The sequence below is a fragment of the Mobula birostris genome, chromosome 12 (assembly GCF_030028105.1).
Source record: "Mobula birostris isolate sMobBir1 chromosome 12, sMobBir1.hap1, whole genome shotgun sequence".
NCBI classification, from domain to species: domain Eukaryota; kingdom Metazoa; phylum Chordata; class Chondrichthyes; order Myliobatiformes; family Myliobatidae; genus Mobula; species Mobula birostris.
In genome coordinates this window covers 16,421,251-16,493,339 of record NC_092381.1, presented here as the reverse complement: position 1 = coordinate 16,493,339, position 72,089 = coordinate 16,421,251, and the positions used below count along the sequence as shown (strand labels likewise).

The window sequence follows — 72,089 nt, the reverse complement described above, 5'->3', positions numbered from 1 at the left end:
ATCATCCAAATCATTGACATATAATGTAAAAAGAATCGGTCCCAACACAAACCCCTGTAGAACACCGCTAGTCACCAGCAGCCAGCCAGAAAAGGCTCCCTTTATTCCCACTCTTTGCCTCCTGCCAATCTACCCATCTTCTTTCAATGCTAGTATCATTCCTGTAATACCATGGGATCTTATTTTCTTAAGCAGCCTCATGTGTTGCATCTTTTCAAAGGCCTTCTGAAAATCCAAGTACACATCAATAAATTCTCCCTTGTCTATCCTGCTTGCCATTTCTTCAAAGAATTCCAACTGATTTGACAGGGAAGCTTTTTCCTTGGGGAAACCATGTTGACTATGGACTATTTTATCATGTGCCTTCAAGTACCCTGAGACCTCATCCTTAATAATTGACTCCAACATCTTCCTAACAACTGAGGTCAGACTAACTGGCCTATAATTTCCTTTCTTCTCCCTCTCTCCCTTCTTGAAGAGTGGAATAACATTTGCAATTCTTCAGTCTTCGAAACCATTCCAGAATCTAGTGATTCTCAAAAGATAATTTTTAATGACTCCGCGATCTCTTCTGCTACCTCTTTCTGAATCCAGGGTGTACATCATCTGACCTAGGTGACTTATTTACCTGCAGACTTTTCAGTTTTCCAAGAACCTTCTCTCTAGTTAAGGTAACTCCACACACTTCATGCCCCCTGATATCTTGAACTTTCACCGCACTGCTATTGTCTTCCACAGTGAAGACTGATGCAAAATACTTATTCAGTTCATCCGCCATTTCATTGTCCCCCATTACTACCATTCCGCAATTGTTTTCAAGTGTTCTGAAATCCACTCTCACCTCTCTTTTACACTTTATATATCTGAATAAACTTTTGGTATCATCTTTCTTAATGCCATTTTTAGATGCCTGTTGGTTTTTAAAAGCTCTACAATCCTCTAACTCCCACTAGTTTTTGCTCTATTATATGGTTTTTATGTTGGCTTTGACTTCTCTTTTTAGCTACGATTGTGTCATCTTTCCTTTAGAATACTTCTTCCTCTTTGGAATGTATATATCCTGTGCCTTCTGAATTGCTTCCTGAAAGTAATGTCTTTAATTATGTGAAATGTGTTGTTTTGCTGTAGCAGTACAATGAAAGGATACAAAATTACTATAAATTACAAAATAAGTAATATAAAAAAGCTCATATTTCAAAGTAAATGTATTATTAACGTACATATATAGCACCATATACAACACTGATTCATTTTCTGGTGGGCGTATCAATAAATCCAAGAATCATAGTAGAAGATGAATCATAGGAGGAGAAGATGGTGGTGCGACGCCACGCGCAGCGGCCTCTCCGGTGAATGATATCTGTTATTTGTCAAGTAGGGTGCCGTGCACAATCCTGATTTGATGGAGACAGATGTGAGAGTATGGAGGAACATCTGGAAAAACTTTTGAAATGCCTTCTTCGCTGTCACTGCTAATGTGTGATCCAAAATCTCTGGAGGAGAAAGCCCTGAGTCCTTGGCTTTGCTTGTTGCTCTGCGGCCAGGGCAGGCTTGACGCGCTCGGCAGAAATGGTGTTCGGTGCTCGGTGTCGGAAGGCTGGTCGGAGGCTTGATGTTTTTGGACGGTCTCAGTCAGCTGTGGTCGGGTGCTTCCAATGCATCGGCAGTTGTCGGCACCTGGAGGTTTATGGCAGGGAGAGTTTCTCCCTTTTGCCGCCTGCTAATGGGACTATTGGGAGTCGATCAGAACTTTGAGATTTTTTTTTTACCATGCCCATGATCTGCTCTTTATCAAATTATGATATTGCTTTGCACTGCTGTAACTATACGTTATAATTATGTGGTCTTGTCAGTGTTAGTCTTTGGTTTGTCCTGGTTTTTTTTTTTGTGATATCACTCTGGAGGAACATTGTATCATTTCTTAATACATACATTTCTAAATGACAATAAATGAGGACTGAGTGTCCCTATAATCTAATCTAATCAATAAAAGACCACACCCAACAGGATGGAATAACAAATCCTGTTGTTAATTTCTTAATAACAAGGAATAAGGAAAAATCAAGATAGTTTTCATGGGTTCTGAAATCTGAGTACAGAGGGAAAATTCTGTTTCTGTATCATTGGGTTTGGGTCTTCAAGCTCTTGTAACCTCCTCCCTGACTGTAGTAATGAGAAGACCGCACGTCCCAGATGGTGAGGGTCCTTACTGATGGCTGCTGCCTTCTTGAGATGCTGCCTCTTGAAACTATCCTTGATAGTGACCCATAAGACCATAAGATCTTATGGAGCAGGATTTGGCAATTTGGCCCATTGAGTCTGCTCTGCCTTTTCATCATGGCTGATCCATTTCCCTCTCAGCCCCAATCTCCTGCCTTCTCCCCATAACCTTTCATGCTCTGACTAATCCCATCAACATCTGCTTTAAATATACACTGCAACGTAGCCTCATCAGCCAACTGTCACAACGAAGTCTCACTCTCTGACTAAAGAAATTCTGCCAATAATTGCACCAACTTTTTACTGTATTGATGGAACTCATTTGCTTTGACTTCAATTCAGGCAACCAAACTTAAATATCTTTGCAACACTTGGCCCAGAAAGGTAAAAATATCACCTTTTCGCCCTTTTTCAGAACTTCCTCCTGTAGATGTTTTGAATAGCTTTTCCAATTACTGGAACACATTTCAGTCCTTGCAGTTGCTCTAAAATAATACACAAAATGGGAATGTTCAGAAATAGTCATTAACACAAGTGTTGACATGAACACAATACTATTGCTTAATGAGACCCTTGAGATTGGGTTACATCCTGGCCTCTGGCAGACTCACACACAGCAAGTCTTTACATGATCCCAAGGGAAATGCATTGATCAATTTTAAAACACATAGTACCTTGCACACATTTTCATTAAAAATAACCATATAACAATTACAGCATGGAAACAGGCCATCTCAGCCCTTCTAGTCCGTGCCGAACTCTTACTCCCACCTCCCACCAACCTGCACTCAGCCCATAACCCTCCATTCCTTTCCTGTCCATATAGATATCCAATTTAACTTTAAATGACAACATCAAACTCGCCCCCACCACTTCTGCTGGAAGCTCATTCCACACAGCTACCACTCTCTGAGTAAAGAAGCTCCCCCTCATGTTACCCCTAAACTTTTGCCCTTTAACTCTCAACTCATGTCCTCTTGTTTGAACCTCCCCAACTCTCAATGGAAAAAGCCTATCCACATCAACTCTATCTATCCCCCTCATAATTTTAAATACCTCTATCAAGTCCCCCCTCAACCTTCTACGCTCCAAAGAATAAAGACCCAACTTTATAACCTTTCTCTGTAACTTAGGAGATGAAACCCAGGCAACATTTTCATAAATCTCCTCTGTACTCTCTCAATTTTATTGACATCCTTCCTGTAATTTGGTGACCAGAACTGGACACAATACTCCACATTTGGCCTTACTAATGCCTTGTACAATTTTAACATTACGTCCCAACTCCTATACTCAATGCTCTGATTTATAAAGACCAGCACACCAAAAGCCTTTTTCACCACCCTATCCCCATGCGATTCCACCTTCAGGGAACTATGCACCATTATTCCTAGATCCCTCTGTTCTACTGCGTTCTTCAATGCCCTACCATTTATCATGTATGTTCCATTTTGATTAGTCATACCAAAATGTAGCACCTCACATTTATCAGCATTATCCATCTGCCATCTTTCAGCCCACTCTTCTAAGTGGTCTAAATTTCTCTGCAAGCTTTGAAAACCTACTTCATTATCCACAACTCCACCTATCTTAGTATCACCTGCATATTTACCAGTCCAATTTACCACCCCATCATCCAGATCATTAATATATATAACAAACAACATTGGACCCAGTACAGATCCCTGAGGCACACCACTAGACACCATCCTCCAATCTGACACAGTTATCCACCACTACTCTCTGGCACCTCCCATCCAGCCACTGCTGAATCCATTTTACTACTTCCTAACGATTGAACCTTCCTAACTAACCTTCCGTGTGGAACCTTGTCAAAGGACTTACTGAAGTCCATATAGACAACATCCACCGCTTTACCCTCGTCAACTTTCGTAGTAACCTCATCAAAAAATTCAATAAGATTTGTCAAACGTGACCTTCCACGCACAAATCCATGTTAACTGTTCCTAATCAGACCCTGTCTATCCAGACAATTATATATACCATCTCTAAAAATAATTTCCATTAATTTACCCACCACTGATGTCAAACTCACAGGCCGATAATTGCTAGGTTTACTCTTAGAACACTTTTTAAACAATGGAACAACATGAGCAATACGCCAATCCTCCAGCACCATCCCCGTTTCCAATGACATCTGAAATATTTCTATCGGAGCCCCTGCTATTTCTACACTAACTTCCCTCAAGGTCCTAGGGAATATCTTGTCCGGACCCAGAGACTTATCCACTTTTATATTCCTTAAAAGTGCCAGTACTTCCTCTTTAATCATTATACTTTCCATAACTACCCTTCTTGTTTCCCTTACCTTACACAATTCAATATCCTTCTCCTTAGTGAATACCGAAGAAAATAAGTTTTTTCAAAATCTCCCCCATCTCTTTTGGTTCCACACATAGCCGTCCACTCTGATTCTCTAATGGACCAATTTTATCGCTCACTATCCTTATGCTATTAATGTAACTGTTAAAAACCCTTTGGATTTATTTTCACCTTACTTGCCAAAGCAGCCTCATATCTTCTTTTAGCTTTTCTAATTTCTTTCTTAATATTATTTTTACATTCTTTATATTCCTCGAGCACCTCATTTACTCCAAGCTGCCTATATTTATTGTAGATCCCTCTTTTTCCGAACCAAGTTTCCAATATCCCTTGAAAACCATGGCTCTCTCAAACTTTTAACCTTACCTTTCAACCTAACAGGAACATAAAGATCCTGTTCCCTCAAAATTTCACCTTTAAATGACATCCATTTCTCTGTTACATCCTTCCCATGAAACAAATTGTCCTAATCCACTCCTTCTAATTCCTTTTGCATCTCCTCAAAGTTAGCCTTCCTCCAATCAAAAATCTCAACCCTGGGTCCAGTCGTATCGTTCTCGATAATTATATTGAAATGTGCTCCCCAACACATACCTCCGTCACCTGCCCTATCTCATTCCCTAAGAGGAGATCCAACACTGCCCCTTCTCTAGTTGGTACCTCTATGTATTGCCGCAAAAAACTACCTTGCACACTTTTTACAAACTCCAAACCATCCAGCCCTTTTACGGAATGGGCTTCCCAGTCTCTGTGTGGAAAATTAAATTCTCCCACAATCACAACCTTGTGCTTACTACAAATATCTGCTATCTTCTTACAAATTTGCTCCTCCAATTCTCGCTCCCCATTAGGTGGTCTATAATACACCCCTATAAGCATCACTACACCTTTCCCATTCCTCAATTCCATCCAAATAGCTTCCCTAGATGAGTCCTCTAATCTATCCTGCCAAAGCACTGCTGTTATATTTTCTCTGACAAGCAATGCAACACCTCCCTCTCTTGCTCCTCCGATTCTATCACACCTGAAACAATGAAATCCAGGAATATTTAGTTACCAATTACACCCCTCCTGCAACCATGTTGCAGCTATTAGTGAAACATTGTATTTCCAGGTATCAATCCATGCTCTAAGCTCATCCACCTTTCTTACAATGCTTCTAGCATTAAAATAGATGTATTTAAGAAACTCTCCACCTCTTACTCTCTGTTTATCCCTAATAGAGCAAACAACTTTGCTATCTTTTTCTTCCTTCTCCCCTACATCTTCGGTCTGAGTGCTCCCGTTCTCTGTTTTCTGCCTATCCTCCCTCACACACTGTCTACTAGCTTTCTCTATTTGTGAACTAACCTCCTCTCTCCTGGTTTCTTCAATTTGACTCCCACCCCTCACCCGAACCATTCTAGTTTAACATCTCCCCAGTAGCCTTCGCAAATCTCCCCGTCAGGATATTGGTCCCCCTAGGATTCAAGTGCAACCCATCCTTTTTGTACAGGTCATACCTGTGTCAAAAGAGGTCCCAATGATCCAAAAACTTGAATTCCTGCCCCCTGTTCCAATCCCTCAGCCAATGGTAAGGAATGTTTGTTACAGTGAGAGAAAGCCAAGACTGAGTTTAAATAGATTCATTGTCTGAAAAGCCAATTGTTCAACTTACAGGAATTCTATTCAACTATAAAAAGTCCTTCAGATTTCACCATTTAATCTTCTGACGGTAAATGTTAATCTGCTAAGTGTTCCAAATTCTGATCATTGCAACTGAACAAAACAGTTTACTGAGAATGATCTCTTCAGCACTAAAGTCTGTTCATCAGAATTAACATTTATTTATCTGAATTCTCTTCCTCTTCCCACCGCCAGTATTATTGAATTGACTTTATTACTTACATCCTTCATATATATGAGGATTAAAAATCTTTGTTACATCTGCATCTAAATGTGCAATGTGCAATTATAGTAGTAACACAAGATAGCTAAGATAACATAGAAATACAGTTACGTCAGCATGAATTAAGCAATTTGATGGCCTGGTGGAAGAAGCTGTCCCGGAGTCTGTTGGCCCCAGATAGTATCAGCTAGAACAGCTTGTGATTGGGGTGACCCAGGTCTCCAAAGATCCTTCAAGCCCTTTTCTCACACCTGTCTTTGTAAATGTCCTGAATAGTGGGAAGTGAAGTCCGTATTCCAGTTCACAGTCCGGTCCATTGACCTTTGCTCCAGGATTTCCAGCCTACCCTGTTTCTGTTCTTGAGCTCTAATTGAGGCAGCTGATGCTTGTTAGGGCTGGCTGCATAAATACCTTCAGAGACCAGGGCGTGGCTGCTGGATTGTTCTTGTCCTTACTCCTTGTATCCCTTCCCCTGCCTTCTGTTTCCTCGCCTGAAGCCTTACCTTGTTTTTCTGGTAACTCTTGCCTCGTCTGAAGTTCTCGTTTCACCTTGCATTACCTGAAGCCTTGCCTGGTCTTGCTGGTAACTCTCACTTCGTCTCGCCTTCAGTCTTGTCCTGGAGCCACCCTGTACCTAGCTCCCTTCCTGTCCCTTGCCTCCGCCGGGTAAGTCAGGCTGTCTTGCCATTACCCTGTGGCTGGTTCTGTCCCTTCCTGTCCCTTGCCTCCGCCGGGTAAGCCAGGCCATATTGCCGTTACCTACAGTTGGTTCTGTCCCTTCCTGTCCCTTGCCTCCATCGGGTGGTGATCCGCGCCCTGCCCAGGAGTAGCCTCCAGCCTCCTGCCTTTTGCCAAGCCTCACCTCTAGTCTCTAGCCTCTAGCCCCAAGCCTGAAGAATCCAGCCTCCTGCCAAGCCTCGCCTCTAGTCTCTAGTCTCCTGCCAAGCCTCACCTCAAGCCTCAAGCCTGAAGAATCCAGCCTCCTGCCAAGCCTCACTTCTAGTCTCTAGCCTCTAGCCTCCTGCCAAGCCTCACCTCAAGTCTCTAGCCTCAAGCCTCAAGCCTGAAGACTCCAGCCTCGTCCTGCCTGCCAGCCAAGCCTTCTCCTTGCCTAGTTCTGGGGTCTGAGCCAGAGGCAAGACCCAGGTACTGGGTCCTTGTCCAGTCTCTGGCTCGGAGTCCAAGCCCGGGCTCCTAGCTCTCTTGTCCAGTCCTGTTCCGGGTTCCCGGTTTTCGTGTCCATGTCCTTGCCCTCACCATGTATCCTAGTCCTGTCCCAAGTACTTCAGTGTCTGTGTCTTGCACTTGGGTCCGTTCCTAGCCACCGCCTTATGACAGAAGTTCACATCTACAGATGCGTTGGGCTGTCTGCACCACTCTCTGTAGAGTCCTGTGTTTGAGGGAAGTATAGTTCCCATAACAGGCAGTGATGCAGCCAGTCAGGATGCTTTCAATTGTGTCTCTATAGAAAGTTCTTAGTATTTGGGGGACCATATCAAACCTCTTCAACCGTCTGAGATGAAATAGGCGCTGTTGTGCCTTTTTCACTACACAGCGAGTATGTACAGACCACATCTGGTTTTACTGCAGTATTGCAGTACATGTAGTAATTTGTAGAGCAACAGAGTCATAGAAAAGTACAGCACATAAATAGTTCTTTTGGCCCATCTAGTCTGTGCTGGCCATTTAAACTGTCTACTCCCATCAACCTGGACCAGAACCAAAGCCCTCCATCTCCTACTATCCATGTACCACACAAACTCAGTGGAAAAAGCCTGCTTGCCTTTACCCTGTCTACACCCCTCATCACTTTGTCCACCTCCATCAACTCTTTCCTCAGTCTTTACATTCCAAGGAATAAAGTCGTAACCTATTCAATCTTTCCTTATGTAACACCCTGGGAAAGGGTTCACTGCTAATGTAATGGTCTTTCTGCAGAAGCAGTGTTTGGGTTATAGTTAGAGATAATGGATACTTTGGAATGTGAGCCATCCAATCAAGAGAGTGGGAGTTTGTATTGTGTGCCTGACACTGGTGTGAGCTGGGTCCTTCGTTTGTGGGAGAGGAAGAGAGATGACGCTAGAGAGAACCGGTTATAGGATTTGATCCAGTGGGGACCGTGATTCTACAGGGCAAGGTGCTGAGATCAACTGAGGATTGGTGAATATTACTTTTGGGGAAGAGTTGAGCTCCAACTTGTGCACATTTGACTGTTTTATTATAAGGGGCCCTTTTTGATTTTTTTTTCTTTCTTTTCTTTACTAACCCTTTAGTTCAATTACGATTCATAAATATAATTCCTTTAATTGTATGCAGAATGCTGTCTCTTAGTTATTGGAACAGATTTGTAACAGGGTAGTAAATTACACAGCATCCACACAAACTGGGGTTTGGAGTGGGATAGCCAGCTCAATTTCACGGGTTTGGCAGGACTAGAGTGTATATTCCTTACCAAACCAAGGGTGGAGAGTTCACTTATAACTCAGGTCCTCCAGACCCAGCAACATCCTTGATTGGTATGAAGGCACATGATCATAAGAGGCTTCAAAAGGTTGTAGATTTAGCCAGCTCCATCACAGGCACAATCCTCACATCCCATCTTCAAAAGCTGGTGCCTCAAGAAGATGGCATCCATCATGAAGTTCCCTCACCATCCAGGACATGCCCTCTCCTCATTATTATTATCAGGGAAGAAGTACAGGAGCCTGAAGATGCACACTCACCAAGTTTTAGGAACAGTTTCTTCCCCTCTGCATTCAGATTTCTGAATGGTCCCTGAACATATGAACACTAATTCACTGTTTTACTTTTTCACTACTAATTTATTTATATTTTATTGTAAATTACAGTAATTTATTATCCTGCACTGCTACCACAAAGCAACAAATGTCATGAATGATGTCAGTGATAATAACAAATACAGTATCTGATTCTGATACTGCAGGGTAATGCAGTGGGTGGAAACAGGCAGAATTCACAAACACCAATGACATTGTGTTGGGGTTCACTTTAGGAGGCTGGTCTGATGTAATTGGGTGAAGCTTTCTTCTTAACCACATTTTATGTTCTGTGTTTGGAGGACAATAAAGGAGTTGTTACGGTTTTCCGTAAAGTTAAAAAGCCTCTGCTGTTTTACGAAAATCTACAATATTACCAATACAAACTCACTAAAGCAGACATTTTCATGAACTTCACAGACATTTCATGCTCAGGTGATAAACACTCCTGCATTATGGAACAGATTACCTTTTTTTTTTGTTCTGATTGTGTTTTCTTATAAAAATGTGGACAATTTCTCACTAGCTTGTGCCAGTCCTGTGAATTCTGCACATGTGATGCTCTGTGCCTGCGATGTTGTCACAAGTACATTTTCAATTGCACTTGTGCATACATGTACAGAGTACAGAGTTTGAATGTTCCTGTCAGAATAAAAGGCAAGGCTAATCGAATCGAATTGGCAGTGCATTCCACAGATCCACAACTCTCTTGGTGAAAAAGTTTTTCCTCAACTTCATTCTAAATGGCCTACCCCTTATTCTCAAATTGTGATCTTTGGTTCTGGCCTCCCCCAACATCGGGAAAACGTTTCCTGCTCCTAGCGTGTTCAGTCCCTTAATAATCTTATATGTTTCAATCTTTTGGAGGGCTACGTTGTGGTTGTAGGCCAATGAGACTAGGCAGATGAATACTTTGGCACAAAATAGATGGGCTGAAGGCCCTGTTTCTGAGCTGTAGTATTCTATGACTCTATGACTCAAGATAAGTTATCAGCACATGAAAAAGATTAAGGGATATTAAGCTGCTTCAGCAAAACAATTGGATTTTCACGAACCCCGTGACGGGAATAAAGGACCAGCAGAGATGGAAAACATTTTGGAGTCCAGTATTGCTATAAACTAATAATATTTATTAGTAACTACGCAATACAGTAATATAAATGTAGATAAATCAAACAGGTTAGCAATGATTACATGAAAGTAAGTGTGGAATATATATGTATGAGAAACCAAGCTTCTTTAAGTCTAGGGGTAAAAAGATACAGTCTTACGATGATGAGTAAAGTTCAGTTCAGTTCGTGGTACTGAGTTGAGTAGTGATGGAGAGAGAGAGAGAGATTTGAGTCTTTATGTGAGCTGACACCGTCGATCTTCTCGTTGTCCTTCAAAATCCTTTAAAAGTTACCGACTGTGACTTTAACAAAGGGGACCGGTTTTCTGTGGTGGAGCTATCCCCTAGGCGAGGGTGGACACATGGACAACTCCCCACCAGTCAACCTTTTTTTCCTTCTTTCCACTGCAAGAGCGATGGATCGATTCGCCTGATCGATCCTCCAAAACCCACCTTCTCTGCGGGCACAACAATGCTGATTCAGTGTCCAGACATCTGTCTGAGGTCTGTCATCTGACCTCCTATTTTATCTTCTTGTTCTGAGCATCAACTGTCATTCAAATAACTCCTCCTTCCTCTCTCTGTGAAGAAATGCAAGCAGGCAAAAATCCTTGAAGGAAGTGTCAACAACCTGCCGAAAATCATAAGATCGAGTGTCCATTAAATAACATCGCCTTCGGTCACCATAGCAACTTACGAGCTGCTCGGTGCTGTCTCCAACTCCAGCTTAGTAGAAATCCAAAGTTACTTCCAGTGCATTAAAGTGACAGTCCAACAGTTAGTCTTCGTCTCTCTCTCTCTTTTACAAACAACATGTCAGTGTTAAATAACTCTCTCTCTCTCTTTTACAAACAACATGTCAGTGTTAAATAACTCTCTCTCTGTCTCTCTCTCTCTTTTTCAAAAGCACAGTTCATAGGGTAATTCAGAACCCCATCACAGGATGTTGTGCAAATGCACACTTTTTAAGTAATTCTTATGGTGAGACACATTAGATAATGGACAACCTCCCTTTTTATTCAACAAAATGACAATTGTAAGCATTTTCTTGTAAAATAGATAGAACTCTTGGAGTTATGGATTTCACCATGTATAATCACAACAAATCACAAATTGACTGAACATCCTATCTCAGGATGCTACGGGGAACAAATTGTCAGTATTGAACTTCTTGACTTCATGGGAAGGGAAATCCTGGAGAATATATTTTATACAAACCAATTTTTCCTTCTGGACTCTCGCCTTATGACCACGTCAGCAAATATCACAAGTTATCATATGACTCCATGATGGCAAATTCTGCCTTCAGCAGGACTTGGCAAAAATTGTCAACAACTCTTGGCCTGCTGATAAAAATCAAATTTCACCCCCATCAAAGCATGTTGGTTGGCTTAATTTTTGGAGATTGAACATTCCTATATTGGACAAGAGGGACCAGAAGAGGTTCAGATGAATGATCCTGGGAATGAAAAGGTTAATGTATTAGGACCATTTAATGGCACTGTGCTTGTAACCATTGGTGTATAGAAGAATGATGGAAGATTTCATTGAAATCTATCAATATTGAAATGCCTAGATAAACTGGACATGGAGAGGATGTTTTCTACAATAGGGGAGTTTATGACCAAAGAGTAATGCTTCAGAATAGAGGGATGTTGCTTTATAAAAGAAAGGAGGAGGAATTTCTTTAGCCATATGTTGTGAATCTGCCAGGAACATCCGTGGAGGCCAAGGTAGTAGGTATGTGTAAAGCAGAGGTTGATAGTTTCTGGATGAGTAAGGGTGTCAAAGGCAATGGGGAGAAAACAGGTGTACGGGTTTGAGAGGCAAAATAATTCAACCATGATGGATTGACAAAGCAGACTCAATGGACCAAATGGCCTTATTCTGCTCAAATATCTGAAGGTCTTATGGCTTTAAATCATCGTCTTGCACATTCTGACAAAATACAGCCGGATCAATCGAGATTGCAGGAATCAACTTGCTACTACAATGATCTTTGGATTGTAAGGTGAGCAGGGCTCAAGAAAGAGAGAAACAATTCACAAGAAACTGTTGACAATACCATCCTACAGTCTAGAAACATAGAAAACCTACAGCATAATACAGGCCCTTTGGCCCACAAAGCTGTGCTGAACATGTCCTTACCTTAGAGCTACCTAGGCTTACCCATAGCCCTCCATTTTTCTAAGCTCCATGTATCCATCCAGGAGTCTCTTAAAAGACCCTATCGTTTCCGCCTCCACAACCGCCGCTGGCAGCCCATTCCACACACTCACCACTCTCTGCGTAAAAAAAACTTACCCCTGCCATCTGATCTGTACCTTCTCTCAAGCACCTTAAAACTATGCCCTCTCGTGTTAGCAATGACAGCCCTGGGAAAAAGCCTCTGACTATCCACACGATCAATGCCTCTCATTATCTTGCACACTTCTATCAGGTCACCTCTCATCCTCCATAGCTCCAAGGAGAAAAGATCGAGTTCACTCAACCTATTCTCATAAGGCATGCTCCCCAATCCAGGCAACATCCTTGTAAACCTCCTCTGCCCCTTTTCTATGGTTTCCAGTCCTTCCTGTGGTGAGGTGACCAGAACAGAGAACAGTACTCCAAGTGGGGTCTGACCAGGGTCCTATATAGCTGCAACATTACCTTTCGGCTCTTATAGTCAATCCCAAGATTGATGAAGGTCAATGTACCATATGCCTTCTTAACCACAGAGTTAACCTGCATAGCAGCTTTGAGTGTCCTATGGACTCAGACCCCAAGATCCCTCTGATCCGCCACACTGCCAAGAGTCTTGTCATCAATGCTGCATACTGCCATCATATTTGACCTACCAAAACGAACAACCTCACACTTATCTGGTTTGAACTCCATCTGCCACTTCTCAGCCCAGTTTTGCATCCTATCAATGTCCCGCTGTAACCTCTGACAGCCCTGCACACTATCCACAACACCCACCACTTTTGTGTCATCAAGAAATTTACTAACCTGTCCCTCCACTTCCTCCTCCAGGTCATATAGAACAATCACAAACAGTAGGGGTCCCAGAACAGATCCCTGAGGCACATCACTAGTCACTGGCCTCCATGTAGAATATGACCCCATCTACAACCACTCTTTGCCTTCTGTGGACAAACCAGTTCTGGATCCGCAAAGCAATGTCCCCTTGGATCCCATGCCTCCTTACTTTCTCAATAAGCCTTGCATGGGGTGCCTTATCAAATGCCTTGCTAAAATCCATATACTCTACATCTACGGCTCTACCTTCATCAATGTGTTCAGTCACATTCTCAAAAAATTCAGTCAGGCTCATAAGGCACGATCTGCTTTTTACAAAGCTATGCTAACTATTATGCCTCTCCAAATGTTCATAAATCCTGCCTCTCAGGATCTTCTCTGTCAACTTACCAACCACTGAAGTAAGACTCACTGGTCTATAATTTCTTGGGCTATCCCTACTCCCTTTCTTGAATAACAGAACAACATCCACAACCTTCCAATCCTCCAGAACCTCTCCCGTCCTCATTGATGATGCAAGGATCATCGCCAGAGGCTCAGCAATCTCCTCCCTCCCTTCCCATAGTAACGTGGGGTACATCCCATCCGGTCCCGGTGACTTATCCAACTTGATACTTTCCAAAAGCTCCAGCACATCCTTTTCCTTAATATCTACATGCTCTAGCTTTTCAATCCGCTGCAAATTATCCCTACAATTGCCAAGATCCTTTTCCATAGTGAATGCTGAAGCAATGTATTCATTAAGTACCTCTGCCATTTCCTCCAGTTCCATGCACACTTTTCCACTGACACACTTGATTGGTCCTATTCTTTCATGTCTTAACCTCTTGCTCTTCACATACTTGTAGAATGCCTTGGGGTTTTCCTTAATCCTGTCTGCAAGGCCTTCTCATGGCCCCATAATTTGTCGTACTGTCGTACTTTCAGGGTAGCCTCTGTCTAAGATCATTGAGGGTTAAAAAGTGAGCAAGTTTTCAAGTTAAATATTTCCTTGCCAGGAACATGCAAGCACTTGTAGGGAGAGGGGGTTCTTTGTGAGTATGTATGTATTGATTTTCATTTGAATAAATCAGATTCATTTCTCCTGACATATATTGCGAAATTTGCTTTGTGGTAACATTATATATGTAAAAATTCAGTCTGTTTCCACTTAGATCCGTGAGATTTCACATGCCCCTGATCTTTTCAATGTCCTGGTCCTGATCACCTCATGTTCTCTGTGGATATCCAGTCACTATACACTTCTGTCTCCACTATACACTTCTGTCTCCATCAATAAAGCCTTAAAGCTTTCTGCTTCTTTCTAGATATTAGGCATAATCAGTTTCCCTCCTCCACCACCTTCCTCTGTCTGCTAGAAGTGGTGCTCACACTCATCAATTTATCTTTTGGCTTCTCCTGCTATCTCCAACCTCAAGATGTAGCCATGGGCACCGGCTTGGGCCCCAGATATGCCTGACTTTTCGCCAGCTTTGTAAAACAGTCCACTTTCCAATCCTACACCGCTAACACTCCCCTACACTTTCTGTGCGACATTGATGAATGCACTGGTGTTGCTTCCTATAGCCATGCTGAATTTGTCAATTTCATCAGCTTTGTTTCCAACTTTCCACCCTGCCTTCATATTTACTTGGTCCATCTCTGAGACTTCTGCCCCCTTTCTCGATCTCTCTTTCTCTATCTCTGGAGAGAGACTATTTACTGATATATTTTATACCTACTGACTCTCACAGGTATCTTGACTATAGCTCTTCCCACTCTGCTACTTGTAAGATTGCTATTCCCTTCTCCCAGTTCCCCCAACTCCATCGTATCTGTCCTCAGGAGGAGGTTTTCCATTCCAGAACATCCTTCTTGAAAGAACGGGGTTTCCCTTCCTCTACCACCAATACTCTCCCTTATCTCCTCCATTTCCCAGTCATCTGCCCTCACTCCATCTTTTCATCATCATAACAATAATAGACTTCCTTTGTTATTATCTACTACCCCACACGCCTCTGCATCCAAAACATCATTGTCCATAACTTCTACCGTCTTCAATGGGTTCCTACCACAAAATATATTCCACCCCCAACACCTCTCTGCTTTCTGCAGGGATCAATCTCTACGTGACCCTTTTGTCCATCATCTTTACCAATCGATCTCCCTCAGGCACATAAGTCTTAGGTCCCACACCTTTAGTTTAAGCAACAACTATTACCTTACAACACACACAAAATGCTGGAGGAACTCAGCAGGCCAGGCAGCATCTGTGGAAAAGAGTAAACAGTTGACGTTTCGGGCTGAGACCCTTCATCTCGACTGGAAATAAAAGATGCAAAGTCAGATCAAGAGCTGGGGGGAGGGTGGTGGGAGGCGAGGAAGAAGGACAAGTTCATAGGTGATAGGTGAAACCAGGAGGGGGGAGGGGTGAAGTAATGAACTGAGAAGTTGATTGGTGAAAGAGACCAAGGTTGGAGAAGAGAGAATCCAATAGGAGAGGGTTGAAGACCATGGAAGAAAGGGAAGGGGGAGGAGCATAGAGCGAGGTGATAGACAGGTAAGGAGATAATGTGAGAGAGGGAAACGGGAATGGGGAAATGCCAAAGAAGGTGGGGGAGGGGGAACAATTACCGTAAGGTTGAGAATTTAATGTTCACATCATCAGGTTGGACGCTACCCAGACAGAATACAAAGTGCTGCTCCTCCAAACTGTGTGTGCCCTCATCACAGCAGTGAAGGAGGTCATGGACTGACATGTCAGAATGGGAATGGGAAATAGTATTGAGATGGGTAGCCATTGGGCTATTTCACTTTTTTTGATGGATGGAGTATCAATGCTCGGTGAAGCAGTCACTCATTGTACACTGGGTCTCACCAATATATAGCACTCAGATCTGCAGCTGGATTTTCAACTTCCTCACAGCCAGGACCCAGGTTGTAAAAATAGGCGACAAGCTCTCCTCTACAATCACCCTGAGCACCGGTGCCCCACAAGGCAGTGTACTTAGCCCCCTGCTGTACTCACTGTACACCCATGATCGTGTAGCCAAGTTTCCATCAAACTCAATACATAAGTTTGCTGATGACACTATTGTAGGTCGTATCTCAGGTAATGTTGAGTTTCAGTACAGAGAGGAAATTAAGAACCTGGTGGCATGGTGTGAAGACAATAACCTATCCCTCAACGTCAGCAAGGTGAAGGAATTGGTTGTTGACTTCAGACAGCATAGTGGACCGCACGACCCAATTTACATCGGTGGTGCGCAAGTGGAATAGGTCAAAAGCTTCAAGTTCCTCGGGATCAATATCACAAATGACCTGACTTGGTCCAACCAAGCAGAGTCCACTGCCAAGAAGGCCCACCAGCGCCTTTACTTCCTGAGAAAACTAAAGAAATTTGGCCTGTCCCCTAAAATCCTCACTAATTTTTATAGATGCACTGTAGAAAGCATTCTTCTAGGGCGAAGGGTCTCAGCCTGAAACGTCGACTGCACCTCTTCCTAGAGATGCTGCCTGGCCTGCTGTGTTCACCAGCAACTTTGATGTGTGTTGCTTAAATTTACAGCATCTGCAGAATTCCTGTTGTTTACATTATGTTGAAGTTGTTTAAGACATTAGTGAGATCTATTTTGGAGGATTGTGTGCAGTTTTGGTCACCTAACCTACATGAAAGATGTAAACAAGGTTGAAAGAGTGCAAAGAAAACTTACAATGACGTTGCTGGGTCTGGAGGAGCTGAGTTGCATGGAAAGATTAAATAGATTAGTTTACTGCTTAGAACATAGAAGATTGAGCGGAGATTTACTAGGGGTAATACAAACTTATGAAGAATATAGACAGGCTAAACACAAGCAGGCTTTTTCCAATGAGGTTGGGTTCAGTTATACTGGTGCCTAAGAAGAACATGGTAATCTGCTTGAATGACTATCGTCCAGTAGTGCTTACATCCACTATGAGAGTTCTGGCAATGAAACTTATCAACTTCTGCCTGAGAAGCGACTTGGATCCAGGTTCAGTTTGTCCACTGTCACATCAGGTTCACAGCAGATGCCATTTTATTGCTTCTTCACTCAATCCTGGAACACCTGAATCACAAAGGTACATATAGCAGGATGCTCTTTATCAACTAGAGCATTGGTGCTTGGTGAAGCGGCCGCTCAATCTACACTGGGTCTCACCAATATATAGGATACACCAGGAGCACCAGACACAGTACCCATGACCCCAACAGACTCACAGCTGAAATGTCATTTCACCTGGCATTGCTGTTTGGGGCCCTGAATGGTAGTGAGGGAGGAGAAATGCCAGAAACTGCCTAGGATTTCCCTAGCGCACAGCCCTCTATTTTTCTAAGCTCCATGTACCTATCTAAGAAGCTCTTTAAAGACTTTATTGTATTCGCTTCCACCACCACCACTGGCAGGGCATTTCACACACCCACCACTCTCTGTGTGAATAACTCACTCCTGACATTGCCTCAGTACCTATTTCCAAGCAACTTAAAACCATGCCCCCTCGTGTTAGCCATTTCAGCCCTGGAAAAAAGCCTCTGCCTGTCTACATGATCAATGCCCTCATCATCTTATACACTTCTATCAGGTCACCTCTCATTCTCCGTCGCTCCAAGGAGAAAAGGCAGAATTCACTCAACCTATTCTCATAGGGCATGCTCTCCAACCTAGGCCACCTCCTTGGAAATCTCCTCTGCACTCTCTCTATAGTATCCACATCCTTCCTGTAGTGAGGTGACCAGAAATGAATGCAGTACTCCAAGTGGAGTCTGACCTAGGTCTTATATTGCTTTAACATTACCTCTCGGCTCCTAACCTCAATCCCATGGTTGATGAATGCCAACACACCACACGCCCTCTTAACAACACTGTCAACCTGCACAGAAAAAGAATTTTAACAAAGACAAATGTCTCGCTCTGAGTAAGAACTGGAACCAATTATTAACAAGGTGGGACAGTGGAAAACTGGTTGGACAGCAACTAACCAATCAGGAGGGATGGATGATGGAGGTATAAATGCCAGCAGAATAGACATGTCCAGGTAGCATTCCTGATGAAGATGGCAGAATTTGTCATTGAAACATTGGTTAAAATCAATACCTGTACCCAGCGGAAGCATCAGAAGAGTTTATTCGTTATATACACTGGGAAAGCACCAGATTAACTTTTACTTAAATAAATTATATACGTCTGTATTTACTCAGAAGATGGACACAGAGTGTGTGGAAGTGAGGCAAAGTGGCATCAAAGAAGACCCTATACAGATGACAGAGTAGGAGGTGTTTGCTGGCTTGAGACAAATTAGGCCATTTCAGGGACGACCCATCTTCTCTATTCCATCTACAACACGTAATGAGGCACCCTAAGCCAATAGGCTGGTCCTGGACTTATTTTCCATCTGGCATAGTTTGCATTTTGTTTGATTGTTTGTGGTTTTTGTATTGCTATATTTATGCTGTATTCTTGGTTGGTGCGGCTGTAACGAAACCCAATTTCCCTCGGGATCAATAAAGTATATCTATCTATCTATCTATGTTCTTCAGATTATCAAAGTGCTTTAAACGTGGGAAGAGTCTCCAACAAAGTTGAACTTGTTATTCACAGAAGGGTTTTGTCGGATTCATTCCAAGATGAAACTTGCTTGCAGCTCTGTGTCTGATGCATATCAATGTCGTGTTAAGATCTGCTTGCTGATGCTGAAAGATTGGAACAAGTTGGAAATTCTGAGCCAACACCACACCCTTTTTGTGCTGTGGTACAATTTTTCTTCATCATTTTTGGGTAACTGACAAAGGTGTCTTTGTAAGCACAGGAAGCCGGTGGAGTAAAGCTTCAATGCAATGATGGTTTTTCAAAAAGCACTTAATTCGGTGTTCATCTACCTCCTATGTGCTTATGTTGAGAGCAGCTGTGGAATAAACGTGGTGGATAATGGATATAAAGACATTGTGATTGCAATTAAACCAAGTATCCCATATGACGAGAAGCTTCCTGAAAAAATCCAGGTAGGATCTAAAATGATACACATCTGTTGCTTTGTGTCAATGTTGTGTTGTATTACCTTGAAATTGGGATTTGATGACAGAAGGAAGAGTTAAAAGAATATGTGTCCGTAATTGCTCTGGTATCATAATTAAAATACAACGAGATATTGATTTTAAACTTGTGTTTCCTTTAGGCGATGATGATTGAAGCCTCCTCCTTCCTGCATCAAGCTACCAAAAAGTGGCTCTATTTTTCAGATGTTAAAATCCTTTTGCCTAAAACCTGGCTGGTTAACTCCAGCTTGGTTCAAAGACGAACTACTCAATCGTATGAGAAGGTAAGAACAAAGAAATCAGAGAGTGATAGTAAATGATTGTATATCAGATCGAACAATGATAGCTAGTGCCTAGTTGCCCAGGGTTCAATACTGAAATGGATGTGTTGGATAACATTTATAAATTTATGGATGAAGGAGTGTCAAAGTGTGAGAGGGTGATAATGTACGCTGATGTAGATGGAGCTGCTGAATAGGCAGCAAGTTACAGGTGAAGTGAAAGACTGAAGTATATACAATATAACACCAATTATCTGCTGTTCAATCATTCAGAAATCCTGATGGTTTAGCATTTGGCTCACTGATGACGTTTCTCTCCACCCCCACACCGAAACTCACCAGTGTCCCATTTCTGTTCTCCCTTCAACTTATCCGGATCCTGCGCTCCATTGAACTCACTGGAATCCTATTTCCTGTGCACTCTTTATCCAAACCAGTGCCCCATTTCCTTTCACTGCACTGAAACCCAGTCTCTGCTCTCTCATTTTCAACTCACCCAGTCCTGGTTTCTGCCCTCTTCCTCAACTCACCGGGACTCTTTTAACTCAATAGCACCTCATTTCCCATGGTCCCTTTAAGTTCACCCAATTCCCTTTTCCTGTTGCCCTTTTACACTAAACATAGCCTGGTCCCTGCCCCAGATTCAGATTCATTTGTTTATGAATTTGTACATTGAAACAGACAGTGTAATGTATTAACAAAGAACACAATCTGTGGATGTGCTGGGGCAGGCTGCAAGTGCCACCCTATATTCCAGTGCCAACGTAGTATGCCCTTAATGCTTGACAGAACATAACTGAACACAACAGACAACAAAACAACACCAAAACAAGTGCCTTTCCTCCCTCCCACCCCTTCCCCACATACATGGACATTCCTCCAGGCTCCAGACTTCGTCCATCAAACTTTGACTTCCAGTAATCTGACCAACTTTCAGACTTCAATCTTCCGTATCAACCCCCACACAAGCCAACGATGGGTCCCTGAACTCCAGACTCACCTGCTCACCAACCTTCGAATGGAAGAACAGACTCAATGGGTGAAATGGACTAATTCTGCTCTATATTTTATGGTCTTCAAGATTCAAGATTACTTATTGTAATTCTCCAGTAAATGAGTGTAAAGGAGAACAAAATGATTGTTACTTCATATCTGATGAAGCATATAAAAAATCAATAAGCATAAATAAGAATAAATATAATTGTAAAAGTAATCCTGTAAAGGACATAGTAGAAGTAAAGTGCATGGGGAGGAGGGGGTTGTGGGGTGCTCACAGGCAGCGGAAAAGAGTGGCTGATGTGTGTGTAGTGGTGGGTTGAGGTGGGGGAGTGGGTTAATGGATGGAGGTGTTGATCAGCCTGATGGCTTGGGGGAAGTAGAACCATAGAACCTACAGCACAGAAACAGGCCCTTTGGCCCTTCTTGGCTGTGCCGAACCATTTTCTGCCTAGTCCCACTGACCTGCACACGGACCATATCCCTCCATACACCTCCCATCCATGTATCTGTCCAATTTATTCTTAAATGTTAAAAAAGAACCTGTATTTACCACCTCGTCTGGCAGCTCGTTCCATACTCCCACCATTCTCTGTGTGAAGAAGCCCCCACTAATGTTCCCTTTAAACTTTTTCCCCCTCACCCTTAACCCATGTCTTCTGGTTTTTTCTCCCCTTGCCTCGGTGGAAAAAGCCTGCTTGCATTCACTCTATCTATACCCATCTGAATTTTATATATCTCTGTCAAATCTTCCCTCATTCTTCTACGCTCCAGGGAATAAAGTCCTAACCTATTCAATCTTTCTCTGTAACTGAGTTTCTCAAGTCCCGGTAACATCCTTGTAAACCTTCTCTGCACTCTTTCAACCTTATTTATATCCTTCCTGTAATTTGGTGACCAAAACTGAACACAATACTCCAGATTCAGCCTCACCAATGCCTTATACAACCTCATCATAACATTCCAGCTCTTATACTCAATACTGTACTCCTCAGTGCCTTACCATTAACCCTGTATGTTCTACCTTGGTTTGTCCTGTGAACATACAATACCTCACACTTGTCTGTATTAAACTCCATCTGCCATTTTTCAGCCCATTTTTCCAGTTGGTCCAAGCCCTTCTGCAGGCTCTGAAAACCTTCCTCACTGTCTACTACACCTCCAATCTTTGTATCATCAGCAAATTTGCTGATCCAATTTACCACATTATCATCCAGATCATTGATATAAATGACAAATAACAATGGACCCAGCTCTGATCCCTGTGGCACACCACTAGTCACAGGCCTCCATTCGGAGAAACAATTCTCTACTACCACTCTTTGGCTTCTTCCATGGAGCCAATGTCTAATCCAATTTACCACCTCTCCATGTATACCTAGCGACTGAATTTTCCTAACTAAACTCCCATGTGGGACATTGTCAAAGGCCTTACTGAAGTCCATGTAGACAACATCCACTGCCTTCCCTTCATCCACTTTCCTGGTAACCTCCTCGAAAAACTCCAATAGATTGGTCAAACATGACCTACCACGCACAAAGCCATGTTGACTCTCCCTAATAAGTCCCTGTCTATCCAAATGCTTGTAGATTCTGTCTCTTAGTACTCCCTCCAATAACTACCTACTACCGACGATAAACTTACCGGCCTATAATTTCCCGGATTACTTTTCGATCCTTTTTTAAACAACGGAACAACATGAGCCACTCTCCAATCCTCCGGCACCTCACCTGTAGGCAGTGACATTTTAAATATTTCCGTCAGGGCCCCTGCAATTTCAACACTAGTCTCCTTCAAGGTCCGAGGGAACACGCTGTCAGGTCCCGGGGATTTATCCACTTTAATTTTCCTCAAGACAGCAAGGACCTCCTCCTTTTCGATCTGTACAGTTTCCATGATCTCACTACTTATTTCCCTTAATTCCATAGACTTCATGCCAGTTTCCTTAGTAAATACAGACGCAAAAAACCTATTTAAGATCTCCCCCATTTCCTTTGGTTCCGCACATAGCTGACCACTCTGATCTTCAAGAGGACCAATTTTATCCCTTACAATCCTTTTGCTTTTAATATACCTGTAAAAGCTCTTTGGATTATCCTTCATTTTGACTGCCAAGGCAACCTCATGTCTTTTAGCCCTCCTGATTTCTTTCTTAAGTATTTTCTTGCACTTATACTCCTCAAGCAACTTATTTACTCCCTGCTTCCTATACATGTCATAAAACTCCCTCTTCTTCTTTATCAGAGTTGCAATATCCCTTGAGAACCAAGGTTCCTTATTCCTATTCACTTTGCCTTGAATCCTGACAGGAACATACAAATTCTGCACTCTCAAAATTTCTCCTTTGAAGGCTTCCCACCTACCAATCACATCCTTGCCAGAGAACAATCTGTCCCAATCCATGCTTTTTAGATCCTTGGGTGAGAAGTTCGTGACACTTCTCACGCCCTTAAACTTTTCGATGATTTTAAGTTCCCTGGCCCCCAACGCTTTATTTTCACCATGGATGTCCAGTCCTTATATACTTCCATCCCCCATCAGGAAGGTCTCAAAGCTCTACGCTTCTTTTCGGATTCCAGACCTAATCAGTTCCCCTCTACCACTACTCTGCTCCGTCTAGCGGAATTAGTCCTTACTCTTAATAATTTCTCCTTTGGCTCCTCCCACTTCCTCCAAACTGAAGGTGTAGCTATGGGCACCCGTATGGGTCCTAGCTATGCCTGCCTTTTTGTTGGGTTTGTGGAACAATCTATGTTCCGTGCCTATTCTGGTATCTGTCCCCCACTTTTCCTTCGCTACATCGACGACTGCATTGGCACTGCTTCCTGCACGCATGCAGAACTCGTTGACTTTATTAACTTTGCCTCCAACTTTCACCCTGCCCTCAAGTTTACCTGGTCCATTTCCGACACCTCCCTCCCCTTTCTAGATCTTTCTGTCTCTGTCTCTGGAGACAGCTTATCCACTGATGTCTACTATAAGCCTACTGACTCTCACAGCTATCTGGACTATTCCTCTTCTCACCCTGTCTCTTGCAAAAACGCCATCCCCTTCTCGCAATTCCTCCGTCTCTGCTGCATCTGCTCTCAGGATGAGGCTTTTCATTCTAGGACGAGGGAGATGTCTTCCTTTTTTAAAGAAAGGGGCTTCCCTTCCTCCACTATCAACTCTGCTCTTAAATGCATCTCCCCCATTTCACGTACATCTGCTCTCACTCCATCCTCCCGCCACCCCACTAGGAATAGGGTTCCCCTGGTCCTCACCTACCATCCCACCAGCCTCTGGGTCCAACATATTATTCTCCGTAACTTCCGCCACCTCCAACGGGGTCCCACCACTAAGCACATCTTTCCTTCCCCCCCTCTCTCTGCATTCCGCAGGGATCGCTCCCTACACAACTCCCTTGTCTGTTCGTCCCCCCCATCCCTCCCCACTGATCTCCCTCCTGGCACTTATCCGTGTAAGCGGAACAAGTGCTACACATGCCCTTACACTTCCTCCCTTACCACCATTCAGGGCCCCAAACAGTCCTTCCAGGTGAGGCAACACTTCACCTGTGAGTCGACTGGGGTGATATACTGCGTCCGGTGTTCCCGATGTGGCCTTTTATATATTGGCGAGACCCGACGCAGACTGGGAGACCGCTTTGCTGAACATCTACGCTCTGTCCGCCAGAGAAAGCAGGATCTCCCAGTGGCCACACATTTTAATTCCACATCCCATTCCCATTCTGACATGTCTATCCACGGCCTCCTCTACTGTAAAGATGAAGCCACACTCAGGTTGGAGGAACAACACCTTATATTCCGTCTGGGTAGCCTCCAACCTGATGGCATGAACATCGACTTCTCTAACTTCCGCTAAGGCCCCACCTCCCCCTCGTACCCCATCTGTTACTTATTTTTATACACACATTCTTTCTCTCACTCTCCTTTTTCTCCCTCTGTCCCTCTGAATATACCTCTTGCTCATCCTCTGGTTTTCGCCCCCCCCCTTGTCTTTCTTCCCAGACCTCCTGTCCCGTGATCCTCTCGTATCCCCTTTTGCCAATCACCTGTCCAGCTCTTGGCTCTATCCCTCCCCCTCCTGTCTTCTCCTATCATTTTGGATCTCCCCCTCCCCCTCCAACTTTCAAATCTCTTACTCACTCTTCCTTCAGTTAGTCCTGATGAAGGGTCTCAGCCTGAAACGTCGACTGCACCTCTTCCTAGAGATGCTGCCTGGCCTGCTGCGTTCACCAGCAACTTTGATGTGTGTTGCTTTTTAGATCCTTTCTCATTTCTTCAAACTTGGCCTTCTTCCAGTTAAGAATCTCAACCCTAGGACCAGATCTATCCTTGTCCATGATCAAGTTGAAACTAATGGTGTTATGATCACTGGAACCAAAGTGCTCCCCTACACAGACTTCTGTCACTTGTCCTAACTCGTTTCCTAACAGGAGATCCAATATTGCATCCCCTCTAGTTGGTCCCTCTATATATTGATTTAGAAAACTTTCCTGAACACATTTTACAAACTCTAAACCATCTAGACCCCTAACAGTATGGGAGTCCCAATCAATATATGGAAAATTAAAATCCCCTACCACCACAACTTTATGTTTCCTGCAGTTGCCTGCTATCTCTCTGTAGATTTGCTGTTCCAATTCTCGTTGACTATTGGGTGGTCTGTAATACAATCCCACTAATGTGGCCATACGTTTCCTGTTTCTCAGCTCCACCCATAAGGACTCAGTAGACAAGCCCTCTAATCTGTCCTGCCTGAGTACTGCTGTAATATTTTCCCTAACAAGCAATGCTACTCCCCCACCTTTCATTCCTCTGCCTCGATCACATCTGAAACATCGGAACCCTGGAATATTAAGCTGCCAGTCCTGCCCCTCCTGTAGCCAAGTTTCACTAATTGCTATAATGTCATAATTCCACGTGTCAATCCACGCCCTCAACTCATCCGCCTTCCCCGCAATACTCCTAGCATTGAAATATATACACCTCAGAAGATTCTTACCACCACTCACAACCTTTCTATTAGCGGATTTGCTTGAACTTTTAACATCATTTATTTTCACCTCAGCCACACTGTCAGCTCTGGCACTCTGGTTCCCATCCCCCTGCAAATCTAGTTTAAAGCCTCTTCAATAGCACTAACAAACCTCCCTGAAAGGATATTGGTCCCCCTGTAGTTCAAGTATAACCCATCTCTCTTGTGCAGGTCCCACCTGCCCCAGAAGAAGTCCCAATAATCCTGAAATCTGAAACCCTGCCCCCTACACCAGTTCCTCAGCCACTTGTTCATCCTCCAGAGCATCCTATTCCTACCCTCAGTGGCACGTAGCACAAGTAGCAATCCTGAGATTACCACCCTCGAGGTCCTGCTTTTCAACTTCCTACCAAGCTCTCTATACTTACTCTCCAGGACCTCCTCACTCTTCCTTGCTATGTCATTGGTACCAATGTGCACCACGACATCTGGCTGATCACCCTCCCACTTCAGAATGTCATGCAATCGATCAGAGACATCCTTGACCCTGGCACCCGGGAGGCAAAAAACCATCCTGGATTCTCTGTGACGACCACAGAACCTCCTATCTGTACCTCTAACTATTGAGTCCCCTATCACTACCGCTCTCCTCTTTTTCCACCCTCCCTTCTGCACTGCAGAGCCAGACTCGGTGCCAGAGATCCGGCTACTGCAGCTTGTCCCAGGTAAGTCATCCCCCCCAACAGTATCCAATGCGGTATACTTGTTGTTGAGGAGAATGGCCACAGGAGAACCCTGCTCTGCCTGCCCTTTCCCCTTCCCTCGCCTGACAGTGACCCAATTTCCTGTCCTCTGCTCCTTTTGCGTAACTACCTCCCTGTAGCTACTATCTATAATCTCCTCATTCTCCCGAATGATCCGCAGGTCACCCAGCTCCTGCTCCAGCTCCCTAACGTCGTTTGGAATTGATTGATTGATTGAAGTAATTGAAGTATTTTATATCAGATTTCTCAAAATGTTTAGGACTACAAAACATGAAATACCCTCTTAGACAAAACAAAAGATACTTTCTTAATACTGCCTAAGTCAGTGATATCAAAATCAGTCATAGAGGTATACACTCAGAAACAAGCTTGTCCAGGCTCCCCATCAACTACCTATTTATAGCAAACCCATTTACTGACACCAGGTCCATGGCAATCCAAATGTTCATCAGATGCTACACATGCCCATTCACCTCCTCCCTCACTTGCATTCAAACCCTAGCCAGTCCTTCCAGGGGAGGCAATATTTCCCATGTGAATTTGCTGGGGTCATCTCTGTGTCCAGTGCTCCCATTGAGGTCTATTCTACATTGGTGAGGCCCATCGTAAATTGTGGGACTGCTTCATCAGGTACCTCCACTTTATCCACAAAAATGTGGAACTGCTCGGTAGCAAAATATTTTAATTCTAATTCCCGTTCCCATTCTGACATGTTGATCCATGGTCTCCTCTTGTTCCTCAGTGTGGAGGAGCAACACCTTATATTCTATCTCGGTAGCCGCCAACTTGATATCATGAATATCGATTTCTCCTTCCAGTTTAAAAAAAAATGTCTCACCCTACCCTCTTCTCTTCACCACTCTGGCCTCTAACATTTTCTCACCTCTCTATCCCTTCCTCCTTCCTTTTCTCCTATGGCCAATCTCCTTCCATATCAGACTCCTTCCTCTCCAGCCCTTTACCTTTCCTACCACCTGGATTCACCTCTCACCTTCTAGCTATCCTTCTTCCCTTCTCCTCAACTTTTTATACTGACATCTTCCCCCTTCCTTTCCAGTCCTGGCGAAAGGTCTCAGCCTGAAAAGTCAACTGTTTATTCCTCTCCCTAGATGCTGCCTGACCTGCTGAGTTTCTCCAGGATGCTGTGGTGTTGCCTGAATTTCCAGCATCAGCAGAATCTCTGGTGTTTGTGAACATTCTCTATTTGCCTGGGTCAGTGTTCCCCAACAACCCCCGAGAAGCTTGACACCAACCATGACAAGGCAACCCATCCATCAGCCTAAACATTCATCCCCTTAACTACCACAACATATTATCTGCATTGTGCATTGTCTACAAAATGGATTGTAATCCTGGCTACTCCAAGAGCACTTCCTAAAGAGCTGGAAAGTGTGCTGACTGGCTGCATTACAGTCTAGTATGGGAACACCAATCCTGTTTAGTGGAAAATTGTACAAAATGTAGTGGATTCAACCCAGTACATCACTGGTAAACCGCTCCCAATCATTGAACACATCTACATGAAACTTTGCTGTAGAAAACTAGCATCCAGTATCAAAAATCCTCACCGCCCAGCCATGTTCTTTTCTTGCTGATGCTATCAGGTAGAAGGTGCAAGTGCCTCAGGACTCACACCACCAGGTTCACAAACAGTTACTACCCCTCAACCATCAGGTTCTTGAACAAAAACGGAACAATACAACACTCATTCTATTTCTGGTGTTCCCACAACTGATGGTCTCACTATAAGGACTCTTTATCTTGCTATTTCATTGTCTTTCATTTCATTTTATTTCATACTCTTTATTGCTATTTATTTATATTTGCATTTGCACAATTTGTTTTTCATTGATTCTACTTACAGTTATTGTTTGCAAAGTGTCCCAAGGAAACTGAATCTTAGGGCTGTAAGTGGTGACATGTACTCTGATAATAAATTTCACTTTGACTTTAACTTTACTTTGACTACTTCGATTTTAACAAAGCATGGCACAGCAATCAAGTAGCAGAAGGAAAACAGCCAGGTAAGGAAACCACCGTCTGCAGGTATGCATCAGAACAAAGAAAGACGGCACTGATTCAGGATAGTAGACTTCAACTGCCTATCAAGGGCAGCTCAAGGAGGGTAATAAACATTGGTATATTTAAAGCAGAGTTGTTAGGTCCTTGATTCTTAAGAGCATCAAAAGTTATGGGAGTGGACAGGAGAATGGTATTCAGAGGGATAATACATCCGCTATGTTCGAATAGCGGAGCAGACACAATAGCCCAAATGCCTCAATATTACTCCTGTATCTTATGGTCTTATGGCCTGGTCTTCGGAGATGTCCAAATGTCAAATAATGAATGCATTATGAATAAAAATCTGGAAAATATTATTATAAATTCTATTCAATGCATATTTCTTACATTATAACTCTAGGCTCACAGTTCTATGGATTACAACTATTACATGGGTTTTAATGTGGAAAAGTACAATTGTATTTCACAGGCAAATGTGATCATTGCTGAACCCAATCCTCTGTATGGAGACACCCCATACACCCTGCAGTATGGAGGATGTGGGGAGAAGGGCCATTACATTCACCTTACGCCGAACTTCCTACTAAATGACAGTCTGGTACAAGTTTATGGTAAAAAGGGTAAGTTAACATCTTTGAAGCATATGTTTTGAATCTGATGAAACTGCATCTAGGCTTCCAGTGATAACAACCTGGCAAAAGTACAGGAAGTCAGAAGTTCTGGTGAAAAACTTGTGCCGGTTGGTAAGTTAAGTGAGAACATATAAACTACCCTTTGTTCAGGTGGGTGACAGGAGAGTAAGGGTGGAGTTGACGGGGGCTTGACTAGGACATGGAAAAGTGGATCAGGGATGTGGAAATACTAATGGTGGTAATCTGAGAGCCAGCACGTCTCACTGGGCCAAATCTCCTCTTCAGAGAAATGAGACATATCACTGCAGTATTTAAACATTCAGAAATGTGATTTTTAGTGGCAGGAAATGAAAGCATTACAATGCAGAAATTGCACTTTTGTTTGGTGGGTGTGAGGGGGGATTATGCTGGAGTTGCTGGTCATTAATAAGGTACAAGCTAGATGAATGGGCAATGGGACCAATGTTAGTAATCTAGGTAAGTGTTGGGACTTAGATTTAGATTTCTTTATTTAACCACATGTACATTGAAACATACAGAAAAATGTGTCTTTAGCATGAACAAATAACACAATCTGAGGATGTACAGGAAGCAGACTGTAAGTGTCACCACACATTCTGAGGCCAATATAGCAAGCTCACCCACTATGTTCAGCAGTACAACACGGAGACAACATACACCAGGCACCAACAATGAAACAAACTCCCTTCCCACCCCATTCACTTCACACACACACACACACACACACACACACACACACACACACACACACACACACACACACACACACCTCCAACCCCAGAGAGTAAGGTTAGAGCAATGATACCAAGATAGGTAGAGGACCAGGTAGTGTTGAGGAAACAGAAAGCCTACAGAGAGACTTAGATAGTTTAGGGGAATGGGTAAAGAAGTGGCAAATGAAATACAATGTTGGAAAGAGCATTGTTATGCATTTTAGTGGAAGAAATAAATGGGCAAACTATTAGTTAGATGGGGAGAGAATTCAAAATGCAGAGATGTAAAGGAACTTGGGAGTCCTTGTGCAGGATACCCTAAAGGTTAACCTCCAGGTTGAGTCAGTTGTGAAGAAGGCGAATGCAATGTTGGCATTCATTTCTAGAGGTATAGAATATAAGAGCAGGGATGTGATGTTGAGGCTCTATAATACATTCGTGAGACCACACTTGGAGTGGTTTTGCAGTTTTGTGTGCAGTTTTGGGCTCTTTATTTTCGAAAGGATATACTGGCATTGGAGAGGGCTCAGAGAAGATTTGCAAAAATGATTCCAAGAATGAAAAGGTTACCTTATGAAAAACGTCTGGCAGCTCTTGGGCTGTATTCCCTAGAGTTCAGGAGAATGAGGGGGGATCTTATAGAAACATTCCAAATGTTGAAAGGCCTGGACAGATTAGATATGGCAAAGTTATTTCCCATGGCAGAGGATTCTAGGACAAGAGGGCACGACTTCAGGGTTAAAGGACGTCATTTTGGAACTGAGATGCGGAGAAATTACTTTAGTCAGTGGGTGATAAATCTGTGAAATTTGTTGCCACGAGCAGCAGTGGAGGCCAAGTGACTGGGTGTATTAAGGCATAGATAGATAGGTTCTTGATTAGCCAGGGCATCAAAAGGGTATGGGATGAAAGCTGGGGAGTGGGGATGACTGGAAGAACTGGATCGGCCCATAATTGGATGGCGGAGCAGACTTGTCGAGCCAAATGCCTACTTCTGCTCCAATATCTTATGGTCTTATGTCAGAATCAGAATCAGGTTTATTATCACCGGCATGTGGCATGAAATTTGTTAACTTAGCAGCAGCAGTTCAATGCAATGCATAATATAGAAGAGAGAAAAAAAAAAAATAACAATAATAATAATAAATCAATTACAGTATGTGTATATTGAATAGATTTTAAAAATGTGCAAAAAACAGAAATACTGTATATGTAAAAAAGTGAGGTAGTGTCCAAGCATTCAATGTCCGTTTAGGAATCGTTTGGCAGAGGGGAAGAAGCTGTTCCTGAATCACTGAGTGTGTGCCTTCAGGCTTCTGTACCTCCTACCTGATGTTAAAAGTGAGAGAAGGGCATACCCTGGGTGCTGGAGGTCCTTAATAATGGACGCTACATTTCTGAAACACTGCTCCCTGAAGATGTCCTGGGTACTTTGTAGGCTAGTTCCAAAATGAACCTGACTAGATTTACAACCCTCTGCTGCTGCTTTCGGTCCTGTGCAGTAGCCCCCTCCATACCAGACAATGATTCAGCCTGTCAGAATGCTCTACATGGGTACAACTATAGAAGTATTTGAGTGTATTTGTTGACATGGCAAATCTCTTCAAATTCCTAATGAAGTATAGCTGCTGTCTTGCCTTCTTTATAACTACATCAATATGTTGGGACCAGGTTAGATCCTCAGAGATCTTGACTCCCAGGAACTTGAAACTTCTCACTCTCTCCACTTCAGATCCTTCTATGAGGATTGGTATGTGTTCCTTCATTTTACCCTTCCTGAAGTCCACAATCAGCTCTTTCATCTTACTGATGTAGAGTGCCAGGTTGTTGCTGTGGCAACAGTCCACTAGTTGGTATACATCACTCCTGTATGCCCTCTCATCACCACCTAAGACTCTACCAACAATGGTTGTATCATCAACAAATTTATAGATGGTATTTGAGCTATGCCTAGCCACCCAGTCATGTGTATTTAGAGAGTAGATTAGTGGGCTAAGCACACACCCCTGAGGTGCGCCAGTGTTGACCATCAGCAAGGAGGAGATGCTATCACTAATCCACACAGATTGTGGTCTTCTAGTTAGGAAGTTGAGGATCCAATTGCAGAGGGAGGTACAGAGGCTCATGATCTGCAATTTCTTAATCAAGTTTGTGGGAATGATGGTATTAAATGCTGAGCTATAGTCGAAGAACAGCATCCTGACATAGGTGTTTGTATTGTCCAGGTGATCTAAAGCCGTGTGGAGAGCCATTGAGATTGCATCTGCCATTGACTTATTGTGGTGAAAGGCAAATTGCAATGGGTCCAGGTCCTTGCTGAGGCAGGAGTTCAGTTTAGTCATGACCAACCTTTCAAAGCATTTCATCACTGTCGATGTGAGTGCTACCGGGCAATAGTCATTAAGGCAGCTCACATTATTCTTCTTAGGCACTGGTATAATTGTTGCCTTTTTGAAGCAAGTGGGAACTTCTGCCCATAGCAGTGAGAAGTTGAAAATGTCCTTGAATACTCTGGCTGGTTGGTTTGAACAGGTTTTCAGAGCCTTTCCAGGTACTCCATCGGGATTTTCCGCCTTGCGAGGGTTCACTCTCTTTAAGGACAGCCTAACATCGGCCTCTGAGACAGAGATCACATGGTCATCAGGTTCATCAGAGATCTTCACAGCTACATTTGTGTTCTTCATTTCAAAGCGGGCATAGGCGGCGTTGAGTTCATCTGGTAGTGAAACATCGCTGCCATTCATGCTATTGCGTTTCACTTTGTAAGAAGAAATGTCTTGCAAACCCTGCCAGAGTTGCTGTGCATCCGATGTCACCTCCAACCTCATTCAAAATAGTCTCTTCACCCTTGAAGTAGCCCTCTACAAATCATACCTGGTTTTCTGATACAGGCCTGGGTTGCCAGACTTGAATGCCACAGATCTCGCCTTCAGCAGACGAGATACCTCCTGGTTCATCCATGGCTTTTGGTTTGGGAATGTACAGTAAGTTTTTGTAGGCACACGCTCATCCACACAGGTTTTAATGAAGTCAGTAACAACTGCAGCATACTCATACAGGTTCAAAGATGAATCCCTGAATACAGTCCAGTCCACCGATTCAAAGCAGTCCTGTAGGCGCTCCTGTGCTTCCCTTGTCCATATCTTCTTGGTCCTCACTGCTGGTGCTGCAGTCTTCAGTCTCTGCCTATACTCAGGGAGTAGAGGTACAGCCAGGGGATCAGACTTCCCGAAGTGAGGGCGTGGAATAGGATGATAGGCATTTTTGATGGTGGTGTAGCAATGGTCCAGTGTGTTGTTTCCTCTGGTATTGCAAGTGATCTGTTGATGGTAGTTGCTTAGTGACTTTTTTCAGACTGGCCTGGTTAAAATCCCCCAACACGATGGTGAAGGCATTGAATTCCACTGGTTCATGCATGTTGATCCCATTGCTCAGATCACCTAAAGCCTGCTTGACATTGGCCTGAAGTGGAATGCATACTGCTACCAAAATGACCCCAGAGAAATCCCATGGTAGCTAAAAAGGATGGCACTTAACCGCTAGATATTCCAGGTCTGCTGTGCAGAACTGGCAGCACTGATATATTTGTGCACCAAGAAGAGTTGGTCATGAGGCATACTCCTCCACCTCTGCTTTTGAGAGACTCTATAGATCTATCCTGGCGGTGAATAGTAAACCCGTAGATCTGAATCATTGCATCCGGTACAGAAGGGGTTAACCAGGATTCCTTGGAACAAAGGACACACATGGTCCTAATGTCCCTTGATTCAGCACCCTTGGTCTGAGATCATCGACTTTATTCACCAGAGACTGCATGTTTGCCAGCAAGGTAGTTGGTATAGGGGGTTTAAAACCCCTTTTCCTTAAGCGCACTTGTAACCCCGCTCGGCATCCGCGCTTCCTCCGAGGTAACCTATGTGGGTGCTTCCAACCACAATCGGTGTTGTTTCCATCAGTTTTAAGCAGCGATAGTTCGTTTAAATGCATTAAGACATCTTTGTTGACTGTACTGACCTTGGAAGCAGTTGTGCTTTATAGCTGTATCAAGCTGAAATGGGAATATTTAATCATGTCACATATTTATTATGTGAGAATTGGATTGGGAATGGGGAAATACTGATCGTATTCATCTGAGACCTGGCATAGACACAACGGGTAAAATGTCCTTTTTCTATGTTATAGAAATAAGAGAGGAGAAATATCATACCAATAGCTAAACATTGTGAAAAGTGTTATTAACAATCTGCATGTCACTCTATTGTAATGCCAGTGAACCGGGTTCAATTTTTCTGCTGTCTGTGGGGAGTTTGTACATTCTTGCCAAGACTGCATGGGTTTCCTCTGCTTCTCCAATTTCCTTCCACATTCCAAAGAAGTACGGTCAGGGTTAGTGAGTTGTAGCCATGCTATATTGGTGCTGGAAGCACAGTGAGACATGTGAGCTGCCCCAGCACATCTTCAGATGAAGCAAAATGACACATTTCACTCTATGTTTCAAAGTACAGGTGATAAATGAAGCTGATCTTTATCTTTATCATCAGAGAATGGATGAGACTGACAGTGAGTGGAAATGGTTTTCAGTTTTTACACAATTATTTGAGATCTTTTTCCAGCAGATTAGCACCGTAGTGTTAGCAAACTTTAGGATAGCATATTTCAGAGTAAGCTAATGTTAACCCCTTACTAAATCCTGCCACTGTCTGTAAAGAATTTGTAGCTCTTCCCGTGACTGCATGGTTTTCCTCCAGTGCTGCGGTTTCCTACCACATTCCAAAGATGTGTGGTTTAATTTTTTTTTAACTACCTATTATGCCACAGGTGTTTTAGGAAGCAATGAACGTCCTCCATTTCTGTTATTGTTCGGGGGTTCCTTCTTCATGACAGTAGCTTCCTTTTGGTTTTCAGTATTGTCAGTCATACAAATCCCAGGTGGAGACTCTGGAATACTATCACAGTCAGATGTTTCTGTAACAATTTTTTTTTTTTACCAGTCAGGGTTGTTAGCCCTGAGCTGAACCCCCAAAACTGGGACCATTCTTAATCTGACCTGCTTGGCCTGGGTGAATCTACCAAGAGCTAAAGCATGAAGCCCCGACTCCATTCAGCATAGCTTTCTGGGTCATTGAGGCATGCAAGCCTCAAAGCCCAGTGAGAGGGTTGTGGTCCTCTTGGAGGAAAGGTGTGTGGGTTAGTAGGTTAATTGGTTGCATGGGTACAGTTGTGTCAGAAAAGCCTGTTACTGTGCAGTATCTCAAAATAAAATTAAAAAAAAATTATTGCATTGAAAAAATACACTTCCTTTCCTACAGAACGAACATTTGTTCATGAATGGGCCCATCTCCAGTGGGGTGTATTTAATGAATATGATGATAAGATGCCCTTTTACAGATCTAGTGATGGAATCATTGAGGCAACAAGGTGAGGAACTTCAGTTTTTTTTTGAATATCATAGTCAATTTACCTCCATCCTTCTCCAACCCAGCTAATTTTGCATCATTTTTTTAAATAGTTATCATATCCCAGTGCTGATATAATTTCACGGTTAACCAGGTGTCCTTCTCTACAATGCTGATGGACCTTTCGAGAATTTCTGGCACTGGTTAATTTATTGCAGATTTAATCTGTGTTTTTTAATGGTTTATGGATAAGAAACACTTAATTTTGATAGCAACTGACAACCAAGGTGTTGAAATTCTTCCCAACCTATTAATATTACTAGAATATTAACTGATGTTACTTCACACATAATGTGGGAGGAACTCAGTTGGTCAGGCAGCATCTGTGAAGAAAAATAAACAGTCGATTTTTCAGGCTGAAACCCTTCATGTGATAAGACTGCTGAACGGATCCTGACCGTTTTTTTTGCACTACTTTACTTCCCATTTTTCTATTTTCTATTTATGATTTATAATTTAAATTTTTAGTATTTACTAATTTTAACTATTTTTAATATCTTTAATATTTAATATTTGCAATCCAGTGAGTGTGAAGCACAGAATCAAATATCACTGTGATGATTGTACGTTCTAGTACCAATTGTTTGGCGACAATAAAGTATAAAGTATTTGTCCAGCATGTTTGTGTTACTTTGGATTTCCAGCATCAGCAGAATCTCTTGTGTTTATGTTGTAATTATGACTGTGTTGAGGTATCTAGCTGTGGAGCACAAATTGACCAGAACTTTCTATTGGATTGTAGATGTGCACACATTAATAAGGCTTTTATTAATGATTGCAAACCAGTTTCCTACAACACAGTTAGTCCCTGATGTAACAGAAGGAACGTCTGTACTGTATATGCATACCGTAAAAGAGAGAGGGATACTATGTAGAAGGTAGGACCATTCAAGGACAAAGGAAAACCTTTATGCCAAGAACCAGAGGAAGCTGGTGTGGTACTAAATGAGTACTTTGCATTGGTAACCAGTTAGGAAAAGGACATGGAAGACAGTGAGATCAGAGCGAGGTATGTTAATATTTCAGAGCATGTTGATATGAAGAACCATGGGGTGTTAGGTCTCTTGAGGAACATTAAGGTGGATAAATTCCCAGAGATGGGATCTATCCTGGATTATTAACAGGGGCAAGAAAGGAGAATGCTGCGACCTTGAACAAGATGTTTGTATACTTTCCAGCCATATGTGATGTCCTATAAAACTGGAGAATAGTCATTGTTGAGTCTTTGCTTATGAATAGCAATCAGTGATCTGGCAAAGTACAGGCAGGTGAGTCTCACATCAATGTAGGGCAAGCTATTGGAGAGAATTCTTAGGTATAGGATTTATTCCTATTGGAAAATGAGGATTTATTTGGATAGTCTGCATGAATTTGTTCAGGGCAGGCCATGTCTTATGAAATTGGCTAAGTTCTTTGAGGAGGTGGCAAAGGTGATTGATGAGGGTGGCCCAGGGAATGTTGTCAGCATGGATTTTAGTACATCAGCAACACAAGAGATTCTGCAGATGTTGCTCTGGAGTTTCATGGTAGGCTGATCCAAAAGGTTAAGGCACATAGGACTGATGATGGTAGGACAATAAATTCTGTCTACATGGACCACAAGTTCCACTGATTGGAAGTCTGTGATTAGAGGTGTTCTGCAGGGATCAGTGTTGGGGCGTTCATCATTTATGATCTATATAAATTACTTGGACAAGATCTCCACTAAGGATACAGCAATCTCCTTTCTTGCCTCTGTCAATAGTCCAGGTTAGATTTCATCCCTGGGGATTTATCCAGCTTAATGTTCTTTAAGAGACCTAACACGTCGTGCATCTTGACATCAACCTTCTCTTAATACTAACATGCCTTGCACTGATCTCACGGTCTTCCATGTTATTCTCCATGCTGGATACTATCATAATATTCATTTAGTACCTTCCCAAATTCCTCTGGCTCCTAGCATAATCTCTCTTCTTTGTCCTTGAACGGTTCTACCTTTTACTAAGTGGGAAGTCATGTTCTAGCTGTATAAATGCTTGGTTAGGTCACATTGGGAATACTGTGTGCAGTTCTGGTCATCACATTTAAGGAAGGGTGTGGAGGATTTGGAGAGAGTGTTGAAGAAGTTAATCAGGTCGTTGCCCAAATCAGCTAAACGTGTAGGCTGGAAAACTTGTGATTTTTTTTTTCTGGAGTTGACCAGATGAAAGTTTATAAAACTATAAGCTGCATAGATAGGTTACACAAGATATCCTGCAGATGCTGGAAGTCTGGACACGCACAAGATGCTGGAGGATCTAAAAAGGTTAGGTAGCATCTGTGGAGGAAAATAAATAGTTTATGTTTCAGGCCTTAATTGCCACAGACAGCTGTGGAGGCCAAATCATTGGGAATATTTAAATGGAGATTGATAGATTTTTGATTCAAAAACATGAAATTAGAATGTCCCTTTAGGACAGAGAGGAATCGCAATTTCTTTAGCCAAAGGATGGTGAATCTGTGGAATTTGTTGCCACAGGCATCTGTGAAGGCGAAGTCATTGGGTATGTTTAAATAGTAAGTTAATAGGTTCTTGATCAGTAGGAACATCAAAAGTTATGGGGAGAAGGTAGGAGAATGGGGTTGAGAGGGATAATAAATCAGACAGATTAGAAAACTGGAGCAGACTTGATAGGCCATAGGCCTAATTCTGTTCCAAGGTTTTAAGGTCTTATCACCTCATGGTCTTATGGGACAAAACAACACTCACAACATACTGGAGGAACTCAGCATAGGCAGGATAGGTGAAGAAGGAATAGGGGAAAGCACAATGGGTAGTAGAAGGAGGTGGAACCATGAGGGAGGTGAAAGGCAGCTGGAGACAGGGGCAGAGTTAAACTGGGATGGGGGAAGGGAGGGGGAAGAAACTACTGGAAGTTGGAGAATTCTATGTTCATACCAAGGGGCTGGAGACTACCCAGACAGTATATGAGGTGTTGCTCCTCCAACCTGAGTTTATCCTCATCATGGCAGTAGGGACACCTTTATTGGATATCATTAAGGGTCTTGGCCCAAAATGTCGACTGTTTATATCCCTTCATAGATGCTGCCTGACCTGCTGAGCTCCTCCAGCATTTTGTGTGTGTGTGTGTGTTGCATAGATAACGTAAATTGTTAGTTTTTTTCCCCAGGGTGAAAATATCAAATAACAGAGCATAGCTTTAATGTTAGAAAGAGAAAGTTCACAGGAAATGTGAGAATTAGGATGTTTTTAACGAAGTGAATGGTAGGTGCCTGGTATATTCTGTTGGCAAACTGGTAGAAGCAGATACAATAGTGAGTTTGGAGAGGCATTTGGACATGCAGCCAATGAAGGGGGTAGAGATCATGTGCAGACAGATGGGATTTGTTTAATTTGGCATCATGTTTGGCAGTGACAATGTGGGCTGAAGTGCCTGTTCCTGTGCTGAGCTCTCCTGTGTTCGATTTATACCTCCCAACTGAGGGAAAGTCCAATTCTCGGGCTCTTCTAATAAAGCTGGCACACAATTACTCAATGGTTAGTTATGGAAATGTCACTCAAAAACAAATCTGATTTATTTTTGTCATTGGTCTTTCAGGTGTTCAAAGGTGATAAAAGGAGTTATTAAAGATTGCAGTAGCGGTGACTGTTTAGACTGTACCGTTAATAAAAAGACAGGATTGCCAGATGGATATTGTACATTTTATCCAGAGAAGAACCAGGATACATCATCTTCAATAATGTATAATCAAGGATTGGAGAATGTAAGTAGAGTTACAGTTGATCACTGCAGGGCATTGTCAAGGCAATATCCCAGGCCAGCCTGAGTTCAGTTGCTTCAGAATCAGGTTTATTGCTTCAATTTAAAGTTTATTGTCACTGAACTGTACACATGTATACCTCACTAAACTGAACCATATTCCTCCACATTCACCCACACACTACATATAGCCCACACAGAACACACAAAGTGATATTACCACAAATAAATTAACAAACACCAAAATATATTCCAGGTGATTGACATCTGGCATAAAATGCATTTACAACACAAGTCACATACAGTATAAGTGGCCTAATGCTACTGAGGTGTTATATGTGAAGAGACTTGGTTGGTAGTAGGGAGTTCAGTCATCTTACAGCCTGGGGGGTGAAGCTGTTCCCCATCCTAACGGTTGCTGTCCTAATTTGTGCCTGACGGTAGGGGTCAGAGAGATGATGGGATAGGTGGGAGGGATCCCTGACAATGCTAAGAGCTCTGCGTATACAGCATTTCAGATAAGTATCTCAGATGGGTGGAAGAGAGACCTCAATGATCTCAGTAGTCCTCACAATCCTTTGTAGGGTCTTGTGTTGAAGTGCCTTGCAAATCCATACCAGATGGTGATGTATCTTTTCTCGGTACTCTCGAAGATGCTCCTGTAAATATTAGTTAGCAGCATGAACAGCAGAGGGTTGAGCATGCAGCCACGTGGGTGGGTGTTGGCGCCAGTGCTCAGTGTGATAGAGCTAGAGGTGTTGCTGCCAACACAGACTGTCTGTGATCTTTGTGTCAAGAACTCCAAGATCCAGTTACAGAGAAATGCTGAAACCCTGTGAGGACAGTTTACTCACCAGCTTCTGGGGGATGATTAAATTAGACACTGCTCTGATGTCGATAAGCAGCATCTTGTCACGAGACACAATTTTAAAAGTGGGACAGGGCAGAGCTGAGGACAGAGACTGTTAGCACTGACATATGCTATGAAATTTGTTGTTTTGCAGCAGCAGTGCATTGCAATATATAAAAAATACTACAAATTATAATATAATATATTAAAATATAGAAAAAAAAGATCAAAATAGTGAGGTAGTGTTAATGAGTTCATGAAACATTCAGAAACATTGAGTGTGGTTCTTCAGGCTCCTGGGCCTCCAGCTGGATGGTAATAATGAGAAGAGGGCATGTTCCAGATTGTGAGGGTTCTTAAAGATGGGGGTCACATCTTGAGGGACCGCTCTCTAAAGATGTCCTCTATCCAGAGTTCAAAGACAAAGTAGACTTATTAAAAATATACCTACATGTCACCACCCTCAGATGATTTTCCTTGTGGGCATTCATAGTAAATACGAAGAAACACAATAGTATCAATGACAATCTACACGCAAAGATGGACAGACAACCAATATGCACAAGACATCAAATTGTGCAAAGGTAAAAAAAAAAACAAGAAATAAATAAATTAATTAATTAATATTGAGAACATGAGTTGTAGAGTCCTTAAACGTGAGTCCATAGGTTGTGGAATCAGTTCAGTGTTGAGTGAGTGAAATTACTCACTCTGTTTTAGGAGATTCATGATTGAAGGGAATAACTGTTCTTGGACCTGTTGTTGTGGGACTTACGGTTCTTACATCTCCTACTTGATGGCTACGACATGAAGGGAGCAGGGCCTGGATGGTGGGGATTCTTGATTGTGGATGCTGCTTTCCTGCGACAGTGCTCCTTGTAGATGTGCTCAATGGTGTGGAGGATTTTACCTGAGATGGACAGGGCTGGACCCACTATTTTTGTAGGCCTTTCCATTCAAGGGCATTGGTGTTTCTATACTACACCATGATGCAACCAGTCAGTATACCGTCCACTGTCCATCTAGAGAAGTTTATTAAAGTTTTATGTACTTAGATTATGAGGACACTCAGTCCTCGTTTATTGTCATTTAGAAATGCATGCATTAAAAAATGATAAAATGTTCCTCCAGAATGATATCACAAGAAAACACAGGACAAACCAAGACTAAAACTGACAAAACCACATAATTATAACATATAGTTACAACAGCGCAAAGCAATACCATAATTTGATAAAGAGCAGACCATGGGCCCGGTAAAAATGGTCTCAAAGTCCCGATGGACCCATCATCTCACGCAGGCGGCAGAAGGGATAAACTCTCCCTGCCTTGAACCTCCAAGCATCATTGGAAGCACCCGACCGCAGCGGACTCTGAGTCCGTCTGAAAACTTCGAGCCTTCAGCCAGCCCCTCTGACACAGCCTCTCCGAGCACCATCCTCTGCTGAGAGCTTCGACCCTGCCCGCCGAGCAACTAGCAAAGCTGAGGACTCGGGGCCTTCTCCTCCAGAGATCCTGGACCACACAGTATCAGCAGCAGTGAAGCAGGCATTTCAGAAGTTTCACCAGATGTTCCTCCGTGCTCTCACATCCCTCTCCATCAAATCAGGATTGTGCACAGCACTCTACTTGACAAATAACAGACATCACCACTGGAGTGGCCGCTGCAAGCTGTGTCACGTCGCCATCTTCTCCTCCCACCGATCAACTTTGCTTCAGTATTCACTACGGAAAAGGATCTTGGTGATTGTAGGGATGACTTGCAGCAGACTGAAAAGCTTGAGCATGTAGATATTAAGGAAGAGGATTTGCTGGAGCTTTTGGAATGCATCAAGTTGGATAAGTCACTGGGAATGTATAGGATGTACCCTAGGCTACTGTAGGAAGTGAGGGAGGAGATTGCTGAGCCTCTGGTGATGATCTTTGCATCATCAATGAGGACAAAAGAGGTTCCGGAGGATTGGAGGGATGCAGATGTTGTTCTCTTATTCAAGAAGGGGAGTAGGGATAGCTCATGAAATTATAGACCAGTGAATCTTACTTCAGTGGTCGGTAAGTTGATGGAGAAGATCTAGAGAGGCAGGATTTATGCATATTTGGAGAGGCGTAATAGGATTAGGAATAGTCAGCATGGCTTTGTCAAAGGCAGGTCATGCCTTACGAGCCTGATTGAATTTGTTGAGGATGTGACTAAACACATTGATGAAGGTAGAGCAGTAGATGTGGTGGATAGGGATTTCAACAAGGCATTTGATAAGGTACCCCATGCAAGCCTTATTGAGAAAGTAAGGAGGCATGGAATCCAAGGGGACCTTGCTTTGTGGATCCAGGATTGGCTTGCCCACTGAAGGCAAAGAGTGGCTGTAGATGGGTCATATTCTGCATGGAGGGCTGACAGAGGTTGCAACGGGACATTGATAGGATGCAAAACTGGGCTGAGAAGTGGCAGATGGAGTTCAACCCATATAAGTGTGAAGTAGTTCATTTTGGTGGGTCAAATATGATGGCAGAATATAGTATTGATGGCAAGACTCTTTGCAGTGTGGAAGATCAGAGGGATCTTGGGGTCCAAGTCCTTTGGACACTCGAAGCTGCTATGCATATGGTGCATTGGCCTTCATCAAGCATGGGATTGAGTTTAAGAGCCGAGAGGTTATGTTGCAGCTCTATAGGACCCTGGTCAGACCCCACTTGGAGTACTGTGCTCAAATCTGGTCGCCTCACTACAGGAAGGACGTGGAAACCATAGAAAGGGTGCAGAGGAGATTTATAAGGAAGTTGCCCGGATTGGGGAGCATGCCTTATGAGAATAGACTGAGGGAACTCAGCCTTTTCTCCTTGGAGCGACTGAGGATGAGGGGTGACCTGATAGAGGTGTACAAAATAATGAGAGGCATTGAACTTGTGGATAGTCAGAGGCTTTTTCCCAGGGCTGAAATGGCTAGCACGAGAGGACATGGTTTTAAGGTGCTTGGAAGCAGGTACAGAGGAGATGTTAGGGGTAAGTTTTTTACACAGAGTGGTGAGTGCATGGAATGGGCTGCTGGTGACAGTGGTGGAGGTGGAAACGATAGGGTCTTTTAAGAGACCCCTCGATGGGTACATGGAGCTTAGAAAAATAGAGAGCTATGGGTCAGCCTAGGTAGTGCTAAGGTAGGGACATGTTCGGCACAGCTTTGTGGGCCGAAGGGCCTGTATTGTGCTGTAGGTTTTCTATGTTCTATGTTTCTATGACATGCTGGATCTTCACAAACTTCAAGGAAAGCCAAGGTGCTGCTGTGCCTCCTTTGTAATGACAGTTATGTGCTGAACTCAGGGCAGATCCTCTGAAATGATAACGCCAATCAATTTAAAGTTACTGACCCTCTCCACTACTGATTCCCTGATGATGACTGGCTCATAGACCTCAGGTTTCCTCCTCCTGTATTCAATAACCAACTCTTCGGTTTTGCTGATGTTGTGTGAGTGTTTGTTGTTGTGGCACCACTATTCATCCAAAATTTCAATCTCCCTCTTATATTCTGATTTGTCACCACCTTTGATTTGGCCAACAGCAGTGGTGTTGTCAGCAAACTTAATATGGCATTGGAGCTGTACTTAGCCTCACAGTCATAAGTATAAAGTGAGTAGAGCAAGGGGTAAGCACAAACTCTGTGGTACACTTGTGCTCATGGTGAATGTGGAAGTGGTGTTATGACCAATGGACTGAAATCTGCAAGTGAGGAAATCAAGGATCCAGTTGCTCAAAAAAGCATTGAGGCAAAGGTCTTGGAGCTTATTGATTAGCTTTGAAGGGGAGATAATGTTGACTGCAGAGCTCTGGTCAATGGAGAGCATCCTGGTGTATGCACCTTCACCATCCAGATGTTCCAGGGTTAAATGCAGTGCCCATGAAATGGCATCTGCTCCGGCCCTGTTGTGACAGTAAACAAATTGGGGTGGATCCAAGCTGTTTCTCAGGCAGGAGTTGACGTGCTTCATCAACCTCTCAAAGCACTCCATCACAGTGGACGTACTGGACAATAGTCATTGAGACAGGTTGCTGTGTTCTTCTTAGCATCAGTAAAATTGAAGCCTGCTTGAAAAAGGAGGGTATCTCAGACTTCCATAGTGAGAGGTTAAAGATATCAGTAAACACTCCAGCCAGTTGATTAGCACAGGTCTTCAGTTCTTGTCCAAGTATACCACCTGGGCCAAATGCTCTCCGTGGGTTCACCCTCCTTAAGGAAATTCTTATGTCGTCCTCAAAGACTGAAATCACAGGGTCATCGAGGACTGCGGAAGTTGTTGAAGATGCTTCCATGTTCTGTCACACATAGTGAACATAAAATGTACTCTCATCTGGAAAAAAAGTCCTTTTTTGTCACATATGTCGTTGGGTTTTACTTTGTAGAAGGTGATAGCATTCAAGCCCTTCCACATCTGTCGAGCATCCCTCTGTGATTCAAGTTTGGTCTGGAATTAACACTTCGCATGTGAGGTGGCTCTCTAGAGGTGGTACCTGGACTTCCTGTACTGGTGAGGAGGCTAGTGCCCAGGATGGAGCTGGCTGAGCCCTTAACTCTCTGCACTTTTCTCCAATCCTGTGCATTGGTACCTCCATACCAGGTGGTGATGTAACCAGTCAGAAATTTGCTAGTGCAAACACAAGGAAATCTGCAGATGCTGGAATTTCAAGCGACACACATAAAAATTGCTGGTGAACGCAGTAGGCCAGGCAGCATCTCTAGGAAGAGGTACAATCGACGTTTCGGGCCGAGACCCTTCATCAGGACTAACTGAAGGAAGAGCTAGTAAGAGATTTGAAAGTGGGAGAGGGAGGGGGAGATCTGAAATGATAGGAGAAGACAGGAGGGGGAGGAATGGAGCTAAGAGCTGGAAAGTTGATTGGCAAAAGGGATATGAGAGGATCATGGGACGGGAGGCCTAGGGAGAAAGAAAGAAGGAGGGGGGAATCCTCCTGTTTATTGCTGATGATTCAAAATTTCAAAGATTCAAAGTAAATTTATTATCAAAGGATGTATATATTATACAACCTTGAGATTTGTTTGCCTACAGGGAGCCACAAAGCAAAAAAACCTGAAAGAACCCAATTAAAGAAAAAGTAAAATTAAAGACTACCGCCTTTAGCACAAGAGGAAAAAGTACAAATCATGCAAACAATTGAAGCAACATTCCAAACCAAATTGAGTCCTCAGATCCAAACACCGGAGCAGCCCGAAGTAGGCCCGAAGCCTCGCTTAGCAGCTCATCATATTAGCATAGCAGCCAGAGCAGTCTTCATAGCCTCAATGTCATGGAGAGAGGAATGACCATCACAGAGAGTGAACGAAATTGCCTGTCATCTGATGTTTACGATGTCTAAACAGTGGTTTGTACCTCACGCTAGGACTCAGCTACTGTGAAGGGCTCTTGGCCCAGATTTCTCTGCCGAGCCCGAAGCTGCTCCCAAGCTCTTCAGATCCAGCTCAGAGTAATCCAGCCTCCTATCTGGGCCAGTTTTATGTACATCAGACCTCAAATGCCCCAACCTCTCCTCTCTGAATGGCAATGTTCAACGTGACTCTATCTATCAGCCATCAAAGCACTCCTGATTATCATCCAGCCATGGACTAATAATTAACATTTCAAACTGAACAGGGTAGGTCAGAACCCCTAACAGCAGCATCTATCGCATCCCAAGAGGATATTCCCTGACTCACACTCCTGAACATTTTGGGAAATCTGATAAGACCATAAGACTATAAGACATAGGAGCAGAGTTAGGTCATTTAGCCCATCAAGTCTGCTCTGCCATTTGATCATGGCTGATTAATTTTCCCTTTCAACCCTATTCACATGCCTTCTCCCGATAAGCTTTGATGCCCTTACTAATTAAATACCTATCAGCCTCCACCTTAAATACACTCAATGCTAGACACTGAAAGAAAGGCAAATAAAATATGGTTCAGACAAGGGAAAATGGGATCAGTGTAAAAGGGCAAAGATCCCTGTGTGGACAGGAAAGGTCAAAGGGCACATTTCAGTCTTTAACCAGGTGACCTGTTGTTTGTGATGTTGATTGAAGAGTAACTATCAGGTCTAAAATGGGAATAATCCTCGGCTGGTCTTTGAAATAAGTCTTTGAAATCAGTTGTAACCTTCTGGATAAGGACTTCCTTTCAGCTACTCATCTGTTTAACACATTATACATTTTCTAGGTGGTCAAATTCTGCACTGACAAGACCCACAATACAGAAGCACCCAACATGCAGAACACTATGTGTAATTACAGGAGCACTTGGGATGTGATCAGCCAGTCAGAAGATTTCAGGAACATTTCTTTGCCTCACACTGGTTCAACCATCCCAACGTTTACACTTCTACAGGCCAAGGACCGTGTGCTTTGCTTAGTCCTTGATGTTTCAGGAAGCATGGATGGGGTAAGGTCTTTTATGATCAGGCCATTCGATGAATTGTGTAGATAGGGTAACAAGAGAGTGACATTGTAAATGCATTCTGATATTCATTTATTTATGCATATTTTATTCAATTCCCATCTTTTAACCTCTAACTTCATTAGCATTCTTAGTTATATATAATTCTTTACTTTATATAATTCATTATTTGTTATAATTGTTGAATGTTGTTTTTTGGTGCATTTTGTGCCCTGAGCAACACACCACAGCAAACTCCTAAGATACGTAAATGTATATGGCCATTAAAGTTCAACATTGATGCTTGAAGAGAGGCCTCAGAGTGGGAACTGTGCAATTTTTTGTCTATAATATTTCATTTTCATTTACTGTATGTGAGTAGAAACAAACATATGGTCACCATTTGTTTCAAATTTATGCAAAACGTTGAAGTGGGTTTAACATTCCTGTTGGACTAATAGACGACATTCACTCAGTGATGGGGTGAGCTTTAGCTGATGTATGTAAATAATCAGACAGCTTTACTATCTTATTACATGAGCTTCCTGCCCTTAATTTCTTAAATCCATAATCCTTGGTACCACTCAGTGAAAGCACGGAACACTAACCCTAATGCATGGACAATCCCTTGATCCTAAACAGTCAGTGAGGTTTTATATTTAAGTGGGTAGACAATGGTAGAATAGAGTTGTATAAATGAAGAAAATCTAATTTTTACTTAACCAACCATTAGTAATACAGAGACTCAAAACAATTAGATTCTTAGGACAGTGTGGCCATCTTTATTATGCTGAGGACACATTTCAAACAGCTACACGCGTGAATTTACCCAACCTGATCCCTCAACTGGAAGCTGAGATGGAATGGACAGCTTTCTGTGTTTGCTTGTCAGCCTTTCAGCGTGTAGTTGTGGAGATCTCACCAAGTGTGGTCAGTATGTTAAAGTGCTGGCTTTGGTGAACACCAGGATTCAGTGAGGAGGGTGGGTAGCAATGAGGTAAGTCAAGGTAAAATTTGACCTTTTCCTCAACTCTGTGTGTTCACTGCAAGGGCAGTGGAGGCAGCCATGCTGTGGTATGTTCCTAAGGTCATGGAACAGCCAGGGGCCAGTTCATTGGCCGTATTTAAGAGGGAGTTAGATATGGCCCTTGTGGCTAAAGGGATCGGGGGTATGGAGAGAAGGCAGGTACGGGGTTCTGAGTTGGATGATCAGCCATGATCGTACTGAATGGTGGTGCAGGCTCAAAGGGCCGAATGGCCTACTCCTGCACCTATTTTCTATGTTTCTATGTTTCATGGTTTACATCTAAAGGCATTTTGATTCCGTTGTATCCAGCACTGTCTGGTCCATTAAATGGGGCTGAGATTAATCTTACATCATACTTTGTACCTTATGTTGGTGAACAGGGGAATCGCATTGGCAGGCTTCGACAAGCTGCTGAGATATTCTTGCTGCAGATCATTGAAAAAGGATCACAAGTTGGAATTGTCACTTTTAACTCTGATGCAAGCATTAAAACACAGTTAAAAAAGATTGATAATCCTAGTGCGAGGAAGGACCTTGTACTTCTGTTACCAACGTCAGCTGGAGGGGGAACGAGAATCTGTGTGGGGGTTCGATCTGGCTTTCAGGTAGGTCTGGAAAACTTCATGAACACATTCCTTTCAGGGATTACATTTTACCCAAATTGGTGACAACTCATTGTCTTTCAGGTACTTCGTGGCGATGATGGTGATACTAGAGGTGATGAAATTATTTTGCTTACGGACGGAGAGGACAACAGTATTAACACTTGCTTCACAGAGGTGGAACAAAGCAGAGCCATAATCCACACCATTGCATTAGGGCCAGAGGCAGCCAAGGATCTAGAACAGCTCTCAGCAAAGACAGGTAACCAACATCAAATAATCACACAGTTAACAACTGGGCTCCCAGCATGAGATCATCCAAATCTTTTTAGAGAACTTAATGTAAAGGAACCCTAAGGAGGCAGTAATCTTAATATGATTTAATTCATACTGCAATATGCGAGGCAGAAGCATAAGTTACCTGTATCATTATCACAATGGAATAAAGGGATTTACAGAGCTTGACCAGAAGTTTCTGAGAATAGTTCACAAGTTGCAGGATGGATATCTCCCACAGAAGAAGTTGTTCTCAAATGGCAGGGGTAGGCAATCGTGGCTGATAAGGGAAGTTAAGGACAGCATAAAAGCAAAGGAAAGGGCAGACAAGGTAGCTAAAGTGACTGGGATGTTGTTGGGAAGCTTTTAAAATCCAACAAAAAGCAACTAAAAAAGCTATATGAAGGAAAAAGATGAAATATGAGGGCAAGAAAGCCAATAATATAAAATAGGATACCAAAAGTCTTTTTTAGTCATATAATGGGGGAACAAAGAAGTAGCAGATGAACTCAATAAATACTTCGCTTCAGTCTTTATTGTGAAAGACACTAGCCATATGACAGAGGTCGGTGTGTGTCAGGGAGCAAGAGTGAGTGTTATTGCTTTTACAAAGGGAAAAACTGTTAGACAGACTGAAAGGTCTTAAGATGGATAAGTCACCTGGAGCAGATGGACTACATCCCAGAGTCCTGGGTAAGGTTGCTGAAGAGAAAACGGATGCATTGGTCATGATCTTTAAAGAATCACTTGATTCTGGCATGGTCCCTGAGGACTGGAAAATTGCAAATGTCACTCCATTCATTAAAAAGGGAGGAAGACAAAAGAAAGGAAATTACAGGCCAGTTAGCCTAACCTCGGTGGTTGGGAAAGTGGTGGACTCCATTATTAAGGATGATGTTTCGTGGTACTTGGAGACTAATGATAAAATAAGTCAAAATCAGCATGGTTTCTGTGAAGGGAAATCTGTTAGAGTTATTTGAGGAAGTAACAAGCAGGGTGAACAAAGGAGAGATAGTGGATGTCACTTGGACTTTTATAAAGCATTTGATAAGGTGCCACACATGAGGCCTCTTAACAAGATAAAATCCTATGACGTTACAGGAAAGATACTGGCATGGATAAAGGAATGGCTGACAGGGTGTGAGTGAGAATAAAGGTCCTGGTTGGCTACCAGTGACTAGAGTATGGGTCAGTACATGGAACTATAACATTGTGGCTATTGCAGATACTTGGCTTTCTTATGGGGTGGATTGGCTGCTGGATGTTCCGGGGTTTTAATCTTTCAGATGAACAGGTCGGGGGTAAAAGAGCTAATTGCTAATCAGTGTTACGATCACAGCAGCAGAAAATCCACTGGCTAGTCTACTGAATCAGTGTGGATGCAAATCCCAAACAAGAATGAGGCAATCACTCTGTTGAGAGTATTCTATAGACCCCCAATAGCAGCAGACACTGAGAAACAGATCGGCAGGCAGATTTTGGAAAGCTGCAATAACTGGGCTGTTGTCATGGGTGACTGCAACTTCCCTACTATTGATTGGCACCTCCTAAGTGTAAACATTTATTATGGGGGAGAATTTGATATGTGTGTCCAGGAATGATTACTGAGACATCACGACACGTAGACAGGCTGATGAGAGGAGGGGTCATACTAAGTCATGAATCTGGTCAAGTGACAGATCTCTTGGTGGGTGAACATTTCAGAGACAGTGACCACAACTCCCTGACCTTACCATAACCTTGGACAGGATTGGAGGAAACAGCATGAGAACATTCTTACTTGGGGAGAGGAATTTTAATCTTATTAGGCAGGAACCTGGGAGCATAAAATGGGAACAGATGTACTCAAAGAAATGCCCAACAGAAATGTGAAAGCTGCTTAGGGAGCACTTGCGTTGGATCCTGGATAGGTTTGTCCTGTTGAGGCAGGGAAAGGATGGTAAGTTGAAGGAACTTTGTTGACAAGAGCTCTAATCAAGAGGGAGAAAGAAGCAAGGGGCTCTGAAGTTACAAGGTATCCAGGAAAGAGTTTAAGAATGGACTGAGGAGAGCTAGAAATGGACATGAGAAGGCTTTGGTGAGTATAATTAAGGAAAACCCCAAGGTGTTGTATATGTGTGTGAAGAACAGATGGATAACTAGAGTGAGGGTAAAACCACTCAGGGATAGAAGAGGAAACCATGGATAATATCTGAGTTATGGATTATTTTTCCTTTTCCATTAATTAGGAGGTCTACAGTTTGCAGCCACTGATAACGTGGACACAAATGGACTAATTGATGCATTCAGTGGATTAGGATCAGGAGATGGTGACATTAACCAACAGTCAATCCAGGTTTGATTACCTTAGAGAAATTAATTTCCAATTATTCTTCTGTTACCAACTTTTTGGTAATAAAATATGTTTATTTCCTCATTCCTAGCTTGAAAGTACAGGAAGGAGTGTTGATGAAAACAGTTCGTTTAATGATTTAATTGTTATCGATAAAACTGTTGGAAACAACACACATTTTGTGTTCACTTGGGAGGAGTCCACACCACAAGTATTTGTACGTGACCCCAATGGAAAGGTATACAGCAACAATGACTTTGTCATAGAAGAGAGCATACACACCGCACGGCTCGAAATTGAAGGCACGGCACAGGTATTCTCCTATGTACCTGAAATATTATCTCTATTTCTATCTCCACGGAGGCTGATGGGCCTGTCTGGTTTCCACAGAGTTTTCTAGTTTTACTTTCTGTTAACATTACAGTCAAGTTGCATTACTTAGACGTGTTCATTTAGGCTATATTGGAATACTGTATACAGACCTGTTTATCACACTACAGTCAATTTACTCACTTGACACTTGTGACTATGAGGCTACAGCAATCACAGCTCCAATGCCACATTGAAGTTTACCGATGACATCACTGTTGTTGGCCGGATCAAAGGTGGTGACAAGTCAGCACATAAGAGGGAGATTGAAAATATAGCTGAGAGTGTGACAACAACCTCTCACTCAATGTCAGCAGGCCCAAAGAGCTGATTATTGACTTCAGGAGGAGGAAACTGGACATCCATGAGCCAATCTTCATTGAGGATCATAGGTGAAGAGGGTCAGCAACATTAAATTCCTCTTTTATTATTTCAGAGGATCTGTCCTGGGCCCAGTAGGGAATTGCAATAAATAAGAAAGCACAGCAGCACCTCTACTTCCTCGGAAGTTTGTTAATATTTGGTATGACATCTAAAGCTTTGAGAAATTTCTGTTGATTATCTAAGTGTATATTCACTGGTTTCATAATGGTCGGGTATGCCCTTCAACAGGAAATCCTACAAAATGTAGTGGATATGGCCCAGTCTTTCACGAGTAAAGCACTCTCCACCTTTGAGCACACTTACACTGAGCACTGCCACAAGAAACCAGCATCCATCATCGAGGACTCCTACTGCTCAGGCCATACTTTCTTCTCACTGCTGCCATCAGGAGGAAGGTACAGCAGCCTCAGGATCCGCACCACCAGGTTCAGGAACAATTATAACCCCTCAACATTCAGGCTCTTGAACCTGATGGAATAACTTCACTCATCCCATTACTGAACTGTTCCCATACCCTGTGGACTCACTTTCAAGGACTCTTCTTCTCATGTTCTTAATATTTGCTGCTTATGTATTTATTTATTATTTATTTTTCTCTTCTGTATTGCACAGTTTTTTGTCTTTTGCAGGTTGATTGTCAGTCCTGTTGGGTGTGGTCTTTCATTGATTCTATTGTGTATCTTGGGTTTACTGTGTATATCTATAAGTACTGTGTATTGCCATAGAGGGAGTACAAAGAAGATTCACCAGATTGATTCTTGGGATGGCAGGACTTTCATATGATGAAAGACTGGATCGACTGGGCTTATACTCGTTGAAATTTAGAAGATTGAGGGGGGATCTTAGTGAAACGTATAAAATTCTAAAGGGATTGGACAGGCTAGATGCAGGAAGATAGTTCCCGATGTTGGGGAAGTCCAGAACGAGGGGTCACAGTTTGAGGATAAAAGGGAAGCCTTTTAGAACTGAGATTAGGAAAAACTTCTTCACACAGAGAGTGGTGAATCTGTGGAATTCTCTGCCACAGGAAACAGTTGAGGCCAGTTCATTGGCTGTATTTAAGAGGGAGTTAGATATGGCCCTTGTGGCTAAAGGGATCAGGGGGTATGGAGGGAAGGCTGGTACAGGGTTCTCAGTTGGATGATCAGCCATGATCATATTGAATGGCGGTGCAGGCTTGAAGGGCCGAATGGCCTACTCCTGCACCTATTTTCTATGTTTCTATGTTTCTATAAGAAAACAGACCTTAAGTTTGTTCTATGGTGACCTATATGTACCTTGATAAGAAATTAACTTTGAACTATAAACAGGAAAGATATTGTAGCAATTGACAGGTTGCAGAAGAGATTTCACCAGGTAGCTGTTTGGAATGAAAGACTTCAGTCATAAAATTAGATTGCATAGGCTCTGTTTGTTCTCATTGAAGTATGGAAGGTCAAGGGGTAACCTGATAGACATTTGTAATATAGTCAGAGTGTTGTTTCTTCCCACAGCAGGGTGGTCTATAAATAGAGATCTTAGTTTAAAGTGAATTTAGAGGATAAATTTACAGTGCAGGATGCTGTACAATCATGCACTCTATTAAAAGTAATACAGGCATAGACGATTTTCCAAACAAGGAGCAAATTCAAAAATCAGCAGTGCAAATGGACTGCGGAATCCTCACATGGATTAATCCTTAAAGGTTAACTTGCAGGTTGAGTCAGTGGTAAGGAAGTCAAATACAATGTTAGCATTCATTTCGAGAGTACTCGTACATAAAATCAGGATGTAATGCTGAGACTTTTTAAGACATTGTTCAAACCATATCTGGAATAATGTAAACAACTTTGGGCTACTTATCTCAGAAAGAATGTGCTGGCATTGGAGAAGGTCCAGAGGAGGCTTACGGCAATGATCCCGGCAATGAAGTGGTTAGTACATGAGAGTATTTGATGGCTCTTGGTCTGCTCTCACTGGAGTTTAGAAGAATGAGGAGGGTTCTCATTAAAACATACTGAATATTGAAAGGCCTAGATAGATAGGTGATTTGGCCAGTGTAAATTGCCCCTGTTTGTAGGTGAATATTAGAATGAGGGCAGAGTTGATGGGAATGTGAAGTAGATAAGATAGGGTTTAGGATTAGTGAAGATGGTTGTTTGATGGTTGGTGTGGATATAATGGGTCGATGAGCCTGTTTCTGTACTGTATACATTTGTGACCCTTTCATCCTCTTTTGTTCTTCTAGCATGATGTGTTATTTGCATCAATACCTGCCTTTGATTCCACAGAGTTTAATATCCATGCTCAGACAATATCTAACTGATAACTGATCCTCAGTCATACTATCCAGACATCCCACCTCTTCCGGAAGTTCCAGGAGTCTCCCGCATATTAATAGTGGCTCCCCGATGCCTGCAAATTATATACAATGTCCCGGAAATTGCTTTTTTTGAGAGCGAGCGTGAGAGAACACGCGAGAGAGCGAGCGCAAGAGCAAGAAAGCAAGTGCGAGTGAGAGCGACCATGAGAGAGAGGGAGCGCGAGAGAGCGAGCACGAGTGAACGACCACAAGAGAGAGAGAGAGAGCGAGAGCGAGAAAGCAAGCGCGTGCGAGAGAGAGCAAGAGTGAGAAAGCAAGCGCAAGAGAGAGTGACCACGAGCGAGAGAGAGCAAGAGAGCGAGCGCGCGAGAGGGAGTGAGAGTGAGAGAGTTCCAAAAAAAAGAAAATATGAAACGTATGTCACCCCAGACTACACTAAAGTGTACCCCTGCCTAACAGCGGTCAAAAATAATGACAGTGTTGCTCGCTGCACTGTTTGCAACAGTGACTTTTCTATTGCCCGTGGTGGGTTAAGACTGTAAAAGACATGTTGAGGTGAGTTTAACAGGTGTCATTCATTCACTAGCATAGCTAATGTTATTTAAACTAGCTGACTAGCTGCTAAGGAGCTACTCTATTGCAGACATCCCACCGCTCCCAGAAGTCTCCTGCAAATTGATGGTGCTACCTCCCTGAAATGAGTTTTTGCAGGGTGGGATGTCTGTACTATCCTTTATAGTGACATCCTTAAATCTCACCAACTCCTTGCTTCTTCATCTCAGACCTGAATAACTGGGATTAATTTTATTTTTATTTATTGTAGCTGTTTAGAGATATGTTGATGCTGCCTTGTTTTCCTCAAAAAGAGAAAAAAGTGTTTTTAATCTCTGTACTCCGTGAAATCCTTTGAATGAACAGTCGTTGACTTGGAACATAACCTGTGTTTTCCCTACACAGATGCTGCCTGACTGACTGAGCATTTCCAGCATTTTCTCTTTTATACACTGAATTTTCCCCTCCTACTGGGCACCATTCCTCAATAGCAAACTGACAAGAGTAATGTTCCAGTGGTAGGAAATGGGCCTGGATTCAGGAGAAATCAGGAAAATAATTTTAGGTCACCTAACAACCCTTGTTTGCACCAAATTATTTCAAAATTATGAAATTAGAATGTCCATCTAAAACAGGGACGAGTAGGAACTTCATTAGCCAGAGGGGGGTGCATCTGTGGAATTCATTGCCACAGCTGGATGTACAGTCTAAGTCATTGAGTACATTTAAAGCAGAGGCTGATAAGTATTTGATTAGTAATGACATCAAAAGTTATGGGGAGAAAGCCAGAGAATAGGGTTGAGAGGGATAATAAATCAGCCATGATGCAATGGCCTAATTCTGTCCCTATGATCTTGTAGTATCTTAACAGTGTTGAAGATAATGACTCGCCACAACTTTCTCAATGGTCCCCTACAGAGATAATCATTCTATATGTCCAGTATTAATAATTTTAAATATCACTGAGAAGTTATTCCTGCCTTTGATTTTCATAGAACTAACCATAATCATCTTCCAGGATGGAACTTGGACTTACAATATTATGAATACTGGAAATAAGCAGCAAGTAACAGTTACAGTAACATCCCGAGCAGCGGATGAGAACGTTCCCCCTGTCACAGTCAACACAAAAATCACCAGAAAGGATCTCACTAGTCCAGTGGTCATTTATGTGAAAGTCTCCCAAGGATTTTTACCAGTCTTATCTGCGAGAGTGATAATCATTGCTGAACCACCCACGGGTCCTACAGAAGAAGTGGAGCTTTTGGATAATGGTTCAGGTAAGTCATATAAAATTCGCTTTGAGAAATAAAATTGGAGATTTTGTGAAATTACTGATGATTTTGTGAATATAAGTGTAAGTTGAGGGAGATCTAATGACATAGAGTGAACTGGGTGGGTAAGGGACCATTGGCTGCCAGCAGGAGAACTATTTAACCTACAGGTGCCCTGATCGAATTGTAAACCAGACTTTAATGGGCTGTGTTGTGCCTTGTGGTCAACTGCGAAGATCTAAGATAGCCTGAAGTTCAGATAGACTGTCCATCTCATTGCTTCCCATAGTAGCGAGCCCAGAGCCAGACTCAGTGGTTGGTCCCTCATGAAGCAATAGCTTACTGCACCAACCACTTAGATTCAGATACGTAGACCTCTACAGAGTTTGCTGGCTTTGACTCATGGAGAGCACCAACCTGAAATCTGGCCTGACCTCTAACTCCCCCAATCCCTATCCCTAATCTTTAACCTGATTTCAAATCCCCCAAATCATCCCCCTCAAACCTTAAAAACAACTAAGTCTGAGACACAACCTTGATAGAGGCCGCAGCTGGGCACCATCTTGACTGGAACACAACCCAGTTCCAGGGAGGACCGGTGTGTGTGTGAGAGATTCATCTGTCTGAATGGGGTCACCAATTCTGTGGAAAAAATGTATAAGCAGGTAAGGTCCAGTCCTTTTACTTTATCAAAATGTTTTAGTTACATGTCAGTCAAAGGCTATCAGAATATTGAGATGTAAGGACCTTGCTTATGGTCTCTGAAGCCAACCTGTTATACACAGGCTGCTCCATCTTATAGGACAGCTGTGGTGCAGACAGTCAGCTCGTTTGGCCTTCCTCGTCCAGATGAAGGAAGCCTGAGAGGGCAGGAAGTCTGAGCAGGTAGCCAAGTCAAGGAACAGTTCTGCCCAGGTGTGACTTCCAACAATGTGACAACTAAAATAGGAAGAATATTTAATCAGTCGCATAAATCTTCAACTGGGCTGCTCATAGAGATTATGGAAGATGAATGCATTATATTTATTTCACAAAAAAAGTGACTTACCACCCTCAGGGGTTCCTTTTTGTCTCATTGCGCCTCAGAGTCTTGAATCTTTTCTCCATTTAGGGAATAAGTTACCCTTTCATTTCTTTGGGCTCCCTTCCAAGGAAGGTGGGTCCTGTACAGAAGGGACAGTTTGCACCTGAACTGGAGGGGGACTAATATCCAAGCGGGAAGGCTGTATGGTGGGGTTTAAACTAGAGTTGCAGGGGGATAGGAAGTAGATTGTGAGAACAGTTAGTGGAGAGGCTGTGGAGGCAGATATTGGTAAGACCTCAGACAAAGTTAGAAGTTAAAAGGTTAAACATGGTGCAACTTATGTCCTGAACTACATATATCTCAATGCAAGAAGTATCGTAGAAAAGTCAGATGATAGTGCTGAAGATGAGGTAGCTGGTTTAATAACAGAGGTAATGTGTAGTGAGGAGAGGCTGTTGACGGGGAAAATTGCAGTCAACAGGATAAGCTGCGACATACAAGGCTGACAAAATTGAAAAGGATGAATACAAGACTGCAGGTGTTATATTTGAATGCACACAGTATACAGAGTAGGGTAGATGAACTTGTAACACAGTTGCAGGTTGGCAGATAGGAGGTTTTAGCACCACTGAGTCGTAGCTGAAAGAAGACTATAGCTGGGAGCTTAATGTCTATGTGCAACTCCCGTCAAGTTTATTTTGCTCTTGTAGTTCCTTAGCTCAATCCACAAATGTTCAATATCTCCCAACCCTATGTTGCCTCTTTTAATAATTTGATTTCACTTTTTACCAACGGAGCATCGCCACCCCCTCTGCCTTGCTGCTTGTCCTTTTGATACAATGAGTATTCTTGGACATCAAGCTCCCAGCTGTAATCTTCTTGCAGCCATGATTCAGTGGTGTCTACAACATCATACGTGCCAATCTGTAACTGCTACAAGTTCATTGACCTTATTCCATATACTGCAAATATTCAAATATAACATCTTCAGGCCTATATTCACCCTTTCCAATTTTGTCTGCCTTTTAGGTTACAACTCATCCCATTGACAGCAATTTAGCTCTATCATCATCCTCTCTTTGCCAGGAGTCTCACTACGCATTGCCTGTTTGTAAGCCAACTACTTCATATTCAGTGTTATTATTTCAGTTCCCCGCCCCCTGCCAAATTAGTTTAAACCCACTCGAAAAACTCTTGCTAAGCTGCCTGCAACAATATTGGAATCCTTCGGGTTCAATATATAACTAAAAAAGCTAATAAATTTGGAAGTTAAAGGATGGATATGGACAGGAAGAGCAGAAGAAAGGAATTACTTGCTAGTTTCAGATATCTATGGATTGTGATTGACTGGATCAAACTTGCCGGCCTACTGCTGTTTTGAAACTTTCTCATCTATCCATCCAAGGAGGTTCAGAAATTCAGATTAATTTATCATATGTATATCGTAACTTTGTATAAATGAATTAATTATTGAACTTGACAAATGATTATTCAAGATAGATATGAGCTTTCATTCTGTATCCATATAATGACTGCCCGGGACGTTTTGTGACCTATTCGTATATCACAGTTTCAGTGGATGTGATGGAATAGAGCAATTAATGAGAAAAAATTCTCTTTCTTGAATGTTGCCTTAAAATTGTTCCTGCTCAATGTAACACACATTTGGCAGTCCACACAGCAATGAAAACATCTAAAATTTGGAATTTGTTCTTGAGCTGAAGACATCACGATGGACTACCAATGAGATGAGAGTAGGAAGTTTCTATAGGCAGTTTTTAACTAAGTTGTATTATTTGTGTTGCATTCTCTCCTCAGCTGAAAATCATTGACCTTTACTTACTTTTAGGTGCTGATATTGTCAGCAATGATGGGATTTACTCTAAGTATTTCCTGAACATTACTGAACATGGAAGGTACAACTTCAAGGTGCGGGTAAAGGGAAAGGAAGAATCTACCAAGAAGACAAACAGAACAGATGGGAGCGCCATGTACATACCAGGATACTCAGAAAATGGTAATAAAGATTTGGCATTTCATAATAAGACAATACAGGTTTTTATTGTTATTACAGTGCTTAAAGTCAGAGCATCATAGAGCAATACACATGGAAACAAGTCCTTTAGACCAACTTGTCCTCAATGCCCCAATTGTCCAACTGGGCTAGTGCTAATTGTCTTCATTGGTTTACATCCATCTAAGCCTTTCCTGGTTTGTGATGTAATGTCAGGGTGAGCTATTGAATTGTATGCTTGCTTTGTGAACTGGTGCCCATTCCTCCAACAATCTTGCCTGTGCTTGTCCAATCACTTGTCATCAGGAAGAACACAATCCCACATCTCCACTTGTCGTGTTTCATAGGATTGTATTCAAATAAGTTATTGCCTGCCTACAACGTGCAAGCTGGTGTGGAATTCTGTTTAGTGTGTTCAGATTTAGAAAGAACTTCAAACGTGGAACATTACAACATAGTTCAGGTTCTTCAGGCTACCTACTCTAAGATCAATGTAACCCTTCCCTCTTACATAGCCCTCCATTTTTCTATCATCCATATGCCTACCTAAGAGTTTCATAAAGATCCCTAATACATCTGTCTCTACTACGTACCAGCAGGCTCAAGACAACTTTAACCCTGACATTATAAGATTATTTTATGATTACCTGATATGATAAGATGGACTCTTGTCCTCAAAATCTAACAAATTATTTTACACCTTATTATCCATCTACACTCAATATACTCTGCAGATGCTGGGGTCAAAGCTACACGCACAACATGCTGGAGGAACTCAGCAGGTCAGGCAGCGTCCGTGGAAACGAACAGTCAATGTTTCAGGACGTGACCCTTCATCAGGTAGTCCTTGCGAAGGGTCTCAGCCCAAAACATTGACTGTTCGGTTCCACGGATGCTGCCCGACCTGCTGAGTTCCTCCAGTGTGTTGTGCGTGTCCATCTACACTGCACTTTCTCTGCAAATTTTACACTTTATTCTGCATTGATATTATTTTATCTCATTCCACCTTAATGCATGATGTAATGAATTGATCTGTATGAACAAGGTTTTCACTGTACCTCAGCACATGTGATGAGAATAAACTAGCTCCAATTTCAATTTGAGTTCCTTTCTTTCCACATAGGTTTTATCCACAGAAATCCACCAAGGCCTCCAGTTAGTAATGGAGATTCTGCAGCTCAAATAGGAATCTTCAGCAGGGTGAAATCAGGAGGAGCGCTTTCAATTCCCCCCGGTACACCTACTGTCAACTTTCCACCGTGCAAAGTCACAGACCTTCATGCAACCATAGATCAGGACAAAATTGAGCTGCAGTGGACAGCACCAGGAGCAGACCTGGATCAAGGAACAGGTAAATGTTCCTGTGTTTTCATAACTTACATGGAATTTTTCTTCCCAGTAATGAGGTGATTCGGTTGTTGGGAAATCTGCTGACTAGTTGAGGTTTGACACATATAAAAGCATATTTCCCAAGATGAAAGAACAAGAACAAATAGCAGGATAGCTAGAATGAATATGTGGCTTGGGCGGTGGTGCAGGAGGGAGGGTTTCAGATTCTTGAGGCATTGAAACCGCTTCTGGGGGAGGTGGGGACCAGTACCGTCCAGATGGTCTACATCAGGTCAGGGCCAGGATCAATTTCCTAGGGAGATTGTTTGCTAGTGCTGCTGGGGAGGCTTTAAACTAATATGGCAGGGGGATGGGAACCCCCACAGAAAAGAGGTAAGTGATGCAGAGACCAAAGCTAGAGTTAGTGAAGAAAAAAGTAAGAGTAGAGTGCATAAAAGTAAAAAGCGAAAATCACATAGGTCACTAGATTCTAAAAGGACAATGAGTATAAGGGCACTTTATCTAAATGCCCGTAGTATTAGAAACAAGGTTAGTGAACTTGTGGCACAGATCAGTACCAAAGATTTAGTGGCCATTACAGAAACCTGATTGCAAGGTGGAGATAACTGGGAATTAAATATCCAAGGTTATCAGGTAATACGGAAAGATAGGCAGGAAGGCAAAGGAGATGGGGTGGTGCTCTTGATTAGGGATGAGATCAGAGCAATTGTGAGAGACGATATAAGATCTACGGAGCAGAATGTTGAGTCCCTCTGGGTAGAGATTAAGAATAGTAAAGGGAAAAAATCACTGGTAGGTGTTGTCTATAGGCCACCTAACAAAAATAATTGCAGTGGCAGAGGCGATTAACCAAGAAATTACTGAGGCTTGTAAGAACGGAACGGCAGTTGTCATGAGGAATTTTAACTTCCACATAGATTGGGTGAATCAGGTTGGTCAAGGAAGTCTTGAGGAGGACTTCATAGAATGCATCCGTGATGGCTTTCTTGAGCAGCATGTTAGTGAACCTACAAGGGAAAATACTATCTTAGATCTAGTCCTGTGCAATGAGACATGTAAGATTAATGATCTTGTATTCAGGGATCCTCTTGGAAAGAGTGATCATAGTATGACTGAATTTTGTATTCAGATGGAGGATGAAATAGTTAGATCTAAAACTAGTGTATTATGCTTGAACAAGGGAGACTACAACGGGATGAGGGAGGAGTTGACTAATGTGGACTGGGAGCACAGGCTATTTGGTAGGATAGCTGAGGAACAGTGGAATACTTTCAAAGAGATTTTTCACAGTGCTCAACAAAAGTATATTCTAGTCAAAAGTAAGGACAGTAAGTGTGGGGAGAGTCAGCCTTGGATAACTAAGGAAATAAAAGATAGTATCAACTTAAAAGCTCGTGTACAAAGTTGCAAAGAGTAGTGGGAGACTGGAGGATTGGGAAAACCTTAAAAAGCAAAAGGGAACAACTAAACAAGAAATAAGAGTATGAAAGTAAATTAGCACAAAATATAAAAACAGATAGCAGAAGTTCTTATAAATATATAAAGCGAAAGAGGGTGGCTAAAGTCTACATAAGTTCCTTGGAAGACAATAAGGGGAAATTGATATTGGGTGATAAGGAAATGGCTGAGGCATTGAATAACTATTTTGTGTTGGTCTTCATGGTGGAGGACATGTCTAATATGCCAAAAAATGATGTTATGGATGAAATGGGAGGTGAGGACCTCGATAAAATCACTGTCACTAAAGAGATAGTGATGAGCAAACTAGAGGGCCTGAAGGTAGATAAGTCCCCTGGTCCTAATGGGATGCATCACAGGGTGCTGAAGGAATTGGTGGAGGTTATAGTAGACATGTTGGTAATCATTTATCAAAACTCTGTAGACTCTGGGCAGGTCCCGGTGGACTGGAAAGCAGCAAATGTCACGCCACTTTTTAAAAAAGGATGTAGGCAAAAGACAAGCAACTATAGGCCAGTTAGCGTAACATCTGTAGTCGGGAAAAAGCTTGAAGATGTCATTAAGGAAGAAATAGTGAAACATTTAGAAAGGTGTGGTTCCATTAGACAGACACAGCATGGATTCAGAAAGGAGAGCTCCTGTTTGACAAACTTACTGGAGCTCTTTGAAGACATAATGAGTGCAGTGGATAGAAGGGAACAGGTGGATGTCGTATACTTGGATTTCCAGAAGGCATTCGATAAGGTGCCACACAAGAGAGATAAATAACATAAGGAAGCATGGAGTCAGAGGAAGTGTATTGGCTTGGATAGTGGATTGGTTAACCAATAGAAGACAGATAGTTGGTATAAATTGGGGTTCCTCCGGTTGGTAGCCTGTGGTGAATGGGGTGTTGCAGGGGTCAGTGCTGGGCCCGCAGCTGTTTACCATGTACATTGATGATTTGGAAGAGGGGACAGAGTGTAGCGTAACAAAATTTGCTGATGACACTAAACTAAGTGGAAAAGCAAATTGTACAGAGGATGTGGAGAGTCTACAGAGGGATATAGATAGGTAAAGTGAGTGGGCCAAGGTCTGGCAGATGGAATACAACGTTGGTAAATGCGAGATCATCCACTTTGGAAGGAATAATAGAAGAGCAGATTATTATTTAAATGGTGAAAGATTGCAGCATGCTGTTGTGCAGAGGGACTTGGGAGTGCTTGTGCATGAATTGCAAAAAGTTGGCATGCAGGTACAACAGATTATTAAGAAGGCAAACGGAATGTTGGCTTTCATTGCTAGAGGGATTGAATTCAAGAGCAGGGAGGTCATGCTGCAACTATACAGGGTACTGGTGAGGCCGCACCTGGAGTACTGTGTGCAGTTCTGGTCTCCATACTTGAGGAAGGATATACTGGCTTTGGAGGCAGTGCAGAGGAGGTTCACCAGGTTGAGTCCAAGGATAAAGGGGTTAACTTATGAGGAGTGATCGAGTTGCCTGGGACAATACTGTCTAGATTTCAGAAGAATGAGAGGGGATCTTAGAGGAACATACAAAATTTTGAAAGGGATAGGTAAGATAGAAGTAGGAAAGTTGTTTCCATTGGTAGGTGAGACTAGAACTAGGGGACTTTGCCTCAAGATTTAGGGGAGAAGATTTAGGACGGAGTTGAGCAGAAACGGTTTTTCCCAGAGAGTGGTGAATCTGTGGAATTCTCTGCCCAGGGAAGCAGTTGAGGCTTCTTCACTAAATATATTTAAGAAACAGTTAGATAGGTTTTTACATAGCAAGGGAATTAAGGGTTATGGGGAAAAGGCAGGTAGATGGAGCTGAGTTTATGGACAGATCAGCCATGATCTTATTGAATCAACACACACAAAATGCTGGTGGAACGCAGCAGACCAGGCAGCATCTGTAGGAAGAAGTACAGTTGACGTTTTGAGCCGAGACCCTTCGTCAGGACTAACTGAAAGAAGAGGTAGTAAGAGATTTGAAAGTGGGAGGGGGAGAGGGAGATCTGAAATGATAGGAGAAGACAGGAGGGGGAGGGATGAAGCTAACAGCTGGAAAGTTGATTAGGCTCGAAAACCAATCCTGAAGCCAATTGGAGTAAGTTGGTGGCGGAGACACATTCCAGGGCAGGATATATGGCTGTAGTAATGGGTCGGGGTCAAAATGTGATCAAAAAGTTGAAGGGCTGAAGAAATTATAGATGGGGAGCAGTGAGAGAGGGTTTCACTGAACTCCTGTCAAAGAGAAGATTTAAACTTCTTCAGTGTAGGCATCACTGGAAAAGGCTTCGCAGTAGTGAATTTAAAAACGCAAACATGAGGAAATCTGCAGATGCTGGAAATTCAAGCAACACACACAAAATGCTGGTGGAACACAGCAGGCCAGGCAGCATCTATAGGAAGAAGTACAGTCGACGTTTCGGGCTGAGACCCTTCGTCAGGACTAACTACTTTTAAAAAATATATATATTTAGAAATACAGCAGGGTAACAGACCCATCTGACCCAATGAGCCATTTACGCACATGTGACCAATTGACCTCCCAATCCATATTATCTTTGGAGCATCTGAACACCCAGAAGAAGCCCAAACAGTAATGGGGAGAACATACAAACTGCTTACAGACAGCAGTGGAATTGAACCCAGTCACTGGAGCCACAATAGCTTTACACTGACCACTACTCTACCGTGCCAACCCTAATGGAAATAAGTTGCTTATTTGATGATCACATTTCTATAATTGGGGTTTAAAGATTAATGGTAATCCTCCTATAACAGCTGACACTACATTTCACCTCCTTTACTCTCATCACTTTCAATGAACTATGTGTAAACTGAAAAAAATGTTTTATGTTACCAAATCATAATTATGAATTACATTCCCTGTGGTGAAACATTATTTCAATGGTTATATTTAAGTACACTTCAATAACATTTTAGTTTAAAGGGTTTCACATATTCACAATAAGATGGATGTCAGATGGAGAAATACAGCTTCTAAATGCTTCCCAACACCTGCTGTTCATACACACAGCCTCAATGTGGCAATTTTAGTTTTAGTGGTCTCTCTGGCAGGTTTTGCCAGCAGTTCCTGACTCAATACCTTTTGGTTATTGAAGTGTACTTTATGACTATATTGTGAGTTTTGAAGAACGTCAGTCAATGACCACAGGGGATAAGATACATGTCCTTCCCTTCCAGTTTCTGTCATACATCTTCACAGCTGTTAGATTTCATGAAGCCTTTGTTCACTCTAATCCCAGTGGGGCATTAGAGTTCCAGTCAATGTCTGGTACTGAAGATCACAAACTGAATCATTGTCTATGACCACCAGTGCACACTAACACACACACACAGTGGCCCAGGGAGTTAAGGTAGGTACAGTTGGCCTCTCTTTCTGCAGGAATTGTTACAGGCAGGGAATCCTCCCTGTGTTGTGGTGCAGCAGGTAGCCCATCACTTCACAGTGCAAGTGATCACTGATCAAGGTTCAGTTCCCAGTCCTGCCTGTAAGGATTGTGTATGTATTCCCTGTAACCATGTGGGTTTCCTCTGGCTGCTCCTGTTTCCTCCCACATTCCGAAGACATATGGTTAGCGTTAGGGAGTTGTGGGCATGCAATGTTGGTGCCAGAAGCATGACAACATTTACAGGCTACCCAGCACAATCCTCGCTGATTTTATTTGACACAAATGAAATATTTGCTGTATGTTTTGGTATTTCACTATACATGTGACAAATAAAGCTAATCTAATCTGAATATACCAAACTGGAATGGAAATAATTGAACAGATAAGATTTCAAAATTGAAATGCATTACAGAACTACATTTGGAATGGTAACTGCACTTGAATGTAAAATATTTGAAGTTGCTTGTCAGGGCAATAAAACAAGAGGTATTACATTGAAGGAAGACAATCAGTCACTTGTTGCATTTGCGATGATCAAGAACGTCAATGGATGAAATGCTTTTACTAAGTCATGTTAGCCACTGTACACACTGGGCAACTTACAGTGTGGGGATGATGAACTGGGCCCACAGAGACAGAAACGTGCTCACCTGAAAGTCTGCGTGATAAGAGAACGCTTTCCACACGCAGCAGGGCCAATCAATTTACCACGTAATTGATCAGCCGTATATGCACTCACCACTTTTTCACATCAAGATTAAAATGCATTACATTGTTTTGATTTGTAATGACAATTCACTTCAATGCAAAATATCCTAAGTTGCTTCCCAGGACAATGAAACAAGAATTTAAAAATTTGCAGAATGATATCAAAGTAGGCAAATCAGTCACGAGTGTTTACGTATGCACAGAGAAACAATGACAACTGATTAAATGTTTTTACTGAATCATGTTAGCCACTGCACATACTGGGCAACTTCCAGTGTGGGAGCAGAGAACTTGGCCTGCCAAGATGGAAACATATGCACTTGAAAGCCCGCACAAAAAGAGAGAGCTTTCTGCGCACAGGAAGCCCAATTAATTTATCACACAATCGATCAGCTGCATAAGCACTCATTACATTCTCACATCTATCCGATACCGTTCAATATGTCAAAGCAATCACTCACAGTATTTCCTTTCTTTATCAGCCTCCTACTATGAGATGAGAATGAGTGAGAAACTGCTGCAGCTACGGGACAGTTTCTCAGGAGCTGAACAGGTTAATTTGACAAGCTTGAAACCACAACCGTTTGGCTCCAAAGAAACATTTACAATTGCCATTGGAAGTACAGAACTTAAAAACACAAGCACGCTTTATTTCGCTCTATGTGCTTATGATGAAAAGGATCAGTCTTCTGAGATGTCCAATGTTGTCAGGGTCTTTACGCCTTTGTATGACAATCAGGGAGACAATAAGGAAGGCAATAAAGTACTGCACAGCATTTGGATTGCAGTAGTAGTGGCAATCATTGTATGTTTGATTATTGGGATTACTGATTTTGTTGTGCAGAAGAAATGCAAAAAGAAGTTGCCAGAAGCAGCATCGGCATAAGGACAATGCAACTGCTGAGTTCACTAATCTGAACATTTACTTTATTCTGAGTTATTATTGTAGCAGGTTAGTTTGAAGATTTTCTGAGACACCTGTAGTCATTCCCAGACAACTGGAAGACCTTCCTCAGAAATTCAGTCCAAGTTAGTTGCTTAGCTTATTGGGGTTGATCGAAGGATTGCATGCTTTAGATTGGTGATGCTGTTTTCGAAGGATGTTGTGGAATTTTCCTGGGGCAGAATCTGTATCATGGAATTATCTTGATGTAGCTCTATACCAATAAAAATGATATTTTCTGTAATGGTTGCATTACTTTATTTTATGATACCATCTTTTAGGCGTTCATAATGAAGGTTATATTTTGGAGTCTCCATAGTCTCCTTAATTTCCATAGAAACTTCAGGTATCCGGTCAAAATGGTGGCAGAGAACATTTTCTAGATGGCCAATCTCTTTGATTATTTCACTTTCTCTACATCTTCTGCTTGTTCTTTTTGTCTTGATTGTGTCTTGGAAACTGTTGAAGCTTGTGCAGTTTGGAATTTGATCAAATGACCTAGTGCTCTGTAGTATCTGGAGAGCACTGAGAGCACGAGATGCTTCGTGGAGGAGACCAGCGATCAGGCGCGAGGACATGATCGACTCCATTTTAAAGTGTCAAGGAAGACTGGAGCATTGAGTTGAATGCGGAGGAGATCAGTTTTCACTCTCTACAGAGGCCACGAGGTTGATGGCATTGCCGGGTCGGTAGTGTTTGGACCTGCGTGATGGTTGCTCTTCACGGAACCACTGTGTTTGTGCGGCTGCTCTCCTCGATGCTGATTGGTGAATGTTTTTAAAATTCGGAAATTTATGTGATCATTGGATTGCAGTTTATATTGGTCTCCTTCAGTTTTCTGTGTTTTCTTTCTTGTTGCTGATTGGTGGATATTACTTTTGTGTGAGGGCAGGGGTTGGCGATTTGGGATCTGATGTTCTTGTTAGTGTTTTTTTTGTGTGAGCAATCTGTATGTGAGAGGGTGGTTGGGAGTTTGATGCTATCGTGACGGTTCATTTTTTGCAAGGGAGGGGTTGGGGGCTTGATGTTATTGTCTCTAATTTTTTAGAGAGGGAGGGGCTGTTGGTTAGGGGTTTGAAATTCCAGCTGCCATTTTCAGTGTCTGAAATCTATTCATTTTTTTCATGATGGAGGAAGTGGGGGGTTTGTGCTTTGAAAGTTTTGGTTCTTTATCGTTTACTTTTTCGTGCAAGGAGCTAATGTATTTTCTTTCAACAAAGCCCATGCTTTTTTTTTCTTTATTTAATAGCTATCTGGAGAAGACAAACATCAGCACAAAAATTGCTGGTGAACGCAGCAGGCCAGGCAGCATCAATAAGAAGAGGTACAGTCGATGTTTCGGGCCGAGACCCTTCGTCAGGACTAACTGAAAGAAGAGGTAGTAAGAGATTTGAAAGTGGGAGGGGGAGTATTACCTCTTCTTTCAGTTAGTCCTGACAAAGTGTCTCGGCCCGAAACATCGACTGTACCTCTTCCTATAGATGCTGCCTGGCCTGTGTTCACCAGTATTTTTTATGTTTTGCTTGAACTTCCAGCATCTGCAGATTTCCTCGTGTTTGCGAAGATAAGTATCAGAGTTGTATTGACATGCATACTTTGACAATAAGATGAACCTTTGAGATACCAGGGTCATACACATTGAATGTTCTATCTTTGTCACCAGTAACAACAATAATGTATAATTAAGTGGAGCCATTTAATGTAAAAAGATACATCTATGACATTGAAGAAGAACAGTAAAGTTGGAAAGGGAGGCCTAGCAGAGGATGGCAAGGCCAGCTGACCACAAGACTGGTCAGGGAAAAATATTCATGGAACATAGAGCATGGAACTTAGAACAGGCAGCAAAATAAGACCTTAGGCTCAAGGTGTTCCAAGGTCAACCAATGCCTTTCATGCTCGTTTTGAAAGGGAGAATAAAACTACTGCTGTGAGGATCGCTACAGAACCTGGTAAGGCTCTGAAAACCTGTGCCAACCAACTGGCGGGGCTGCTCAAAGACATTTTCAATCTCTCACTGCTACAGTCAGAAGTTCCCACCGGCTTTAAAAGGGCAACAATTATACCAGTGGCCAAGAAGAGTAGTGCGAGCTGCCTTAACAACTATTGTCCAGCAGCCCTCACATCTACAGTGATGAAGGTCATGGCTAGAATCAACCCTGCCTTAGCAACGACCTGGACCTATCGCCACAATAGGTGGACATGATCTTGTAGGCTCTTCATGTGGCCTTGGATCTCCTGGAAAATATAAATACCCAATGCCTATGTCAGAATAGTGTTCATTGACTACAGCTCAGCACTTAACACCATCATTCCCTCACTTCTGATTGAAAAGTTCCAGAACCTGTGCCTCTGTACCTCTCTCTGCAACTGGATCCTTGATTTCCTAAGCAGAAGACCACAATCTGAGCAGATTGGAAATAACATCCCAGCCTTGCTGACAATCAATACTGATGTACCTCAAGGATGTATTGGAAATAACACCTGGAGTATTGTGTGCAGTTTTGGTCCCCTAATCTGAGAAAAGACATTCTTGCCATAGAGGGAGTACAAAGAAGGTTCACCAGATTGATTCCTGGGATGACAGGACTTTCATATGATGAAAGACTGGATCGACTAGGCTTATACTTGCTGGAATTTAGAAGATTGAGGGAGAAATCTTATTGAAACGTATAAAATTCTAAAGGGATTGGACAGGCTAGATGCAGGAAGATTGTTCCCGATGTTGGGGAAGTCCAGAACGAGGGGTCACAGCTTAAGGATAAAGGGGAAGCCTTTCAGGACCGAGATGAGGAAAAACTTCTTCACACAGAGAGAGGTGAATCTGTAGAATTCTCTGCCACAGGAAACAGTTGAGGCCAGTTCATTGGCTATATTTAAGAGGGAGTTAGATATGGCCCTTGTGGCTAAAGGGATCGGGGGTATGGAGACAGGGTTCTGAGTTGGATGATCAGCCATGATCATACTGAATGGCGGTGCAGGCTCAAAGGCCAAATAGCCTACTCCTGCACCTATTTCCTATGTTTCTATGTGTGCTTAGCCCACTGCTCTACTCTCCCTACACCCATGACTGTGTGGCATTATTAATGCCATCTATAAATTTGCTGACAACACAACCATTGTTGGCAGGATTTCAGTTGGTGATGAGATGGCATGGTAGAGTGAGATATACCAGATAATTCAGTGGTGTCATAGTGATAACCTGCATTCAACATCAGTAAGACGAAAGAACTGATCATGGACTTCAGAAAGGGTTAGATGAGGGAACACACACCAGCCTTGTAGAGGGATCAGAAGTGGAGAGAGTGAACAATTTCCTGAGCAAGTTTCTGGGTGTCAATACCTCTGAGGTATTGTGACTCTGCCTGCCAGATTGGAAGACAATGGTATTTGGGTTGCAGTAACAGTAGCAGTTATTGTATGTTTTGATTATGGGGATTACCAGTTACGTTGTTGTAGAAAAAAATGCAAAAACAAAAGGCTGCCTACGGTTACTTATCTAAGGATTACTTTACTCGGAGTCATTATTGCTGCTGAGTAGTTGAAGATTAAACCATTTGTCTGATATTTTCTGAGCCATCTATAGTAATTTCCAGACAATTGGAAGATCTCCCTTGGAAATTCAATCCAGATTAGTTACTTAGCCTCTTAGAAATGATGGGAAGGTTGCATGCTTTAGATTGGAAACACTGTTATTGGAGGAGGATGTGGTTTTCTACTGGGGTAGAATCTGTATAATTGAATAATCCTGATGTACCTCTGTATCAATAAAAACAGTATTTTCTGAAATGGTAGCATTACTTTACTCATTTTCTGATACCACCTTTTAGGAGTTCATAATGAAGGTTATTTTTTGGAGTCTGCTGAGTCTCTATAGAAACTTCAAATACTTGTCTTACACACTGAAGATTCCATCTTCGTCACCAGTAACAGCAATCATTTATAATTAGGTGGAGCCATTTAATGTAAAAAGATGCATTTAAGAAGAACAGTAAAGTTAGAAACAGGGTCCAAACAGAGGATGGAGAGGGCAGCTGACCACAAGCCTGGTCAGGGAAAAAGTATTCATAGAACAGATGGCAAAAATACAGGCCTTCAGCCCAGGGTGTGTATTGATCCTTTAATTTACTCCAAGATCAATCTAACTCTCCCCTCCTGCTTCATCCTTCATTTTTCTTTCATCCATGTTCCCTTTAAGAGTATCTTAAATGGTGCTAATCACTCTAATGAGAGCACCCACCACTCAGTGTAAAAATAAACCTGCCTCTGATATCCCCCTGTATTTTCCTTCCAACACCTTATCCCCCTTATATTAACCATTTGCATTCTTGGAAAAGAAAGTTTCTGGCTATCCAATCGATCTATGCCTCTTATTTTGGGCATTTATATCAAGTCGCCTCTCTTCATCCTTCTCTCTGAAGAGAAAAGCCCTAGTTCATTAAAACTCTCCTCATAAGACACGCTCTCCATTCCAGCATCATCCAGGCAAATCTCCCCTGCATCCTCTCAAAAGCTTCCACATCCTTCCTATAATGAGAAGCTTTACATGCAAAAGAAAGACTAAACCAGCAACAAATTTCTAAATGAAAGGGGAATGAGAGAAACTATAATCTAAAAACAAGATATTAAGTAAAATAGGGAGGACATTAGAAAACAAAGGAACATATTTGCATATTGTTTATTTATAATGGTAAGAACATCCCATTCTATTGAGTGATTACTAGAAGTTTGTGCAACTGAGTATAATTAGATTAATCTTCAGAAATGACAATTATTTAAATGAGAGACTATTTCCGAACAAGAAGCTGAACTGCTGGCAAGGGGCTTGGCTGTGGAAATGGAGCAGCAGTTGGGCGTGACGGAAGGAGGTCTTGAGTGGGCACATGCGTGAATGTGGTTGCGGAACTTGTTGAGGGAAAGAGAGTGGGGAAGGAGCGGGAATTGCTGGGAGGGGGTCGCGCGGGGTCCGGTAATGGCGGACAAGGCGAGGTGGGGGTTGAGGGAAAGAGTGGAGAAGCAGTGGGATAGGGATTTGGGATCAGAGGTAGGCAGGTGGGGAAAAATGGATTATTGTGAAGGGAGAAATAAAGGGAATGAGGAGTTAGTGAGGGAGCCTCCATCTACAGGAAACAACTCGATTACATCCTCATAAGAACAAAATGGCATAATTGTGTAATCGACACAGAAGCCTATAGCACCTTCAACTCGGTCAGTTCTGACCACAGAGTAGTGTCAATGCAAGTGAGACTGAGCCTGTGGCAACCCAAAGCCACAGGTCCCAAGGAGAAGGTAGACTAGAAGGCATTCTCCTCACAAACTATTCTCCAAGCCCAGTACACAGTGGAGCTGAGAAATCGCTTCGGCCCACTGGAAAGGGGGGAGGAAGAGACTGCCACCGACCGCTATCAATGGCTCATAGACGCACACACAGATGCAACAAAGAGCTTGCCTACTGTGAAACGAATCAAGAAGAGTCGGATCTCGAAACATCCTGATGTCATCGCAGCAAGAAGTGTGGTCAATGCTTGTCATACCGGACTTAGAAGGAGCGAAACAGAAGAGCTGAGCGACAAGTTCAAGACAGCAAAGAAGAATCTCTTTGCCACCTATGACCAACTGAAGGAAGAGGAACTAGCTGACAGGGTTAGAGAGATAGAAGCGGCTAATGAAGACATGCAGCATGGAGAAGCATAGTGCCTAGTCAACGAGATCAGTAGATGGAAGAAGTCCCCATCAGGTCAACTAAGTGGGAAAACAGCAGAGGACTGTGTCCTGACATGGTTTACCCACTTTAAGAACCT

The 72,089-nt window shown here is 42.6% G+C and overlaps 1 protein-coding gene across 1 annotated transcript; it reads left to right on the top strand.

Annotated features, from left to right (window-relative positions):
* The first annotated feature begins 19,102 nt into the window (after positions 1-19,102).
* On the top strand, positions 19,103-66,472 carry LOC140206261 (calcium-activated chloride channel regulator 1-like). Its single transcript, XM_072274588.1, has 14 exons — positions 19,103-19,361; positions 19,535-19,678; positions 28,908-29,058; positions 35,114-35,222; positions 38,842-39,007; positions 46,054-46,275; positions 47,677-47,901; positions 47,983-48,160; positions 50,403-50,509; positions 50,598-50,819; positions 55,132-55,393; positions 58,261-58,428; positions 59,549-59,776; positions 65,828-66,472. Exons 1-14 carry the CDS (start codon positions 19,197-19,199, stop codon positions 66,229-66,231), a joined length of 2,751 nt encoding a protein of 916 aa, XP_072130689.1. The 5' UTR covers positions 19,103-19,196; the 3' UTR covers positions 66,232-66,472.
* The last annotated feature ends 5,617 nt before the right edge of the window (positions 66,473-72,089 follow it).

Coding starts and splice junctions, on each gene's coding strand:
- LOC140206261 (XM_072274588.1), top strand. CDS start 19,197: ATGATGGTTTTTCAAAAAGCACTTAATTCGGTGTTCATCTACCTCCTA. Junction 58,429..59,548: donor ACCAGGATACTCAGAAAATG/GTAATAAAGATT, acceptor CTTTCCACATAG/GTTTTATCCACAGAAATCCA. Junction 59,777..65,827: donor AGACCTGGATCAAGGAACAG/GTAAATGTTCCT, acceptor TTTCTTTATCAG/CCTCCTACTATGAGATGAGA.